This window comes from Trachypithecus francoisi, unplaced genomic scaffold, assembly GCF_009764315.1.
Source record: "Trachypithecus francoisi isolate TF-2019V2 unplaced genomic scaffold, Tfra_2.0 Lachesis_group16, whole genome shotgun sequence".
Classification (NCBI taxonomy): Eukaryota; Metazoa; Chordata; class Mammalia; order Primates; family Cercopithecidae; genus Trachypithecus; species Trachypithecus francoisi.
The window spans coordinates 14,946,310-15,018,398 of record NW_022681461.1 but is presented as its reverse complement, the minus strand read 5'-3'; the positions used below and the strand labels follow the sequence as shown (position 1 = coordinate 15,018,398).

Sequence of the window (72,089 nt, the reverse complement as noted above, 5' to 3'; positions counted from 1 at the left end):
TTTCAACTTTGGTGAATCTGGCAATTATGTGTCTTGGAGTTGCTCTTCTCATGGAGTATCTTTGTGGTGTTCTCTGTATTTCCTGAATTTGAATGTTGGCCTGCCCTACTAGGTTGGGGAAGTTCTCCTGGATGATATCTGAAGAGTGTTTTCCAACTTGGTTCCATTTTCCCCCTCACTTTCAGCCACCCCAATCAGACGTAGATTTGGTCTTTTTACATAATCCCATACTTCTTGCAGGCTTTGTTCATTTCTTTTTCTTCTTTTTTCTTTGGTTTCTCTTTTCGCTTCATTTCATTCATTTGATCCTCAATCGCTGATACTCTTTCTTCCAGTTGATCGAGTCAGTTACTGAAGCTTGTGGATTTGTCACGTATTTCTCGTGTCATGGTTTTCATCTCTGTCATTTCATTTATGACCTTCTCTGCATTAATTATTCTAGCTATCAATTCTTCCACTCTTTTTTCAAGATTTTTAGTTTCTTTGCGCTGGGTACGTAATTCCTCCTTTAGCTCTGATAAGTTTGATGTACTGAAGCCTTCTTCTCTCATTTCGTCAAAGTCATTCTCTGACCAGCTTTGATCCATTGCTGGCAATGAGCTGCGCTCCTTTGCAGGGGGAGATGTGCTCTTATTTCTTGAATTTCAGCTTTTCTGCCCTGCTTCTTCCCCATCTTCGTGGTTTTATCTGCCTCTGGTCTTTGATGATGGTGACGTACTGATGGGGTTTTGGTATAGGTATTCTTCCCGTTTGATAGTTTTCCTTCTAATGGTCAGGACCCTCAGCTGTAGGTCTGTTGGAGATTGCTTGAGGTCCACTTCAGACTCTGTTTGCCTGGGTATCAGCAGCAGAGGTTGCAGAAGATAGAATATTGCTGAACAGCGAGTGTACCTGTCTGATTCTTCCTTTGGAAGCTTCCTCTCAGGGGTGTACTCCACCCTGTGAGGTGTGGGGTGTCAGACTGCCCCTAGTGGGGGATGTCTCCCAGTTAGGCTACTCAGGGGTCAGGGACCCACTTGAGCAGGCAGGCTGTCCGTTCTCAGATCTCAACCTCCATGTTGGGAGATCCACTGCTCTCTTCAAAGCTGTCAGACAGAGTCGTTCGCGTCTGCACAGGCCTCTGCTGCTTCCCCTTTTGTTGTTTAGCTGTGCCCTGTACCCAGAGGTGGAGTCTACAGAGACCGGCAGGTTTCCTTGAGCTGCTGTGAGCTCCACCCAGTTTGAGCTTCCCAGCGGCTTTGTTTATTACCTACTTAAGCCTCAGCAATGGCGGGTGCCCCTCCCCCAGCCTTGCTGCTGCCATTTCAGTTAGATCACAGACAGCTGTGCTAGCAATGAGGGAGGCTCCGTGGCCGTGGGACCCTCCCGGCCAGGTGTGGGTATAATCTCCTGGTGTGCCCGTTTGCTTAAAGTGCAGTATTGGGGTGGGAATTACCCAATTTTCCAGGTGTTGTGTGTCTCAGTTCCCCTGGCTAGGAAAAGGGATTCCCTTACCCCTTGCGCTTCCCAAGTGAGGCAATGCCTCGCCCTGCTTCAGCTCTCGCTGGTCGGGCTGCAGCAGCTGACCAGCACCAATTGTCCGGCACTCCCCAGTGAGATGACCCCAGTACCTCAGTTGAAAATGCAGAAATCACCGGTCTTCTGTGTCGCTCGCGCTGGGAGTTGGAGACTGGAGCTGTTCCTATTCGGCCATCTTGCTCCGCCCGTGGAGGTCATTATCTTAAGTGAAATAAACTAGGCACAAAAAGGCAAGCATCACATGTTCACTTATATGTGAGATATAAAAAAAAAATTCGACCACATAGAGGGAGATGTAAAAAGATACATAACAAAGACTGGGAAGGGTGAGTTGAGGGTAGGGGAGAGATAAAGAGGCATAGGTTAAAGGGTACAAACATACAGCAAGATAGAAGGAAAAAATGTATTATTTGACAGCAGAGTAGGATGACTATGCTTAACAAAAATGTATTGTATTTGGCTGATGGACACCCTAAATACCCTGACTTGATCCCTATGCATTATATACATAAGTCTACTATCACACTGCTTTGCCTCAGGTAACTGTTCCCATTTCTTCTCTCAGAGGGAGATTTCATCGCTAGAAATCTTATCTTGTTCTAAAAACATTTTGTGAGCAGTTTTTCATTAACAGATGTATTCCACATTTATTTAGCTGCTTCTCTTCCTTCATGTATGTGTACATGTTGACTCTGTTAAACTCTGTAGTACAAGGATGAGTGTGTTAACTTGATCCCACATAATAGGACATTAAAAGGAATCTTTGGAAAAGAAGCAATGTAATAGTCATTAACAGGGACAAGTACAAGTCTTCAGTGAAGGCCACCATATTTGGCCATGCTGTTGGAATATCACGTTGTCACATGACGGTGTTAGTATTAGACCTTCAAGTATGGTCATTTGAAAGGAATCAGAAGACCTTTACACCTACACATACACACATGTACACACAGAGTGAAAAGTCAGGTCTTCCTTCCGCATGATCCTAGCAGGGAACATCTTATTGTCTATTCTTCCTCTCACTTTCTGAGAAATGTGAGTCCTACTCACTAGAAGCTTTGTTTTGGAGTGACTCATCTCCTTCAGTAACATTACCAGCCTTTCCACTTTGTTCCAGCTACAAGATGCAGTCACCAGAATAATTTAATGCCCTCTTGCTAATTGCCAGGGCTAATAGAAAAACTGCTACAACTCTTCAAATGCTTTTCATTTACGTGTTTATTTCTTGCTTCCCACTTGGGAAAGGTGTGTTTGGCTTCTAACTGCTTTTGATCTAATGGTTCTGTAGACTGACCTACTTTCATTTTCATACTGCTGACATTTATTTTATTTTCTTTATTTAAGGGCAGAAAATAACAGAAAGGTAATCAGCATGCATTTAGGTCATTGTAAGTATTTTAGTTACATTTGCATTTTTCTGTTAAAAGTCTAATGCTGCCTTTGAATGATTTAAGATGTTTGGACAAGAGGAAAAATAACCCTTCCTTCCCATAAATCCAGAGTGAAAACAAAGAGAATACATAATCCACCTGCCTTGATTCAGGACCGTGTAAATTACATCAGCTGCAGTCATAGATTTTGTCAGCCTCCGAGAAATCATCCCCATAGGACAAAAATCCAGGTAAGGCAGAGGACCTCTTTTTTTTCCCCATAGCACTAGAAGCTTTGAAGGACCCAGAGGACAGAATCCTACCTTTTTGATTACTGGGTTTCAAGGCAGAGTGTGATCTTTGTCCTAAACAGGGGAGGTGACATCCAACTGAGCTCCATCTCACTCTCTCGATGTGGAGAAAAGCACAGAATTATGCTTCAAGGATCTTTTACATATTTCAAGAACCAGAATGAGGTTTGCACAAATCTGCAAAATGATTAAGTAGCAATAAGGACACTGCATGTAAGAAGGCAAAATTGTGCCAGACTCTTGTAGTATTTGAGACAGATACAGGAGACAGACAGGAACTACCATGATGAGTTTAGCAACTAAAGGGAGAGTGGTAGGAGTTCATCTGTGCCACCAGTTGGAGAGCCTTACATCAATTTCTCAGTTGTGGTTTTCTTTTACTCTTCAAGGGTTCAGAGCACAGCATTTCCCAAATTGCATTCTATTTTGTGAAAGTTTCTCATAAGGCTAATACCTGTTTCTGTGGACAAATAAGTTTGGAAAATACTGATTTACAGAAAGTTTGTTTACATTTTATTTTTTTATTTTATAATTTCTCTGAGTTTTTAATATGACAGTATATATTGTGACTCTCCAAAATAGAGGAAAAATAATAAATACATTCCAAACTAATTGACCACAGAGCCTCTTTGTGGAATGATACCATTTTGTAGTTGTTTTTTTTTTAATCAAAATAATATGCATATGGTCCTAAAATCAGATATTGCTAATGAAATGGTAATGAAAAAACAATCTCTGACTCCCATTTCTGGCCACTTCTATTCCTGCTCCAATAAGAAACTTCCTTTAACCAAGTCTGTTTTAAGATTTTCCGGTTGTTACCCACATGATACACATATAACGTTATTTGCTGAGTTGTCAACATTGACATGGATTTTTTGTGATATCCCTTGACAGGCTGAGATTTAGGTTTACTTACGTCATGTGTCCACTTTTCCTCCCCCTCTTCTTAAAATAGCTATATAATTATTTTTACTTACCTTAATCATTACCTTTGTAGTTTTTAATGAATAGACACAAAATTATTTCTTGTGGCATTCATGTTTTTGTCCCTTTTTATTTAGATTTACAGAAGAGTTGCAAAAATAGAAATGAGAGCTTCCATATACCCTTTGCTCAGCTTCTTCTGATGTTGACATTTTAAATAATCATGTTGTGTTTGTCAAAATTGAGAAATTAACATTGGTACAATAATATTAACTAAATGAGAGACTTTATTTAGGTCTCTCCACTTTTTCTCTTGGCGATTTCTGTTTCAGGATCCAGTCCTGGGTATCACATTGTATTTAGTCAGCTTGTCTCCTCACTTTCCTCCAACTGATGAGGGTTTCTTAGTCTTCCTTATCTTTCATAAGTTCAAAACTTTTAGCAAATAGTGGTCAGTTTTTATCTGATGTTTTATTATTATTATTATACTAAAGTTATAAATTTGAGGGAAGAATATCACAGAGGTATCCTGTATAATATCATATCAGGAGCATATGATACCAACATGACTGATGAAGTCAACCTTGATCACTTAGATAAGGGAGAATCTGCCAGGTTTTCCACTGTAAATTATCATTTTCCTCTTCCCATGCTCTGTTTGTTCATTAGGAGCAAGTCACTAAGTGTAGCTGTACTCAAGTGTAGAAGCATTAAGCTCCAACTCCTGCAGCTGTAAGTAGCAAAAAATTTGCAGATGGATGCTAAAACTATCACAATAATGAACATAGTTTGGGGGAAGACATGTTAAGGTACAAATATTGCCTTAAAATTGTCCTGCTAATTTAGAATGCATCAGTGGATCTTGCCTGCATTTTTATTACTGTGGTATTCTAATGGTGATTTTCCATTTATCGTATTTCCTCTACATTTATAAGGTAGAAGTATTCTATTTTTTAAAATGACCTTTTCCTCTAATTTAGTCATGTTGTCTGTGCGTGTATGTGTGTGTGTGTGGAGAGAGAGAGAGAGAGAAACTATTTATATCAGTATGGGTTCATGAATTTTTATTTTATTATTTGGGTTATAATTCAATTCTATTGTGATTTACTTTCTGGCTTAAATTGTTCAAACGATAGCCATTGACAGCTCTTTCACGTTGAGTCTTATGCCCTTTTGACAAGCCCATCTTTTTTTAGGTCTTCTTTACTGGAATTACAAAATATTCCAGACTCTTGTATTTTTTTCTATCCAAGCCCTAGAATCAACTATCTCTCCAATGTTACTTTGGTTTATTTTACTGAAGAATGGTATTTAGAAACCAGCATCTGAGCACTAGGTATACTTTATGTGGATAGGGCATCACTGCTTCCAGCCCATTACAGGGGACAGAGCTAGAAAATAATGTATGCATACTCACCCATTTGTACACACATCACTACATTTATTTCTGTACCTATCTGTGTGTATGTGTACGTATGTAAACATGAGTTCATACTGATATCTCAGCTTCTGATCTAGCATCATAGGGTTCATCCTAGGATTTCCAGCTTGCTTATTTGTAACTTCTTTTTCTGACAGTGAAAGTGACTGGGCTGTCATGATCTACTATATATTTACTTATTTGTCCAACCTAGTATACAAATACAGTAGTTTTAGGATTGCTAACTCATATCTAGTCTTACTGTTTTTAAAAATTATTTAGTTTCTTTCTTCCTCGACCCCTTCATTGAGCTTACGGCATACATTTGTAATACAGTCAATGCAGAGCACTGTAAGTTTTGGCAAAGCTGTATATACACCACCACTGTCCTCTACAGAAGAGTTACATTGCCCTGAAAATTCCCTTGTCTGACCCATTTGTTGTCCATCCCTCCCCAATTCCCAATTCCCAGAAACTACTGATCTGTTTTCTATTCCTACAGTTTTGCCTTTTCCAGAATGCTTCATAAATTGAATTATACATTACATAGGCATATGGGTCTGGGTAGCAAAAGGCACTGATAATTCATCCATGTTGTTTAGAGAATCACTAGTTTGTTTCTTTTTATTGCTGAGAAATACTCCATGGTAGGGATGTACCACAGTCTGCTTACTCATTCACCCACTTAGGTGACATACGAGTTGTTTCTAGTTTTTGGCAATTATAAGTAAATCTACTATAAACATTCACATATAGCTTTCTGTGTAAACATAAAATTACAATTCACTCAGGTAATATTTGGGAATGGAACTGCTGGATCATATAGTGTGTGTTTATAAGAAATTACCAAACTTTCCCAAAATGGCTCTACCATTTCGCATATCCGCCAACAATGAATGAGAGTTTCTGTTGTTCCTTATTGTCTCTAGCACTTGATACTATCAGGTTTTTGTTTGTTTTAAATTTAGCTATTATAAGGATGTGTAGTTGTATTTTATTATAGTTTTAATTTGTATTTTCATAAGTATTAATGGCATGTGTATTTTTTTGTATGTTTACTTGCCATTTATACATATGTTCTGGTGGAGTGTTTAATTCTTTTGTCCATTGGTCTCTTGGGTTGTTTGTTGAGTTTTAAGTGTTCTTTACATATTCTGGGTATAATTTCCTTATCAAATATGTTATTTGCAAATATTTTATCCTATTCTGTAGTTTGTCATTTTTAACTATGTCTTTTGCAGAACAAAAATGTTAAGTTTTAGTGAAGCCCAATTTATCATTTTTTTACAAAAATGTATAATGTTTTTGGTGTTGTATCAAAAAATTCATCAGCATACCCAAGGTCACACAGATTTTTACCTATGTTTTCTTCTCAGAGTTTTATTCCTTTACATTTCACAGTTAAGTTTGTGATTAGGTTAATTTTTCTAAAAGATGTAAGATGTATGTTGATGCCACAATTTACAGTTTTATATAATATGTTTTAAAAATTATTGTAACTATTATTTTCAATAGTTTTGTCTTTTAACTGTCATATTAAAGACATAAGTAATTTACATGTCATCATAGTATTAGAATATTCTGAATTTGACTATGTACTTACATTTCTCAGCAAGTTTTATACTTACAGATGTTTTTATATGAATCGTTAGCATTTTTTTCTCTCTGTTTAAAAAACTCCCTTTAGCATATTTTGTAAGACTAGTCTGATGGTGATGAAATCTCTCAGATTTTGTTTGTAAAAGAAAGTATTCTCCTTCATTTCTGAAGAATAGCTTCATTGGGTACAATATTCTTGGTTGGCAGTTTGTTTTTTTCCTTTGGCACTTTGAATGTATCATTCCATTGTCTCCCAGCCTATAAGCTTTATCCTGAGAAGTTTTCTGCTACCTCTGTTGGAACTCCCTTATATATTTTTTGCTGCTTCTCTCTTTCTGCTTTCAGAACCTTCTCTTTGTGTATGATATTTGAAAGTTCAATTATAATATGTTGTGGGATAGTCTTATTTAGATGAAATCTGTTTGAAATCCTTTGGCCTTCTTATACCTACATATTTACAACTCACTCCAGGTTTGGAGAGTTTTCTGTTACTATTTTTTAAAATAAGGCTTCTACCCGTTTGTCTTTCTCTTCCCCTTCATGAGCCCTATGACTTATAAATTTGTTCTTTTGAATCTGCTCCATAAATTGTGTACGTTTTCTTCATTCGTTTTCATTCTTTTTTCTTTTCTTACTGTATATTTTCAAATAACTTGTCCTCAAGTTCACAGATTCTTTTTCTGCTCAATTGCTCTATTGATTCTTCTATTGCATTTTTCATTTTGTTTTTGTTCGGCCTCCAAGATTTCTATTTGTTTGTTTAAATTATTTCAATCTCTGTATTAAGTTTTTCATTCTGATCACTTAATGTTTTCCTCATTCCATTGAATTGTTTCTCTGCATTTTCATGAAGTTCACTGAGCTTCCTTAAAACAGTTATTTTGAATTATTTGTCAGGCATTTTATATATCTTCACTTCTTTATAATCAGTTACTGGTATTTTATTTTGTTCATTGGGTGAGGTTATATTCTACTAATGGTTCTTGATGCATATGGTCCTGCATCACTGTCTGCACATCTGAAGAAGTAGGTACTTTTTCCAGTATTAACAGGCTGGCTTTGTCTGGGAAAGTCCTGCAGCAGGTGCCATGCAGGTATGAGTCAGGATCCTGGGGCAGCTGCATCCAGTGTGGCACTGCCAAAAGCCTGAGGCCCCCTATGGCATCAGCAGCATTCAGGTAGGCCAGAAGCCTGGGACAGCCACAGTTGACATAACATTGGGTTGGGTCAGAAACCTGAGGCTGCTAAGGCCAGCCTGCTGTGGAGGGCTGTCTGGAGCTTGGGGCTACTGATGTCAGCCCAGCATTGATGTGGAGATCAACTTTGCTACACCTGGGGCTATGTGATTCCATATGACATTGAAGTAGGTCTAGCCTGACACCTGGGGCTATGTGATTCTATTTGACACTGAAGTAGGTCTAGAGACTCAGTTCATGGGTACCAACCTGAAATATGGGGCCACAGGAACCTACCTGATGCTGGATTTTACTGTGGTGGGCCCAGATTTGAGGTTCAAGACAAACTCCGGTGCTCACTTTCCTCTCTATATTGTCAAGCAGACAGTGTCTTTCCCCAAGCTGGGCTGTCTGAGGTTGAGGGATGGGTGATGCAAATAATGTAAAACTATCCTTCGTACCTTCTTCAATGCATCTTTTCTTATTTTTGTGCTGCAATCAGATATTCTGATCTCTTATCTGGTTTCCTAAGTTCTTGTGAAGATATTTTCATGTCTAGATAGTTATTCAAATTGATGTTTATGCTGGGGGACAATAGCTAGAGTTTTACTCTGCCATCTTACTCTGCTACTCTCAAGACAGTGTTAATTAAATACTAGGAAAGATATTTCATTTGCTAAGCTCATCTGGTGGGGCAGAAGGAGTTGTTTGTCAAGTATAATGACATAAGATGAAGCAGAGGCTTCTTTAAAAAGAAACAAAATATTCTTTGGATACAGAAGTTAGGGAACTTATCAAACTGGGTGGAATGTCTTTAAGGCTAAATGTGTAGGGCAACAACTTGAGGCTGATGTAAGGTGGAGCATAAATTTGTTTGAAATGGAAGGAGAAAAACAACAGTAACAATTTTTGCAAATACATTGGCAAATGAACACAAGGATTAATCCTGACCATTGATGTTTTATATTTTAAATTTACAAGGAAAATTTTTAGAAGAACATGAGACATTTCCAAATACAGCAAAATATGTTTAAGTGGGAGTGTATATAGTCCTAAATTGGTTTTTAAATGTAGTGACAGAGCTTTAACAGAGTTCTCAAGATGGGATGATATCACTCATAGCTTTTGATCATCTTAATATACCCCTATCTGTAACATATCCATAATTCCATTAACTTTCATTATAAAACTCAATATATTTAAAGAGATATGACTTGATTTATAGAACATTGCTCTGAAGAAAACTGTAATGAAGAAAAAAAGTAAAGCTGGAAACATAAAATAATACTTTCCAAAGCTCCATTTTTTGATTTACTTGTGTATCTAGGTTCTTATTTTTTAATACTTAAGAGAAATTTTAAGGCATATAAAAGTAAAAACATAATTTTAAAATTACCCCATCATTACTACTTACATTTCATGTATATTGACATCATGTCTTATTTTCTTAGATTTTTTAAATAAATAAATAAATTATTATGGGAAAAATAAAATTCATTTGTACTTCGCTCCAGATTCCATTCAGTTTCTTCCCTCCACAAGGGCTTTAGCCATCCTAAATTTAATGTCTACCTTTCCTCTTCATTCTTTGCTTGCTATTTTATCATTATTTTTAGCTTTTCTGTATTCATATGTGAAAGTAATAAATATAAATATGTTTTTAAGACATCCATACTGCATATATTTCTGCATATTTTTCATGCATCATTTTGAGAACTACTGATGTCTATACATATAAACTTGTTCGGTTAAACTGCTGTATAATTGTCAACATCTAATTGTCATGTTAGATTTGCTCATTCTCTTTTTCTTTTCTTTTCTTTTTTTTTCTTTTCTGATTTTCTCATTCTTCTACCATTGCTGTGTGCAACTTTGTGCATCCAGCTCTGTCCATAGGTGAATGAATGTCTCTTCCATATTCACTTAGATAGAAATTTACCAGGCCACATTATGCACATTTTCAATTTTTCTAGAAACTGCCAAATTTTTCTCTACAGTGGTTTTACTAATGAACGTGTCCTTAATCAAAATATGAGAATTTCAGATTTAACACATTCTCCCCAATCCTCGATATTGTGAAGCTCTTTAAATTTTTGTCAAGCTAACTAGTGTGAAATATAATCCCATGGTTGTTTTAACTCGTTATTCCTTGATTTTTACTGGAATTAAATACACTTTCCACTTTTATTTCCCATGTATTTCTTCTGTGATTGCAATTTCATGGTTATCCTTTCCTGATTGATTTGTAAACCTTAAGAATTATTTTCTGGATACTAATCTATTTGCCCATTATCTATACTAGACTGTAATTCTTTTGCTTTGAGTCTGGTTTTTATTTCTGCGGAAGTTTTTAATTTTCACACAATCATATCTATCGATTTTGCCTTCAAGGTTAATAGCTTATTATGTATTGCTTAATAAATTTTTCTTATCTTTTTGTCATAAGATTGTCTTCCAAATTTTACTACCAATAATTTAATTTTTCCAATTTAAATCTCTGTTTCACCAAAATTAATTTTTATGTGTTATGTGATATAGGTGTCTGGCTTTTTTTCTATATAGAAAACAACATGTCCTAATTCCAGTTATGCAACAGTGCTTCCTTTCTCATTGATTCAAAATGTCACTTTTAAAATCTAAGAATTTCCAAATATCCATGGGTCTTCATGTGCTCTTGCTTCTTTCTTATTGATCTATTTGTTCAATTCTTTGCCATCTTCACATTGTCTTAAAACTATTACTGTATTATAACTCTTGAAATTTAATAGGACAATTCCTTTTGTTCATTTTTATTTTTTAAATCTTAGCTATTCTTATGCTTAGACATTTCTATGTGAACTTTGGTATTTTTTTTTAACTTTGACAAAATAGTCCTGTTGGGATTTAAATTTGATTACAATTTATACATTATTTTGGGTTCTTCTCATATTTTAAATCTGCCTTAAGTATTTCTGCATTAAATAGCACAGACATTCAGAAAAGTAGTAGAGGTTAACCAACCCATTGGTATACTGTAATTAAATTATAAATGTGAATTTATTTTATCTGTGATGTGTTGAAAAGGAAGAGAGAAGTGGAAACTTTTTGTATATAGAGACTTGTTTTTGCATTTATTTTGAAAATCTGGCTAAATTAAACATCAGATCTCAAATGTTTCCATCATCTTAGATCTGTCACTGAACAGTAAACAAAGTCAGAATAAGTTTATAATAATTTAGAAGAAAATAATGATTAAATTATATATGCTTACTATAAAACTACTCTATTCTCAGTCCTGGGCCCAATTCTGCAATACACAGAAAGTAATTTCAGAATTGCTAACCTATACTACTGTGAAAAACCAAATCTACTGGAGTGAAATACATTTTTACGGTTCTTTTTTCCCTGTGGGCTAGAGATACAAAGTCAGAGCACTTTGTTCTGTGTCTTTCTTATTTCACCTATCGTAAAGACTTCTAGTTCCATCCATGTTGCTGCAAATTACAGAATTTTATTCCCTTTTATGGCTGAATAATATTCCATTGTGTGGTGTGTGTGTGTAAGATATATATGTTTTCTTTATCTAGTCATCTACTGATGGACACTTAGGTTGATTCCATGCCTTGGCTATTGCAAATAGTGCTGTAAGAAACATGGGAGTACATATGTATTGTACATATGATTTTTATCTTCAATATACTGAGTTCCTTTCTTTTGGATATGTATCCAGTAGTGAGTAGTTCTATTTTTAGTTTTTTGAAGAATCTCTCTACTGTTTTCTGTAATGGCTGTACTATTTTACATTCTGACGAACAGTGAACAAGCATTCCCCTTTCTCCACATCCTCACCAGCATTTGTTATTATTTTTTTTTTTTTTGGTCTTTTTTATGATAGCTATTCCAACTGAGATAATATCCCATTGTGGTTTCAATTTGCATTTCCCTGATGATTAATAATTTTGAACATTTTTTATGTACCTGTTGGCTATTGGTCTTCTTTTGAGAAATGTCTGTTCTGATCTTTTGCCCATTTTTAATTTGATGATTTGAGGTATTTTGCTATTGAGTTGTTTGAGGTTTTTATATATTTTGGTTATTAATCTCTTGTCAGATAATAGTTTGAAAATTATTGCATTCTCTCAGTTGTATGTGGGAGCTAAAAACGTAGCTCTCATGGAGGTAGAAAGTAGAATAGTGATTGTCAGAGGCTGGGAAGGGAAGAAGGAAGGGGAAGGATAAAGAGAAGCTGGTTAATGTGTACAAAAAACCTGTTAGATAGCAGAAATAAGTTCAAGTATTTGATTGTACAGTATGGAAATTACAGTTAACAAAAATGTATTGTATATTTCAAAATAACTAGAAAAGAATGTTCCCAACACAAAGAAAAGACAAATGTTAGAGGTGATGGATATCCCAGTTACCCCGATCTGATCACTATACATTGTGTATATGTATCAAAGTATCATATGTCCCTTCAAAATATAAACAACTATGATACATCAATTAAAAATACAAAAAGTCATCTTTCCAGGCAATAGGCATTTTGGATTTTTCTATTTCTTGAACTATATTTTATTTTCTATAATTTTAGCTGATGATTTTACTCAGATGCCTATTTCTGGTGAGGAAGCTTCATCATAAATTATTATTGTCAACCTCACTCCCCAAAAAGTAATAACCAATTCTGATTATCCCCAGAAATCATTTAGTATCATGTAATAAAATTATGTATCTGTAAACAAGCCACCGTGATGCACTTAAAAATTCTTTGAGTTCAGTGTTAACAACTGCATGTTGCAAGGAGGTGGTGACAGATTATCTGGAGAAGGAAATGGAGCAGGTCACCATTGCCCCCAGGCTTTGCTAAGAAGTTTGTATCCTGCTATTCTTGTTTATGACACAATTGTAATTATACATATCTATGGAGTATAATGTGATGTTTCAGTGCATCTATATATTGTATAATGATCAAATAAGGGCATTTATTGAACCCATTACCTCTTGCATTTATCATTTCTCTTCTTGCAGAAAGCCTCTCTTCTGGCTATTTTGTAACATACTATACCTTACTGTTAACTGCTGTTACCTTATCATGCAATAGAACGCCAGCACTTATTCTGTCTAATTCTGACTTTGTACCCATTGACCAACCTCTCTTTATCCTTCTCTCTCACTCCCCTCCCCAGTCTCGTACCCACTGTCCTACTCTCTGCTTTTATATCAATATTTTTTTTAATCCATGTATGAATGAGATCACATGGTATTTATCCTTCTATGCCTGACTTAGGAGGTTCATCTCTGTTGTTGCAAATGATGGCATTTCATTATCTTTATGGCTGAATAGTATTTCATCATGTGTATGCCACGTTTTCTTTATAATTCTATCTAAGGACAATGAGGGTCCATTAAAGAGTTGTAAGCATGAGAGAGACTGACGATTTAGAAACATGACAGTGTAGGCCGGGCGCGGTGGCTCAAGCCTGTAATCCCAGAACTTTGGGAGGCCGAGACGGGCGGATCACGAGGTCAGGAGATCGAGACCATCCTGGCTAGCATGGTGAAACCCCGTCTCTACTAAAAATACAAAAACTAGCTGGGCGAGGTGGCGGGCGCCTGTAGTCCCAGCTACTTGGGAGGCTGAGGCAGGAGAATGGTGTAAACCCAGGAGGTGGAGCTTGCAGTGAGCTGAGATCCGGCCACTGCACTCCAGTCCGGGCGACAAAGCGAGACTCCGCCTCAAAAAAAAAAAAAAAAAAAAAAAAAAAAAAAGAAACATGACAGTGTATAGAGGATACATTGCAGAGGGGCAAGACTGGGACCAGGAATACCAGAAAGACAGAGAAGGGGAGAGCAGTCAGTTTACAAAATCGTACTTTCTAACACTCTTACCAATGGCTACCAAAAATTCTTAGGTTAATTATGAGTAAATTGGTTGAAATCACAAGTCCTTCTAAACTAGGATAAGGGACACCATGTGGAGGAGGAGGGATCAGACTGGTTTACTGGTGCTTCCTTCACAGACATGCAAAATTCTATGATAAGGTCCTATTTCTATGAAGGGTATTCTAACAAAACGGAAGAAGAGAATGTGCTTTGAGTCAAATATAGGGTTATCTAAAAATATTATTTTTATCACCAAAGAATTGGGAATTATAGAATCTAATGGAAAAAGAAAAATCTCAGAATCAAATGTAAGTTCATTTAAAAAATCTTCCAAAAGACAACCATTTTGTAGCATTGTGTATTTAAACCTGTCATATGGTATGAATTTTTTTAATTGAGGTGGAGTCTCGCTCTGTTGCCCAGGCTGGAGTGCAGTGGCATGATCTCGGCTCACTGCAACTCCCACCACCTGCTTTCAAGCAATTCTCTTGCCTCAGCCTCCCGAGTACCTGGGACTACAGGTGTGCACCACTACGCCCAGCTAATTTTTTTGTATTTTAGTAGAGAAGGGATTTCACCATGTTGGCCAAGCTGGTCTTGAACTCCTGACCTCAGGTGATCTGCCGCCTCAGTCTCCCAAAGTGCTGGGATTACAGGTGTAAGCCACTGCACCCAGCCTGAATTTTTAATTAAGGCCAAATCTGTATTCTCAAGACAAGTGGAGAACATTAGCAATCTGTTTATTTGAGGCAAACTATCTTCTTTTCTTGAAAACATCAAGTTAATCATGGCCAAAAAAAATTGGGTTTATTACTTGCATTACCTGAAAATTGCCTCACTTTCCTCTTTCACTTAGTGTCTGAAGATATGGCTTTAAAGCCCTTCATAAAGCTCAGAAGTTAATAACATCAAATAATTTTCTTGGAATCCTGTGACTGCTGCTTTATAAGCATAGCCAACTCACCAGGTCTGAGAGAAAAGAAGGAAGGGGGTGGAAAGCCTACAGTCCTCAGAAGCTTACTGATACTTTTAGTGTCTCCAGGGGCAGTTTGATGGAAAAACAAAAACAAAACAAAACAAAAACACCTTTCAAATCCTCTTCATTCTAAGCAATGTAGATAATTAACAGTTTCTATTTTCCAAATAATCAACCATTGATAGCCCTTTTACATTTTAATTTGCTGCTGTGTAACATAAATGGCTGGTATATGCCAAGCCCATAACATTTAGCAGAATTGCTTCTCAAACACATTTGTATCAATTGATTGGGACAAGGTCTGGCTCTGTCGCCCAGGCTAGAGGGTAGTGGCACCATCTTGGATCTTGGTTCATTGCAACGTCCACCTCCCAGACCCAAGAGATTCTCCCACCTCCCATGGTGTGCACCGCCATGCCCGGCTAATACTTGTGTTTTTTGTAAAGACAGGGTTTCACCATTTTGCCCAGGATAGTCTCAAACTCCTGGAATCACGATTATTCATGTTTTGGGGAAACTGGCTATCCCCTTTCTTATATAAAGTCTAATCTTTCTAAAATCCAATAAAGAATTTTTTTAAAAAAATATGAATAAGTCTGCACTTATTACAGTAATGAGGTAACAAAGACTAAATCTGTAATATGCTAAGAAAGTTGGAGGCCAGGAATTCTTGTCCAATATTTTCTAAAGTAAAAGCAATACATTAATATGCTTAACATCTAGTCATATGGATTACATGTTATTTGGACAGAAATGTTAAAATTGCATTTCTAACTCTAAAAGCTATCAGTGCACAGAGCATTTTGACTGTTTCAGGTATCTTTCTTCTCCAGGAGTTTCTGGGAATTTAGAGGTGTGTTGGAGTAGGGTACAGGGAAGTTGGAACAAGTTCCTTGTATGTTAAAGCCCTGTATAGGTGATACCTCTGAATTTATCGTATTGGAAGAGTCAGTGGTTTGAATGCCGCCTATGAACAATGATTTTTCAGTCATTCGTGCAATTGACAAGCATGTGCTCATTTTTTCCCAATTTTTTTAAATTGGTCAATTGACTGATACTAAGGTGGTTGAATCAGTGGTAACTGATTGTCTGGCTGTCATTAGTATTTGGGGCAACAAGAAAAGAATATATATGTTCATCAGTAAATTCCCAGTTAAATGTTTTATGACTTCACATGTAACTGAATCCTGTTCAAAGGTTGCAATTAAATTGGTCAATATCCAATAAACCTTTAACAACAAATGTAATATCAAATATCCATGTGATTCTCTATATTTCCCAGCTTCCGTTGCAGTTAGATTGGGTCAGGGTGATTGAGTTGAAGCCAGTGGGTATGAGTAGAAGTGATGAAAGCTACTTCCAGGCCTGGAATTTTAAAAACATTCCACTTAATCTTCCAATTTCTTCTTTTCGTTTGCCTTGGTTTATTAGTTATCATTGTTGTGCAAAAAAAAAACAATTACTACAGAATTCAGTGGCTTAAACAATCTCACAATTTCCATGGATCAGGAATTTGGGTATAATTTAGCTGAGTGCCCCTGACTCAAGGCCTCCCAGAAGATTATCTTCAAGGTCTAAGCAGGGGTCTCAGGGCTCTAATGGGGGAGGGCCCACATCCAAGTTCATGCATATGGCTATTGGTAGGACTAAGGGCATCACTGAACCTTAGCTGAAGACATCAATTATTTGTTACATAGTTCTCTCCATGGTGCTGCTCACATCATGTCAGTTTTCTTCTCCCACAGCAAAGACAGGTGAGGGAGGGAGGGATGGGGAGGGGAGAAGAGGGAAGGAAGGGGGAGAGGGAGAGGGAGAGGGAGAGAGAAGGAGGGGAGAAGACAGGATGAGTAAAACAGAAGTCAGTCTTTTTGTAACCTGATCTCAAAAATTGGCATCCTATCACTTTTGCCACCTTCCATTCATTAGAAATAAATAGATCCATCCCACACTCAAAGACAGAGGATATCACAAAGGCATGAATATCACAAGATAGGGATTGTTAGGATCAATTCTAGGAGCTGTCAACCACACATGGTAATCTTTAAGGTCATATTTTCCAGATGGTGTAACCACAAGATGGAAGCAGCCTGGATTCTTATACTCTGCTAATTGGAAAACTGTGAAGGACATTTCCCCAGTACACATGAGATTGTGATATGAGCAAGAAATAAACCCCTATTGCATTAAGCCCCTGAAATTTTATAATTATTTATCACAGCAGCATTATATAAGGTTAGCCTGAAAATAATGCATTGGTTTTTATTCCCTGGCTCCCTAAATACGTACGTTTTTTCATGATTTTACACAACTTTTTTTCAAGTGCCAGTGTCCATTTTGATCATTGTCATAATGATTAACAAACTTGTGTTATAATCTTGGTCTATGTACATGGTAAGGGTTAAAAGGAGTAACATGTTATATTTCTCTTCTAGATTGGAAAACTTCATGGCATGGGCTGGGATGTATTTATGTACTTATTCATTCAAAAATATTAACTTCAATTGCATTTTCATATACTCTCCATTTATCTTCATAAGCCTTACAGTAGTAGTTATAACTACTATAAACACTGTGAGTATTTACTCATAGTAGGTGGGAAAATTAACTTCATAGAATGAATGAACTTAGAATCCAAGGACATATTTGTTATCTTTTTCTGTATTTTCTCTCCTTTATCTGTTTTATATAATTAATTATCTTCTTCTCACCCTTAAGGCATTAGCTTAGATAGCATTTTTTCAAGAAAGCCTTCTGAAAACCTCAAAAACTAAGCTGGGTGCCCTTTAAATGCTTTCAAAGCACACTGAGCTGTGTCCCATTGTAGGCCATATCACACTCTATGGGCATGGCCAGTCTGCTGGTATGACTTCTTCTCTAAAGCATAAATTGGTGACTTGAAAGCATTCTTGTTTTCCCCGCACTTAGTACATACTACATAGTAGAGATGCAATCCTTTTTAGAAGAAGGATAAATGAATGAATATCATGAATAGTAGAGGCACTATAGCTTTCTAAGAATGTCTTTGTAAGTATTTTAAAGATGAAGACATTGAGCTACCTTTAATCTGACCAATTGATAACTTATTTGACTAGGCTACTGAGAAATAATTTTTCTGATCACTGAAGGTGACTAAAGGTAGTTCATGTTTCTATAATTGAAGCAATGGAAGAGGCAGGTAGAATGAGAGAAGAGACGCAGATATTAGCTATTAGGTGGTATTGATTCAAAGGATGAAAGCCAAACCAATACAACGTGGACCACTGTGCTCTGAAAGAACAGATATGCATACAGAAATCTCAATTTATAATGAAAAAAAGCTGGTATGTATAGGTCAAGGTGTGGGCATTTACATGAAATGTCCACAATAGGCAAATACATAGAGACAGAAAGTTTTAGTGGTTGTAAGGGGATGAGGAAAAGGAATGGGAAGTGACTGCTAACAAGTATAAGGGTTTTCTTGTTTTTTGTTTTTGTTTTTGTTTTTGTTTTGTGTGTGTGTGTTGTTTTTGTTTTTGTTTTTTGCAGAGGAAGTGTGATGAAAATATTCTGGAATAAGATAGTCATGATGGTTGCACAACTTGTGAATATAAGTATAAATACCACTGAATTGTATGTTTACAAGTTGAATTTTGCATGAATTATATCTCAGTTAAAAAAAAGAATTGAAGTAGAGAGTGATAGGTGGTAAATAAACAATCCAAAGTTTTAATAGCACTCCAAAGTATTTTATAGTTTTTACACTGAAAGAAGAAAAATATCTACGTTAATAGCAGAAACTAAAATATTATCTGGCAACCACTCCAACAGTTAAACAAGGTTTAGCAGGCTCTGGTTTATTTGCTCTAATATCATAATCTATTTTCAGGCCTGGACTTTTGAATTATATCTGGTCTACAGAAATGGATACCTGAAGGAAATGTGCACATAATAGCTTATTATAATTGGTTCTTTTTCACAGATAGAAGTTAGTTGGTCCTCCTTCTTTCTAAGCTTTTTCTCTCATCCTGCCTTTCAAGCATTGAGAATTGCGTTTTTGAAAAGAAAAGTATTTTGTGGCATCTTCCTTCATTTTCTCTTCTCTTTGGAATATTAAGCTTTAAAAGATGGGTTTTTGCTGCACAATATTGAACAAAATCATTTCTGCTATGTTTCAAGGCTGTATGAAATCTCCAATCACTCACCAAGATGAGAGGCCTCTGTCTGTGACCCTCTAAGCATCCTTTCTATCACTTGGGAAAACTTAGTTCTTCTCGTCCTTTAAAGTAACGCCTTTGGAACTTGGAGTCACAAATAGGAATTCTATTAAAAATACATTGTAGAGGCTGGGCACGGTGGCTCACACCTGTAATCCCAGCACTCTGGGAGGCCGAGACAGGTAGATCACGAGGTCAGGAGATTGAGACCATCCTGGCTAACATGGTGAAACCCCGTCTCTACTAAACATACAAAAAATTAGCCGGGCGTGGTGGCGGCGCCTGTAGTCCCAGCTACTGGGGAGGCTGAGGTAGGAGAATGGCGTGCACTTGGGAGGCAGAGCTTGCAGTAAGCCAAGATGGCGCCACTGCACTCCAGGCTGGGGGACAGAGCGAGACTCCGTCTCAAAAAAAAAAAAAAAAAAAAAAAATTGTAGAAATAATTTATCTATCATAAAATAGCATCAAATTTAAAATATACTTTAAAAGGAAGATGATAGTATATTTTGTGAAATTCACCAAACGTTCCCATTAAGAGAGACAGAGGAACAAGGATGGTAAAACAAAAACTCACTGACTCTAAACAAAACTAGGTGATAAAGTATCCCCATGAGCCCCTAAATATGAGCATGTAGGGGAAAAAAGCATCGAAAGACCTTTATAGTGTCAGCATTTGCGTGGCAGGAAGCCCAAAAAATCATATGAAATGCTAACAAACCCAAGGGTAGAAGAGCCCCAATATCTCTGGCTGGTACACCTAGCCAATTTAAGACCAGCAGTTGAAAATTAGAGGGCTTTTATGGTACATTTCACAGTATATGTAAGATCAAAAGAACAACAACAACAACAAAAAACCCTGTAAGTATTGAACTGGAATTGGAAAAATCAGCATACATTAATGATGCATTTTATCTTAAAATGATCTGTTGCCAAGATCTGCTTCCTGTAAAGGCCTAGAAATACTGAACAACTCAGTAGCAATAAAATTTTTTACTTCAAAAAGCATTTTTCACTAAAAGGAAGTAATTTATATAGGACAAATGTCTCGTTCCAGGTTCTGGAGCAGAAAATGTACAAAGTAAATCCAGAACATGCTGTCTTAATGATAACAAGGAAGTGATCAAAGACTACTGTGTCAAAGGGACTTGGCAACCAATCAGAGGAAGTATCCACTGAACAAAAATGGGGCAATTTGAGCATAAATAAAGACAGTAACTACAATTAAATGAAACATAACAAATATGTTTCAACCAGTGAATTCATAGTGATATACTACCAGAAAGAAAGAAGGTGGGAAGGATGGTAGGAAGGAAAGGAGGAAGGAGGGAGAGAAAGAAAAAAGAAATGAAAAAGAAAATAAGAAAAGAAGGCCGGGCGCGGTGGCTCAAGCCTGTAATCCCAGCACTTTGGGAGGCCGAGACGGGCGGATCACGAGATCAGGAGATCAAGACCATCCTGGCTAACACGGTGAAACCCCATCTCTACTAAAAAAATACAAAAAACTAGCCGGGCGAGGTGGCGGGCGCCTGTAGTCCCAGCCACTCGGGAGGCTGAGGCAGAAGAATGGAGTAAACCCGGGAGGCGGAGCTTGTAGTGAGCTGAGATCCGGCCACTGCACTCCAGCCTGGGCGACAGAGCGAGACTCCGTCTCAAAAAAAAAAGTAAGAAAAGAAAGAAGAATGAAAAGGAAGGAAGGGAGGGAGGGAGGGACAAAGAGAAAAGAAGGGAGGGAAATATAACTAACTGCTAGTGAACCTACTTATTATGTGACAACTGGTAAATAAAGGGGAAAAAACTCAAGCATATTTTCTGTCTTTCCTAAATGAACTGTTCCACTGGGTGAACAAATACTAGATGAGAGCAAACTTCTTTTTATAGAAGTATTCCAGCTAACAGATGAAGAAGATATATAAAAATTAGAGTATCTTCATTTCAAAAATCCAGATTAATTAATGGATGTAGGTGTTAATCATCTACAGCTGCTAACATCATGCAATAATATCCAACAACTTTCTTGTGGAAGTACTCAACACTACCTGTGAAGTAGTCTTGCCAGAAAAATCAAACCTCACCCTGATTAAGCTTCTAGATCTAGTGACCAGTTTACAGGAAACAGAGAAAACAGAAGAACACACTAAATGATGCCATGAACATGCAATCAGCAAAATCTAGAATGTAAGAAACTATAGAACAGGAAAACCAATTTACTTAATAGATTCATTACAAGAGGACAGAAAAGAGATGGAGGGGTTATCAATTTATGGAAAGAGACTTAGGAAGAAATATAACTCCACAGAAATAAGTGGATCTTAATTCATATTAACTTAAAATTATATTTTTGGAGGAAGTAGAAATTGGAACACTGTATATTTAATGGAATTACAATTTTAAAAAATTTTTACTGTGATCATAATGGTATTGTGATCATGTGTATATGTATACATTTAACAGAGTCATTATGTTTTGAAGATACATATGGAACTATGAGATATGAAATAGAAGCTGAGATTTGCTTTAAATAATATGGAAGAGAAAAGTGAAGGGAGGTAGAAAGATGAAAAAAGATTGGTCATAATTTGAAAGAATTGTTAAATCACGGTAGTGATACATGGGAATTTATTATTGTATTTGTCTATTTCTGTTTATGTTTGAAGTTTTCCATAATAAAAGAGTTGGCCAGGCACGGTGGCTCACGCCTGTAATCCCAGCACTTTGGGAGGCCTAGATGGGCGGATCACGAGGTCAGGAGATCGAGACCATCCTGGCTAACACGGTGAAACCCCATCTCTACTAAAAAATACAAAAAACTAGCTGGGTGAGGTGGCGGGCGCCTGTAGTCCCAGATACTCAGGAGGCTGAGGCAAGAGAATGGCGTAAACCCCGGAGGCGGAGCTTGCAGTGAGCTGAGATCCGGCCACTGCACTCCAGCCTGGGCGACAGAGCGAGACTCCGCCTCAAAAAAAAAAAAAAGAGTTAAAATACAGTATAATAGAAAATATACTAAAGATGGAATGTGAATGATAAGTTCATAAATATCAGGGTATTTATCAATGCTGTGATGAAACTGTTTATGCACATTGCTATTGAAAATACTCACTAGCTAAAGTCATTAAAGGGAGCAGTTGAAACATGCAACCCTGAATCAAATACCCATTTTCTTCTTCAAACACTGCTGGAAATGGTTTGGTGTCTGGAAAACGGAGTCTATTATCTCCACCTGAATATTTGTATAAACACAAACAAACTACCTACTGCTCTTTGCTGTGCAAACAATTGGAGGGCTTACTAATGCAATGAACCAATCTCTAGTTAAATAGTCATATTTTCACTCCATCCCACTAGAAACCTGGAGGAAAAATAAAAGTAGAATTAACAATCAGTGATATGGTTTGGCTGTGTCCCCACCCAAATCTCATCTTGAATTGTAGCTCCCCAAATTCCCTCATGTTGTGGGAGGGACCCCCTGGGAGATAATTGAATCATGGGGGCAGTTTTTCCCATACTGTTCTCTTGGTAGTGGATAAGTCTCGTTAGATTAGATGGTTTGATAAGGGGAAACCCCTTTCACTTGACTCTCATTCTCTTCTCTTGGCTGCCGCCGTGTGAGACATGCCTTTCACCTTCCACCATGAAATGTTGAGGCCTCCCCAGCCATATGAAACTGTAAGTCCATTAAACCTTTTTTGTTTTGTTAGTTTGCTGAGTCTCAGATATGTGTTTATCTGCTGTGTGAAAACACACTAATAAAATCAATAAACTGCACATTTCAAAAAGTAAGGATTGTAACAATTTTATTCATTGCTATATTCATAATTCTTATAACAATGCCTGGTACATAATAGATATCCTAAAAGCTGTGAATGAGTGAAAGGATGGACAGGTGGATACATAGACAGATGGATGGATAGATGAATGAATTTTAAGTGCATTTCATATAAATGTAAGTAAGCCCCAATACAGTCAGACTATGAATATTTCTATCTAAGTTTCAATTATTTTTAGGCTACAGTTGCATTTCTCTACTGGATAAAATAGTGCTTCTCAAAGTTTAGCATACATAAGAATCACCTGGAAGCCTGTTAATAGATTTCTGAACCCCACTGCAAATTCTTGAATTTGCCTTTCAAACAAACTCCCAGGTGATGCTAATGCTGCTGATCTGAGGAACATACTTTGAGTAGCATTAATTAAGCCAGATTTTCTCACCAACCATCTTCATCAGAATTATTGGGAATCTTTTAAAATATTCAAATTCTTAGGACTCCGCTGACACCTACTGAATCATAATCTCTGAGAGTGAGTCTCAGAGAAGTGAATTTTAAGAAGTCATTCCTATGTACACTCAAGTTTTATAATGGCCTAGATGATGCTGCCCTCTAGAACTCTCTGCAATGATGAATGTGTTCTGCATGTGCAGTGTCTAGCACAGTAGCAATTAGCCACATGTGGCTATGGAGAATTGAAATGTGGCCACTGTGACTGAGGAACTGAATTTTTAATTTTAGTTTATTTTAATTAATTTAAACCTGCACTTAAATTGACATTTGGAACTAGTGGCTACTGTATTAGATAGACAAGGTCTGGATTTTCAAACTCACCTTCTTGAATCTAGAGTTATCTTTAATGGTGGCAGAAGAGGGACCTACAGTATAGGGTTCCTGGGATCCTACTGTTTCAACCACAGCAACTCTTCCTTAGTTACCTTGGGATGTCATTGACATTCTGGCTTCTTTACCAATTGGAGTCCATGCCCATACTGGGACATCCCTAAAGTGCCTATGAAAGAGGAATCAAAGTGTTCTGACACATTTTCAAATGAATTACACATAGTTAAATTGATGAAGTCATTATTTATCTGCCAAACAATTAGGTTTTGAGTCAAGTTTAATGCTGGCTTCTCAAGAGATTTCCAATGCAGTCACCAACTTATTATTTCATTAATCCTCATAATGACTTTGTGAGTAGAAAAAAGCTATTATCCCCATTTCACATGCAGAAAAACTGACTCTTAAAGAAAGTGATGGGCTTGCTGAAGCCTCCCTCAGCAACTCTCTGACGAGTTGTTATTTTTCCAAGTACTTCTCATTCTCTTTGAATAAGTAATTAAGATCTCTACACTCAAGGACACTTCAGCAGTACTTTAGAAAGCAATTTTCTTTCTGGGGCAACTACCTATCTGTGAGGATGGAACTTAGGCCCTTGATGAAATGGAACAAACTCAAACTGGACTCAGACATCTTAGAATTAAAGAGCAGGTTATATTATACTATATTATAAGTATAGTATAATTATAGTATAAGTATATTATAAGTATATAGTATAAGTACATTATAGTATAAGTATATTATACTATATGTATAGTATAAGTATATTATATATAAGTATATTATAAATATACTATATGTATAAGTATACTATAAGTATAGTGTAAGTATATTATACTATAAGTATAGCATAAGTATATTATACTATATTTTAAGTATAGGGTAAGTATACTATAAGTATAGTGTAAGTATATTATACTATATTATAAGTATAAGTATATTGTACTATATTATATTATACTACATATTATACTACAGGCTGCATAATAAATTAATAAGGAAAGATGTCCACATAGGTATAGCAACACACATTAATTACATTTTTCTTTCTAAAATTACAATGGGGATAGGAGGAATATTTCGGGTGGAGTAAGAGATGGGAGATTGCTGATAGAATAATAAGAATCCTTCTCCAAATGACAAATTTCAGGTCGTCCCCAGGTGATTTAGTTTTATAGCAGGATTCACTCCTGGGGCACATCCTCAACCAGATAGATTGAGACAAGACCATAGGCCATCATGAAGTCAAAGGCATAAAATTGTAATTAGCTACAAGTAGCCTAAGGAGACTTGAGAACGCTGTCAAAGTCCAAAATTTGCAAAGCCAGCTCTAGCTTCACTTTGCTTTACACAATGTAATTTGAGTTACCTACAAAGCCTGAAGGAAAGGAAAGCAAACATCTCAGAGATGAGTTCGCCCCACTTGGAGGAAAGGAAACCCACTCTGGCTCCTCACTTTCTTTAAACCAGAGTTTCCTCTCAATAAGAAGTAGGTGGGGAGATTCTGGTGGATATTAGGGGTTGGAGAAGGGAGAAGTTAGAGGGAAACTGGGGTAGCATCCCCTGTGTTTAACATAGAGAACACCTCCAAGAAGAGGGGACCTGGGCAGACTTTATTCACTTAATAGACTTTAAGTGCCTGAGGACACAGTACAAACTTGTTTCACGTTATCAGACAGGCCCCCTCACGGCATCAGTGTTGGCAGAGACTCATGAATATGTAAATACTATATGTATCTTGGAAACATGCTTGACAAGAGAATAGCTAAAATGAACTGATTCTAGTTATAAGCCCATCAGCCTGCCATTCTTTATGTTTGAACAGGCAGGCTATTGCTAGGTGACAGATCATTAAGGCTATCTACTCAGTCAGCGGAAATGAAGAAATAATTTGTTCCTAATAACCTTCAGATGACCTCCCAGGCAAAAGGGAGTCTTTAAAGTGCTGTCTCTGCTGATACATGTCAGGCGGGAGGGTGGGGTTCTTCTGGCCCTGCAGTCAGAGCAGGGTGGCTGGTGAAACAGATTAATAAACACCTACTGACAGGGACATAGCGGGAAAAGATCTCATCACCTGCCATTATCGGGCTGATGAATAATTCAGAACTCTCCATCAGAGCCGAGAATTTCAGGCTACGCTGTGCTCTACACTTGCAGGGCGGGGGAAGCATGGAGGCTCTCATTGCTGGGATTCAATGGGGGCCCAGGAAATGTGCTTCTGCTCCAGACTGCGTGGGCATCACAAGGGGTGGGGGAAGCAGGCATGAAAGAAGATTTGCCTCTTTGGAAGGTGGCCAGGCAGGTTTAGGGGCCAAGAGCTAGCAGGAACCTCCTCAAAGCCTCCTGACGGTCATGAAATTTTGGTGGCCAGTGCAGACCCCCTGCACCACCATGTGTCCACCACTATAGTCAGAAAAAGAGGCCGCAGCTCTTGTTTCCTTGCCTGCTGGTGGGTTCCAGAGGACCAGGTAGGTCAGTCTCCCAGATGTGCCCCTCACTCCTTGAGCACTTCATCATACCGCCATTTCTGCTCTCTCCCCGTGTATGAGAAAATATTTGCACTGTGATCCTTGTGTAAAAGATTTGGGGTCAGCTGGCTTCTATGGGAACTCTCAGGACAGCATCTAATTACCAGCTGTGTGATTCTGACCACATTCTATTCTTTCTGGGACTCGGTTGCCTGGTCTGTAAAACAGGCTGAATCATATCTGACTCAGACGATTATTGTAAGGATTAAAAAGAAGTACACATAGAAAGGCCCAGCAGAGTACCTGGAACCAAGCACATCCCATTTCATGCCAGAGACAAATGTCTCCCCCTACTCATTTGTTTTCTTACTTGGAACAAGGCAGGAACCCGACTGGACATGCAAATTTGATAATTCAAGTACTTAAATAAAAGGGCAGTTTCTACAGGTGATAGCATGATTTAGCAAACCAACAAGGAGTAGAAACATGCCCCAGGACTAATAACCACAGGGATCACTTAGCACTGTTAGGCCTCAAGGGGCAGAAGGACAAGGAAAATTTGCTACTTGACAGAAGCCTTTCATAAAAGGTCACAGCCAACCATGGTGACCTGGCAGGGAGGGAGCACAGGACAAATACCCCACTGTACTTTCCTCCTGCCCCAATCTTCTGCCTGGGCTTCCTTTTGGCTGAACTCAACCAGACCCCAGGCAAGAGGCCTGTTGATGGGTTGATAAGCCTCCTGGGCACACAGCAAGGTGAAGAAGGGTGGGAATAGAACCTGGAGGGACAAGTGGAAGAGCTGCAATTTACTGTCTGAGCGATGTGGCTATTGGCACTTTTCCAGCTGTGGTAATTTTCAGTGTGTGTTGGATGAATTAAAACATAGCAAGAGAAAGGAAAGGGTCTATGCACTTTAGAAGCCTTTAAACTAATTGAGGGTAGAGGGGGAAGGAGGAGAATAGGAGAGAGAAAGAGACAGAGGAAGGGAAAAAAGAAAGGAAGACTTTGAATCGTTATTATAAAAAAGTACTGATTTTAGAGTCAAAAATTTTTAGATCATCACTTACATCATTGCTTATCTTTTATTTACTAAGACACTTCTCCATCTTTCTGCTTCCATCACGTATAAAATGGAAACTTTGGATGGCCTGATATCACAGATCTTTCCTAGCTTGGAATTCATGACTTCAAATGTGGTCATAGGGTAGCTCCGCCAATACTTTCCCTTCCTCAGCACCTGAGGCAAGCATGGCCTGAAATACAAAGATTGTCATTCCTCAGAACTCAGAGTTACACATCTCTTCCTAAATCTGAAATTGATTGAGAGCTCAGCGTGCCTTTGGTGAAACCTGTATGTCATCCAAAGACTAAACAACCCCATGTATTCAACCAAGGATGAGCTTTGCTGGGCTGGAGCTTATTAGTATTGGTCAAGTGGTGGGAGAAAAATGTGATACCCCATTCTTAAGAGATAAGCTGGGAAAAGCCTCTGGCCAACAGCTAGAAAAACTGTGGATCTTGTTGAGAGTCAATCATCTCTTATGAAGCACATTTTAAAGAGTATTGTTAAGTGGCTTAGAGATAAAGTGCCTTTTCAAAAACATTTGGTTTCAAGAGAGAAAGTGAAAATTGGGAGGCGTTAGGTAATTGGAGGGCTGAAAGGAGGCAGAAAATGAAAGCAGAGCAGGTAGACAAATGAGCAGAACTAGAAAGGAGGAGGCAGAGCTATGTTAGAGATAGACCAAGCACAGCAGGAGAGGACCCTAAATAGGATGGAACAGAAAGTCTGAATCATCCAAATTTTCATCCATCGGGATCATTCTCATTACTAATTCTGAGTAAAATCGGTCCTACTTTTGTATTGCACCCTAAACTGTGAGGAATATAGCATGCTAGAGAAAGACTAGCAACAGCTTTCAGATAGCCTTAAAGAATGGGCTATTTAGTTACTTGATTCAGGAATAGCATGCAATTCATTCACTCATTACTTTATATTTTCAAGATATATTTATAGAGTATCTATTAGGTTCCTTACAATCTTCTGGAAATATATTCATGATCTACATAGATACCATGGTCAAGGGAAGTCTCTGAGTCTTAAATGATAAAGAAGAGCCAGCCACGAGAGAGGATCAGCAGAAGGAGCATCCCAGGCAAAAGGAGAAACACATGCAAAGGCCCTGGAAGCCTGGCCAAGCTTTGCCTGTCATGGTCACTAATTATACTGATGAGAGTGTATTTGAAAGAAGTTACTGCCACAGGGTAGAGCCCAGAGTCAATATTTACTAAACACAAACAAACAAATAAACCACAACAACAAAACAGGTACCTTCAGATAATAAGCAACATGGAGAAGGTTGCATAGCCCAAGGAGAAATAGCAACTCACCTGCTCACATGGCCCTTCTTTTCTTTCCTACGTGGTTTATCTCTGTATGTGGATTGGAACTTGGAGAGAACACCAGAATGTTTTCTGGGCCTTTGACATTTTTTCTCAAGAGTTTCTTTCCAATACTTTCAAAAACATTGTCTCTCTTCTGAATACAGAAAAGAGGAGGGCATGCTTATTTAGGGACTTATCTGAGTATGGATGAGTGTGTGTATTTCTGGAGAAGTTCCACTGATCATTTCCATTTCTGTTTGGGCTATCCAACCTTCTCCGTGTTGCTTATTATCTGAAGGTACCTGTTTGTTTGTTTGTTTGTTTGTTTATAGTAAATCTTGACTCTGGACTCTACCAGGTAGCAGTAACTTTTTACAAATACAGTGTCATCAGTATAATCAGGGGCCATGACTCCTTTAAACAAGACAGTTATTTGAGGTAAGTAGTTAAACTTGAAACTGATGAAGAAGTTTAGCCAAAGAAAGCAAGGAGGGAAAAGAATAAAGGTGAAGATGAATTTATAAAGAACGTCACAAGGGAAAGCAGTGCTTTTTTTTTCCTTCTTTCCTTCCCTAGTGACAAAGCTATGTCATTCAAGAGAAAGATGAAGAGTCTGTTACACCAATGGAGTTCAGACGTCTGTTATGAAGGAAAGTGATCCCAGGCAGAGTCAGGGAAAGTAGATCCCAAATAGAGTGACCATTTATTCTGGTTTGCTGGGAAAGTCCAAGTTTCCACCTATTGTCCTGTTGTACTTGCTAACAATGTTCTCCCTTTGCTTTCAAAAGTGTGCTTTTTGGATGATAAATAATATGGTCACTCTTGCCTTAAACCTGCCTCTTCCACTAAGCAGGTATGTGTCTCTGGGTAAACCTGTAAGTCTCTGAAGTCTCTGGACCTCAGTTTCTCAAGAGTTTCTATGACATTGCGACTCACATGTTTTTTAGCCTAATATTCTATGGTTGCACTAAGGCCAAGAGAAGAAAAGTTAGAGTTTGTGGAAGGGGATGTGGAATGTATTTGATTTGAATTAAAGAATATCAGTGATTTCTGAGGGATATATTTGCCTCCTTATTAAGTACAGTTGCCTCTGCCTTACCCCGTGATCTTGACCCTGTGTCAGCCTAAACTCATGTGTGTGTTTTTGTCTAAGTTTTTAACAAAATTGTTTAAAAAGTTAAAAAAAAATGGTAGTAACAAATTTTAAAAATAGAAGCTTATACGGTAAGGACATAAAGAATATATTTTGGTAAAGCTATGCATTGTATTTTTATGTTTTAAGCTAAGTGTTATTATAAGAGTCAAAAAGCTAACATTGAAAAGATTATAAATTTTAAAATTACAGTAAGCTAAGGTAAATGTATTATCAAAGAAGGAAAATATTTTTAATATATTCGTTGTAATCGAAATTTAGAGTGTATATAAAGTCTACAGTAGTGTACAGTAATGTCCTAAGCCTTTACATTCACTCACCACTCACTCACTGACTCACCCAGAGCAATTTCTGGCTTGCAAGCTCCATTCATGGTAAGTTTTCTGTACAGGTATACCATTTTTTATCTATTACACCATATTTTTACTGTACCTTTTCTATGTTTAGATATGTTTGAATACACAAATGCCATTGTGTTACAAGTGTCTGCAGTGTTCAGTGCAGTCACATGCTATACAGGTTTATGATCTAGGAGCAACCTAGTTAGATTGTAGACCTAGGCCTATAATCTGGGCCATACCATCGAGCCTCGGTGTGTAGTAGGCTATACCACCTAGGCTTCTGTAAATACACTCTGTGACAGAATCACCTATGGATGCATTTCCCAGAACATAATGAACATATCGTTAAACAACACGACTGTACTTCTAAGTGAAATTTCATAGAATTAAATGTACATTTTGATTACATTTCTTCAATGCTTCATTGGGCTCTTTGTTAGCCATAGACTTACTAGCTTATCCCTGCTGAAAATGGTTTCTTTCTTTCCAAATAAGCAGGTAGAATGATATGGGTGTAAAATAGTCCTAATCCAGTCTTGTCCCTCCTCTTTCTCAGAAGGTTTTTGCTGTATGTACTGTACAACCAGAAGATGACAGTTCAGTGAAGGAAAAGGTGTGTTTACCTCAGGAGAGAGTGTCTTTATGACACTGATCTGCTCTGATGAATCCACTAATGTGAAATTTCTGACCCAATAGTCAGTGATTGCACAGCTCTGAGACTCTTCTCATTATTCATGAAATATGTGCTGCATGGCGTCAGTGCTCTCCCTGCAGACTCGCTGCCAAGCAATTACTCATTTCCATCACTTAGCTTTTTTATTATTATTATTTTTCAGTGGGTGTCTATATATTCAGCACACTTCGAGAAGCAAAGCACAGTCCCAGAATGAAAATGATGCTTGTCTTGTTTGATTTTAAATAGAAAAGCACTTTCAAGTCCTTAAAAATTGATGTTGTTTTAAACTTACAACAAGCAGTAAGGGAAACTGGTAGCTGCAGAAATAAATGGAAAGCAATCCAGAGTATTTCCACTGTTACACGTATTTGCTACCAAGAGATGCTGGAGGGACTGTCTTATAGGTCCTAATGTATTTCTCTGACTTCCCCTAGAAACCCTGAAGAGAAACAGTGAACCAGGAATGGCAACAGAGCTCTTATTGTGCTCCTTTGCCAAAGGCAGAGTACCCCTGTTCAGTGCGATGGTCCATGCTTGAAAAAGGGACAGGCTCCAGGAACTGTGTCCCTTTCTCATCAAAATGTTCGCATGTTAAGTCATTGCAGAGATAAAGTCTAATGTGAAAGAATGGCCGTCTTTTGCTGCTATGTGATATAATCTGTGCAGAGCACTTGCCTCCCTGTTGTCATCACCATGGAGGAATATTCCAACCCTAGAAGTTGTCCCAGAAGATGTTTTTTTGGGAACTGACAAAACTTTATTAAACAAGAGATCCTCAGTTGTAGACTCCAGACCAGTCCTCCTGGGTATGGTAAAATCTTCTCATATTCAGTGGTTAATTACAGTGATGATCCCAGCTTTTCACAGTCCTTGTATTCAGCCTTTCCCACGTGAATGTGTAGTTCCTCACTGAAAAGTCAGAGTCTCTCTCTCCATCTCTCCAGTGTGAACTGGTCTTATGACTTACTTGGCCAATAGAATGTGCAAAGGAGATGATGGGCAATTTTTAAGCCTACATCTCCAAAGTTCTTGCTTGTTGCCACTTGACCTGTCTTGGACCCTCACTGTTGCCGTGGGAGTATGCCCAAGCCAACTTGCTAGAAGACAAGAAACATGGAACAGCTCATCTGCCCTAGTTGCCCCAACCAAGGCCAGAGAGAACAGCTGACCACCACCTGACCCCCTAAATACATGACTTAGTCCCGTCTAGGTCAGCAGCGCCACATAGCCTGCTAGTCACCCCAGCTGCCCCCAGGCATGTAAAGCTTGTCTATTATTTATTATTATAAGGTTTTGTGACAAGAAGGTGTCACATGAATAACAGGCTTATATCCCACCAAGAAATTATTACTTTCGTTTTTTCACCTCTCCCAACACACCTCACCATAGTAGATTTTGTTTGCTTTGGTTTTTCATTTTTCTTCGATTTATTTTATTTACTCCACTTACCATTAAGTACATATCACTGTACTAGACAACATGGTTAATACAGAGACTGGTGAATCAGAGAACTTTCTCTCAAAGAGTTCTCATTCTAACACAGTAATTCTCAATATTTTTTATCTTGACACTTAATGGATGGCATTAATATGTGCAACACATTCTCAAGAGCAAACTCAGAGTTATGAACAATTTCTGATGCATTTGCTTTTTCTGTATCCATGTCTCCAGTGCCTAAGAAATTGCATTTGAATGCTAGTGAATGAAAGCAGCATTAAGGAGTTTGAAACATATCACAGCTGTCACTCTGAATCATTTGTATGTTGTTATTTTACCTACTATTAGTTATAAATTACTTACAACCCACTTCACTGCTGATTACTACATCCTGGGTTTTGATGTCCCAGATGAGAACAACTGGCCTAGTGAAAGGAGAATGCTGACATCCAAGGCATTACCTGCAATCCAGAGCAGAGTGAAAGAAGGGTTTAGCAGAAATACTGAGAGGGGGCACAAAAAGGCATAACACGTTCCGACTTGGGCAAATAGGACGGCTTTCCGGAAGACTTGATATCCATCCGACCTAAACCCAGGGTTTCAATAGAGATTAACTCACTTCATTAGTAAAAGAGCACTCTTTCTCCCATCTTCTCCAAACCCAGAGGTTCCCCAGTTCTTTGACTGAACTCAGTGGAGGCTGACAATTCAATTAGAGCAAGGAAATTCCATGTGATTGCCACACCTTCCTGAAACAGGTGATAGAAATGTAACCCTTCAGAATTCAGCTTCCGTGACGCTGTCACTGTGTCTCCCCCAAAAGGATATTCAAAGAGTCAGCCTCCCTCTCTTGCATTTCTAGACAAAAGAATAAGTCAGGCCAGATTCACCAGTTCTCTATCATCTGTCAAATGGCAGACCTGGGACAAACATGGTTTCCTTCTCCCTGGCCTAATGTTCCTTCAACTTTATTGAGTGTGCAATGACCTTTAGAGGTTCCTTTTAACCCTAGCTTCTGAACCATGTTTTCTTTTGAGGTCTTGCCTGCCAGTCTAAAGGAAGGATTTATAGACACCATCCCTCCCATCTCTGCTTCTGAGTCAAAGCTGTTCTTTACAGAGGACTTACAGATTCCAGAAGACTCTATTTTAAGAAAAGCTCCTTCCCTGTTTCCTCCTCTCCTGTGTATTCTAGCAAAGTGTGATCACTGGGTTTCATTCTACTGCACGGTTTTCCCAAGTGGCTTTTCCATTCTGTGATAGCAGAGGAGTAGGAAACAGCTCCCCACTGGAAGTAGGTGCCACAGTGAGAGCAATAAAGTTCTACAGAACAGTATTGCATAAAGAAGATGGCTTGCAAAGGTGTGTTCTTTCATGTATGCTGAAAAAAAGGGAGCTTCACTGGCAGATAGGGAAGTTGTGTGGAGCCTTTGCTCCTGCCTAGGAAAATCACAGTGAAGACTTTCAAGATTTAGAAATAAAGTTAGGCCATCCTCTGCAGTTAACTATTCTTTTAGAAACAGCTGCTGGCTGGCTACTCAGCCCTAATAGGGACTAAATGCTTGATTACAGGCTGTAATCTGCAGATTTACAGAATACTTTGTTACCATTATGGCATTGCACACAGCAGTGCTTCTGACCAGGGAACTCATGAGCAGAGTGCAGTCTGACACTCCGGTATATCGTTGGAGAGGCATCTTATCATCGAGAGGAAATGATGTACGTGAAACTCTTCATCAGCACATGACTCAGATGATCACGGTTCCTACTCTTGCTGCATTCCCTCTTTTCTGTTAACCCACCCCATGGCTTTATTACAAGTTCGCTATGACCATCTGATAGCAAAAGAAGAAAAAAAAACCCAGGCAGTTCTGCAGGATAAGCTGGCAGAATCTAAAAGTAGATGGCTGTCACACTACAGTCTCACTTGGGGGGGTCCTGAAGGCAGTGGGAAGGGGTTGTTCTGCCAACAGGCAGAACTTCCAAACAATGCACCTGATTATTCATTTTTGCCTGGAATAAGATAGAACAAGGTATAGAACCAAGCTGATGAATGGTAAGTGACTAATGGTCTGGTTGGAATGCCAAGGACTTGAAGGAATACCACTTAAAAATTGGTAACAAAAGGTCTGAGGATATGTATGTGAATAGATCTCTCATATTAGACACGATGTGAAAAGATGTTTGTATCTCACAAAAGAGGAACCTCAGCAGAAAAGGAATTTAATAATCAGATGGGCAAGATGACCTATTCTTGCAGGTCTTAGATGATCCATGTGTTGGTAGATGTCTGTCAACCTCTTTTCTGAGCCACCCTGTTCTTGTCCAGTGGGCTGAAAAACATAGTGGTCATATCAGCAGACATAGAGGTTATGCATGGACTCGACAATGGACTTCCACCAACCAAGGCTACAGCCCTCGCTCCAGGCCCTCTCCCCATTGGTGGCTGTGCACCACAGAGGCAGTAGCCATGCAGGGACAACAGTTCTCCATACAAGTTTCTGGAGCTCCCTTCAGTGTCCCACTGGGGTGGTAGGATGTGTGGGCTTCTTGTATTTCCCTCTAAGCTCTGACTTCAGGGGCTTGCCAGTGTACATCACATATATTAACAATCTGATCCTTCAACTTTCATTTCCAGATCTTCGCTTCCCCAGCAGGGGGCCACGTTTGTATAATGTCTAATTCCTAAAATGAATCTCCTATTCCCCTAATACTAGTGGGGGCTTTGTTTCCCTGACTGAATCATGGCTGATAAAAGGGAACTAGGAAACAAAAGTAACATGCATTTCATCCAACTGAGGTCAGTTACGATTTATGGCTTTTCCATTGGCAACCTGTTTGTGTAGTTGGTCCACAGTCTTGAAAGGGAGGAGTAGGATGGAATGAGATTCCTATGCATAGAATGAAAAATAAACACTGTAAGGAAATGCCTCAAATCCAAAATAATAATAATAATAATAACAATAATAATGACTTTCTTTTGGTGGTGAGATTGTGCATAATTTATGTTTTCCTTTTTTCTTGTGCTATAGAATTTCCAAACTTTTACAATAAGTATACTTTATTAGTGGAAAAAATGACAAACTTCATTTTGAAAAAAATTTTAAATGTATAGATTACTTGATGACATATACATACACTAGATCATAACACAACATCTATTTGTTTTCTAGGGTTGAATTAATAACTTTGCATCCAGTGTATACTTACAACAAGGTTACCAGTTCAAAAAATTTTTTAGTTTTCAGTATCTTAAGCAATAAATAAAACTAAATGGTTAGTGAGGCTCCTTCAGCTACAAGAAGAGGCTTTCTAAGTCTCAAAGTATGGTGACTTATTGTAAGGACACATATTACATTAAGATTGCTGGAATTTTTAATTGCCCCAAGTTTAAAGGAGGTGCAGAGTACAGAGGGGCATCTTAGAGCCTGGGTCTGACTTAGGGGTCACTCTGACTCTGAAATATCTCTTGGGAACTTAAGAGAAAGTTGGGGGTCTTTACTCAAATACTGTACTAATTATGTACTAATTAATAGATGATTTGGCTTTCCCCATGTATTTCTGTGTGTGTGTGTGTGTGTGTGTGGTTGCTAATAAGGAAAATTAAATCATTTCTTAGAATACCTTCATCCTTCGCATATTGCCAGTACTTTATGATAGACAATGGGGAGCTATGGTGGAGTTTGAAGCAGGAAAGTTATTCAAGTCTGAGGTCGGGATTAATTGTTAAAAACTCGGGTAGCAGTGTAAAAGAGAAAAACTCCATAGGCAGAAAGGCCAACTAAGACGTTATTATGACAATCTAGGCAAAGGAATAATAGCTAACTGACTCAAGGAACCTGCAAGAAAAACTAAGAATTATGTTGGAGAAACTAATGAAAGTATCATATTAGCATACTTAAAATCTATCGGTCTGACTTTAATAAAAGGCTACATTGTTCTAGAGAAGAGCAAAGAAAGATTTGCCTTGCTTTTAGCCGGGCTAAGAACAGATTTCTTCTTACCTATCTGACAAAGCAACTTGGTGATACATGATAATATGATTACTACCCCTGGATGAGGGGAAAACATTAATTGGCTGAATACATTAATCACCCTAGACTGGGTTGTGCTGCAGCAGCAAATAACCACCAAATCAAGGCTGAAAACCACAAGGCTAATTTCTCTCTCATATTATAGTCCATCATGGGTCAGCTGGGGGCACTGCTCTTCGGCAGCCCTGTGCTCCAGGTTCAGAGCAGCTACCATCTGCCATCATTTGCCTTTCACTATGGTAGTTGGAAAGAGAGAGTGACCAGTAACACACCAGTTTTTAAAGCATCCGTCTGGAGTGGAATAAACCACTTCCACTCACATTCCATTGGCCAAAGTAAATTATATGGCCATACCCCACTTCAAGGAGCAGAGCAGTGCAGCACCCTAAGCCCAGTTAGAGCCAGAAATCTTTCTATGAACTGATACTAATGTCTATTCCCATTGGATATGGCTTCATCATTAGTAGTGTTATATTGGCTGCCTTATCTCTTCAACTTCTCAGAGATAAGGAAAAATATTTTAAAGTAAGACCCCACCCACAGCATCAGGCAGTGATGCTATTAATTCCCGCAAACTTACTGAGGAAGCCCCAAGGTCTTAACTATTTATAGTTGCAAACCCCCAAGACATTTCTTGATAGATTATGGATATACCGTACACTAATAGCCTTAGTAGAATTTCCGTTCTGGCTTCTGTCTTGTCAGAAATCTTCCCTGCGGTCTACCCAGGGCCTCCCAAGCCATACCCAGGGCTTGTTCTTTACCTTCTGCCCTGCTGTGCACAACGAGTATTAAGCAGCTGTCCTCTCCCACCTCAGGGAGTGCTGTGCATCCACAAGGCGTTGTTAGTGCAGCAGCATATGCTAGTGGAGCACTTGGGACGCAGGCTGGATGGAAAACAGGGGCTTAATTGAATTAGATGCACACACTCTGGATATTTTTGTCTGCAATCTTTATAGGCCCCTCTCTATTTGCCGGGGAAAATCTGTCTACTTTCACATGATCTGCTAGCATTTGGGATTTGTTCCGCGCACCTTCTACTAAATCCAATAGCCATGTCTTATTCCCTTGCATTCTCACATTCTATAAACCCAAGCAAAGAAAGCCTTTAACAATAGTCCTGCACTTCTCATTAGAAATAGACATAAGTAGTAGTGCTGAGTATGAAGAAGGGCCTGAGGGCATCCTGCATGCTGCGTTCCACCTTGCTTTGCACCTGCCAGCCTGGTAAGCAAGCAGTCTCACGCTTTCCTGGTGATAGGAGCAGTCACAGTGTCATTTAAAATACAGATCACCTAGCCTATCCTGGGGAAAATATAAATCAGAAAGTCTCGATAGGGTTCAGAAATTTATAAACACTTGAAATGAGTCTTATTGTTAAGTGAATTTAAGAAACAATGGCCAGTGTTTGTTCCTTCCTCTTAGAACACTTGAAAGTCTTTCAACTTCAAAACTTCAAAACTGGAGAATGGTACCACAAAACTCTACTTGAATAACCTCAACTCAATGTACTTTCTCCTGTTATAAAACTTTTTCAGCCTCTGTGCTTCTCTGGTGTACTTTCATATACTTTTATATTGTGAAATATGGAGGTGTTGTCTGCAGCTGTTTCACTGTGTATGTTTAGTTTCTCCCTAAAAGGGTAAATTCCTTAAGGTTACACCTGGCACCTCTTCTTGATTTGTCTTCCTTTTCCCTCCTCCCACATCTACTTCCGTATCTGTCTTATCCATCTATCTATAGCTACATGCGTATTTGTATCTACGTCTAGAACTATAGCTATATCCATCTTCTTCTTAGAATGTAAATTCCATGAAAGCACAAGTCTTGACTTGTGGGTCCAATTAGAAATAAAGTTTTGAACATGTCTGAGACATCTCAATGTCTGCTGAGTTACTTTAAAAGATGCAATTGTTGCTGCCTTCTTTCATTGTGCTTTACCAACGAGATTATTCCGTTTCCTTCTTTTCATCCTCTTTCCAGTCCCTGCTCTCTGGCCCTTGTCTAGACTCCCCTAAAGAGCATTTATCTAGTCCAGTGGATAGAAAACAGATGCTGAGAGCTTATGACAAATAGTGTGCAGTTTTTATTTTTGGCTGTCCACATCATGCCTCCGAATTTTGTGAACAGCAGCAAAGAACCATCTCAGCATCTGTGTGGAGGTGAGACTGACCCAGAATTGACCGATGAGCATATTCCTTTGCCTCAAGGATTTTTTTCAGGGCTGAGGATACAACCCTGATTCTAATCAGGGTTTGGGATTTTTGCCAGAACTTCAGGGAAAACTGGCTTTTGTATTGCTGTGGTTGCTAGCTGGAGAATATGAGAGTAGGCTAGAGTTTCTGGGAGCTCTCATGTGGAGACAGCCTGCCTGATAATAACAGAAACACAGAACAGGGCAACATGCTGGCCAGAGATGCAGGCAGGTATGGAGAGTCAGGGCAACATTGCTGAACTATGGGACAGGGCCATGGGATGCATGTTCTTTTTTATCCAAACATTGACTGTGGACAAGCCTCAACTCCGGCAGTCATCGCAGACTGAGTTTAAAAATGAAAGTGGTGGGGGTGGTTTTCTCTGCAGGATATATGCTGCCCTGGTTTTCCCCACACACATGGCCAGGTAACCTCTTGTTTCCCTATACTGATATCACTCAGAGGCTTTCCTAAATGCCATCCCATTCTCTTTTTATACACTGCACTCATGTTACTATGCTGTCTGCAATAGACTTGCATTCACCTATAGTCTGTGAGCTCCTTGAGAGCCAAGGTCAGATTTTCCATGTCTTGTACCCCCTATAACTAACACCATACCTGGAGGTGCTCATTGCTCAATACACAAGGGCTGCATGAGGAAGTGAATGCATATAGTAGATTAGAAAGTTCAACTCAAGATTTCTTGACCTGCAAATCCAAGGCACGTATCTCCAATAAAAATTAAAGCTACTAAGGCAAAAATGCTTCTTGCTTTCTTGACATTGCTCATTCAGGGAAGAGCCTAATATGAACTGAAGTTGTTGGCCCTACTCCCTCTCCACTCAGATGGCAGCCTCTGGCCAATTTGTGAGGAGACTTGCCGCTGAGAGGCAGACAGCAGCTCTCAAGCTCCTGCCAGCTGGGCCATTTCTCCCCAGGTCTCTAAGAGGCTGGGAGAGATGGGGCATGACATTGAGCCAGGCCCGCTGCTCTGTTCATTGGAGGATACTGAAGGCAGCTCCAATGCCCCACTGCACCCTGTGGGAGGCAGAAGGAGAGCATTTTTGTCCCCAAAGGGAGAGGACCAGGGGATGAGCGAAACAGAAAGCAGAGAAGGCTTTTGTTTTTATTTTTAGCATCGACCCCCAAGGAAACTGGCAGCAGCCTTCTGTCTGTAAGGATATGGAATCACTGGATGGAAATGCAGGCTGAGGCACCAGTACCTGGCTTCTTTCTTTTTCTTTTCTTCTTTTTTTCCTCATGTAATCATACTTCCCTCCAATTCCTAGAAAAAGTTGGTAAAATAACTGTTTTCATTTGAGAAATATTTTGATGAGAACAATCAAAAGGCCAGTTTCCTCCAGTAACCAATTTCTATTACAAAGTAAGATTTCCACAAGGTTTTTCTTCCCAAGGGGTGAGACTGACCTTACATTACTTCACAGAAACCCAATTGGCTCCTGTGAAATCACCACATTACCTCGTATCTTCTTTTTACCTAGGCTACCTTTCATCTTTCAACTTATGTTGAAATTGCATCCAAAGTATATATAACCTGTTGCAAACAGGATTGTGGTCATGAAACAAATGTTATACCTAAAAATAAATGCCAGTGAACACAATTCAGACAAGTGGATGCAAGTTTCTTTCCTTTCAGCAAGGATTTTGATGAATAAGACCTCTTCTTGGGTAAATATCACTCACTTTCCCCGTGTCATCTTCTCAGCTCTACTAGGCTTACTTCCTTTTACTGCCTGCCTTGAGGGCAAAGTCTAATAAAAGTTTATATGTAGCAAATCAAAATGGAAAAAGTTCATAGGATATGGAGAAAGCCCAACTCCACGGCACTAAAGAAAGTGGTAACACTTGTGCAAATAGAGTGCAAGATCAACTCCTCTGATCCAGCTCTTGAGGAAGAGAAGATAAATAGGATTCCTATCAGGTGTGCTCAATTGTTAAAGATCTAGCATCTCATTCTATTCTCTGGAAAGTATGCTTACAAAATACAAGCTAATCTCCAAGGGGCACTTGCATGCACTTCACGAATGTTAAGAATTTTCTAATCACTGCTATGATGTTCATATAATGGCTTCCATTAACAAAACAACAAATTTTGCAACAGTGCCCTACAATTGTTTGATGCTTCTTGGTATTTCCATCTCATGACAGTAATGAAAAAGGATTGCATATATTACTTGATATTTTGAGGTAATTATAGTCAGTCGCTATAATACAAACTGAGTTTACTTTAATGGAAATTCCATTAATAGTGAAAACAATTTGTATCATTTGATCTCAGAAACAAGAATGCTGTTTTATATGTCTATGTTAATGTAAAATTTGCAAAGTGGCATTGACATTTGCTAAGATGTGCATTTCAGAGACATAGGGAATTAAGCTAGGTGAGACCCTGAAACAAATGGCCAGTTTAGATAATATACTCAAGACTCACAACTTGAGTGGAAAACAAATGGAAGGTGTTGCTATTGCTGATCATGTGTATCTTCCTTTCCTTCCCCTACATAAAATGTTCCTCAAATGGGTAAATTGTGTCATTGGCTAAAATTTATACTTCACAATCCAACCAATACAAATATCAATGGTAAACTGTACCTTTATCTCATTTTTGCCATTTTTTAATTTTTAACTTTCCTTGTTATTAATGATGATAATAACTAGTTTTAGGCAATTATGTAGCAAAATATTAATACTCATGACGTGATTAGGTAGGTATCATTATATCAATATAATGAATGAGGACATAGAAACAAAAATGATTAGAAAGAAGGCACAGATAGAGATATATTGTCTGACTCACACCAGCCTGCAAGAGTGAATTCTGTATATCCCTCTCGACTTGGCATTCAGTGAAATCACATTGGTAGTTTGAAACAGGCCACCGTGAAAGTATTTACAGCACAAAAATTGGCAAGTGCTTTAAATCAGCATGTCCCCTGTATTAGTCCACTCTCATGCTGCTACGAATAACTGCCTAAGACTGGGTAATTTATAGAGCAAAGAAGTTTAATTGACTCACAGTTCTGCATGGCTGGGGAGGCCTCAAGAAACTTACAATCATGGCCAAAGGGAAAGCAAACATGTCCTTCTTCCCATCGTGGCAGGAGAGAGAAGTTCAGAGTGAAGTGGGGAAAAGCCACTCATTCACTATCTCAAAAACAGCACGGGGGAGCCATCGCCCATAATCTATTCACCTCCCACAAGGTCCCTCCCATGACACGTGGGGATTATGGGAACTAGAATACAAGATGAGATTTGGGTGGGGGCAGAGCAAAACCATATCATTCTGTCCCTGGCTCCTCCCAAATCTCATGGCCTCACATTTCAAAACACAATCTTGCCTTCCCACCAGTCCCCCAGAGTCTTAACTCATTCCAACATTAGCTTAAAAGTCCATGTCCAAAGTCGTATCTGAGACAAGGCAGGTCCCTTCTGCCTATGAACCTGTAAAATCAAAAGCTTATTAGTTACTTCCTAGATAAAATGGGGGTACAGGCATTGGGTAAATACACCTGTTCCAAATGGGAGAAACTGGCCAAAACAAAGGGGCTACAGGCTCCATGCATGTTGAAATCCAGTTGGCCAGTCATTAAACCTTAAAGTTCCAAAATGATCTTGGACTCCATGTCTCATATCCAGGTCATGCTGATGCAAGAGGTGCATTCCCATGGCCTTGAGCAACTCCGCCCCTCTTGTTTTGCAGGGTATAGCACCCTTCCCAGCTGCTTTCACAGGCTGGCATTGTCTGTGGCTTTTCCAGGCATATGGTGCAAGCTGTCAGTGGATCTACCATTCTGGGGTCTGGAGGAGGAGGGCAGTGGCCCTCTTCTCACAGGTCCACTAGTCAGTGCCCCAGTGGAGACTTTATGGGGGCTTTAGTCCCACATTTCCATTCTACATTGCCCTAGCAGATGCACTCCCTGAGGGCTCCACCCCTGAAGCAAACTTCTGCTTGGATATCCAGGTGTTTACATACATCCTCTGAAATCTAGGCAGAGGTTTACCGACCTCAGTTCTTGACTTCTGTGCACCCACAAGTCCAACATCATGTGGAAGCTACCACAGCTTGGGGCTTGCATCCTTTGAAGCAATGGCTCAAGCTATACCTTGGCCCCTTTTAGCCATAGCTGGACTTGAAGCAGCTGAGACACAGGGCACCATGTCTCAAGGCTGCATAGAATAGGGGGACCCTGGGCCTGGCCCATGAACTCATGTTTCCCACCTAGGCTTCTGGGCCTGTCATGGGAGGGGCTGCTGTGAAGTTCTCTGACATGCCCTGAAGACATTTTCCTCATTATCTTGGTAATTAACATTTGACTCTTTGTTACTTATGCAAATTTCTGTAGCCAGCTTACATTTCTCCCCAGAAAGTGGATTTCCCTTTTCTACCACATCATCAAGCTGTAAATTTTCCAAACTTTTATGCTCTGCTTCCTCTTGAAAGCTTTGCTGCTTAGAAATTTCTCCTGCCAAGTACCCTCAATCATCTATCTCAAGTTCAAAGTTCCACAGATCCCTAGAGCAGGGGCACAATGCCACCAGTCTCTTTGCTAAGGCAAAGTGAGAGTGACATTTGCTCCAGTTCCCAAGAAGTTCCTCATCTCCATCTGAGACCCCCTCAGCCTGGACTTCACTGCCCATATCACTATCAGCATTTGGTCAAAGCCATTCAACAAGTCTCTAGGAAGTTCCAAACTTTCCCATTTTCCGGTCTTCTTCTGAACCCTCCAAACTGTTCCAACATCTGCCTGTTACCCAGTTCCAAAGTTGCTTCCACATTTCCAGATATCTTTACAACAGCACCCACTACTCCCAGTACCAATTTACTGTATTTGTCCATTCTCGTGCTGCTATGAAGAAATATCCAAGACTGTGAAATTTATGGAGAAAAGAGGTTTAATTGACTCACAGTTCTGCATGGCTGGGGAGGCCTCAGGAAACTTACAATTATGGTGGAAAAGGAAGCAAACATGTCCTTTTGCACATCGTGGCAGGAGAGAGAAGTGCCAAGTGAAGTGGGGAAAAGCCCCTTATAAACCCATCAGGTCTCATGATAACTCACTCACTATCCCAAGAACAGCATGGGGGAACCACCTCCACAATCTATTCACCTCCCAAGAGGTCCCTCCCATAAGACACTTGGATATTATGAAAACTAGAATTAAAGATTAGATTTGGGTGGGGGCACAGCAAAACCATATCATACTCCCTACCCCAAAAAGCTGATTGCTAAACATTTATCAGTGTACCACTGCTGACAAAACTAGTGAGTGGCTGAATTGAGATTTAAACTACATTCTGTCTGACCCCAAGATGGGTGAAAACCCTTGGCCACAAAGCCAGTTGGTTTTTGTTCTACTTCTGGCTTTATTATGGAGTTTTATGTCCTTAGGCATATCCCTCCATGTATCTGCCATGCATTTCACCATCTACATCATGAAGCTCTTAAATCTCTAAATAATGAATAAAAGCTCAAAAATGTAAAGATGCATTATCAATGTGTTATTATTTGATAAGAGCAAGATTTTTGAGCTTTGATGATTACCCCTTTCCCCATGTTCATTTAGAATTGAAAAGAGAGCATCCCTCTTTCCCATCTTTTCTTCTCTAATCCTCCTTCTCATAGTCCCTTTGGTAAGATTCTCCCAGAAAGAGACTGAGACAAGGATTGACAAGCAATGGAGTTATTAGGAAATTACCCCCCAGAAGTCATGAGAAGCAGGATAAAAATGAGGAAGAAGCCAAGAAATAATGCTATTTCAGGGGAATCCCAAAGGAGCTCAGAAGCATATATTATATCACAGAGTTTGTCTTGTCTAGCCTCAAATTGAGGAAGCTGGACTTTTGTGCTCCCCACTACACAGCTATCATCTATAGGGGAAGAGAGTTAACAAACTCCCAGGCACTACTTTGCTTTCTTTGCTTATCAGCTTATCAGGTGGGCTCCAGTGCCCACCTCTGAAAGTCACAGGTGTCAGCCATTGGCAGCAAAGCCTTGCAAAGAGGAGATATGGGTGCACAGAGCTGGAAAAAAGAATGGGCCAACAGAGCCCACTATACTTCCACAAATTATGTTTTACTGAAGACCCTGCTTCATCCAGGCTGGCCAACGGTATATGTCTTTTCTCAGAAAACCTAACATGATTTGCCTATTCTCCTCTGGTCTAATGAGAATATATTAGGAAACTCGACTTCTCTGTAAATCTAGAAAGGAAGAAAACAGTCTTTCAGGATAGAGGCACCCACTTCTATTTCATGGAGAGAGAGAGAGAGAGAAGAGGCAAGTAGGGGATATCATAGCCTGTGCTCTGTATAGTCTGTGTTCTGTGCTGAACTGACCCCAAAGAAGGAGGAAGATTATCTTACTGGGGAGACACCAGATGTTACCCCTTCTCAATGAGCCTATAAATATGGACCTTTTTCTGTTACGGCATGTCACATTAGGTGGTAGTTTCCTTTACCACTCTTTCCACAGCCTAAGTGTGAATGAAAAGTACATGGCCAGTACACTTGAATATAAGATGTATATACCACTCTTGGTATGTTCAGCAGATTGTGCCAAGTTTCTGGATGAACATTGAGGCCAAGTATAATGCAACACTATCTGTTTCATCGCATAAATCACTGGTGCCATGGGAAACCATGACACATTGAGAAATTTCTTTATAACTCAGCATTATTTCCATGAAATCTTAATGTGCTACAGAACTCTAAATGTTTCCCCTTCTGCAAAATGTCCACATATAATGTAGGAGTTATTACCTCATTATATCTACTGGGAAATAGAGGCATCAATTAAGTGACAGGTCCATTAATAGTCACTATATCACCTCATGCTTTAAAATAATACCTCGTTGCGAGGAGACAAGAGTTGATTATAAATATTTTCAAATATTACTTTGTGTTGCATCCAAAGAACCACACTCCATACACTGCCCACCGGGTTTTGGATTTTGGGGTTTTTATCTCCTATATCATGCAGGCCTATATTTTTTAAAAATAATTTTTCTATTTGCTTCTTATATTTTAAAATGTAATCCTAATTATCTTAAGGAACAGGTAGCCAGGAGTGGTGGCTCATGCCTGTAATCCCAGCACTTTGGGAGGCCGAGGCAGGTGGATCACCTGAGGTTGGGAGTTCAAGACCAGCCTGACCAACATGGAGAAACCCCATCTATACTAAAAAGACAAAATTAGCCAGGCATGGTGGTGCATGCCGGTAGTCATAGCTACTTGGGAGGCTGAGGCAGGATAATCACTTGAACCCGGGAGGCAGAGGTTGCAGTGAGCCGAGATCATGCCATTGCACTCCAGCCTGGGCAACAAGATTGAAACTCTGTCTCAAAAAAATAAAAAATAAAAATAAAAAAAGGAACAAGTAATCCTAGCATGAAATAGTTAATAGCAGTTTTAATAATCATTACTCATAAAATCCCAGCTGGCTTTGGTTGCAACTGGTCATCATTAGAGAGTTGAATTTATCAGACAAAAATTTTGCTTAATTAGGTGACTAACTGGCAGAGCCTTTCTTACTGGGAGACCATTAAAATCATCAAGAAAATTCTCAAGAAGATCTTGATTGAACTATTTTGTCATTGTTTTACCAGGTATCATTAAATTCCCACTTGCAAACCCTAGAAGTTAATTCAAGTTCCAAGACCTTATACAAAAGTATAACCAGCTAGCCAATGTAAACTGAGGGAAATTTGACTAAAAGTAATAGAGCAAGTCTATATCCCAGGCATTATTTTACATAGGGGAATTCCATATTTTTAGTATAATGCTTCTTTAAATATGGTCAACTCCTCATTTCTGTAAGTCTCAATCTTACAAGTGTGGTCTAATAACGTAAGAATTCCCATCTAATAAATGTACTCCGAGTCATCCCTAGATAGAGAAGAGGCCTCAGAGATTATAACTGAATTTTTAATTGAACGAATACCCACTGTTCTTTCATGCAGAAACTAATAAGCTACAATTCAGTGGCATGTTCATGTTTTCATGTTATATTAAAAGCAAAAAGAATGTAGCATCCTTAGTCTCAAAGTTTTAAAAAATGAACGAGTCATCCAAAATATTTACAAAGGGATTAGCCCTAGAGTAAATGAGCAAGGTAAATGATTGATTTAGTGGAAAATGCTAGGGGAGAAATCTGGAATGCAATATCTTACTCCACAAATACTAGGGGTCCTGATATTTTCATAGGCAGTTCAAAACTTTCTCTTCTGGTAATGTCCTTCTACCTTATGCCTGGATAGGAAGCTGAATTCTGGTCTCTGAATTCAAATATTCCCCAAGAATCCTGTGGAGGCTGCCCATGGTCCATAGGTCTAACAACTCTATCAGGGAGGGAGAAACAATAATAATTGGCTCCCGTGAGCCTCTACTTGCAAGAGTCAAGGAATGGGAGATAAACTGATTAAGCTGCAGGCCAGGCAACCAGATTTGGGAACACAGTTTGGCAGAAAACAACCAGAGAAAAAAGAAAGAGAGTCAGCCCCAGAGACTTCCTAACGCATGGCTATGAGTATGTGTGCACACACACGATACAGCATGGAAAATTTTCAGGTAGAGAACTTTCAACACACTAATGCTTGCTTACAATGAAGAAAGATGTTATAACTCATGCTTCAGAGAGACTTTTTCTTAAGCCCTGCAGCCTGCTGTAGTCAAAAACCCTCCTGGCCTGTCCTCATATCACACTATTTAACACAAGCAACCTTGTCTTCTACATAGATGAATTTTTTTAATGTTGTTATTTCCCTCACCAGCCCCTACTCCAATAAATAAATGACGTTGACTAGAATCTTGCAGTATCAAATTCTAAAGCCTATCTTTATGTGCAAAAGCAACATTATGGAAGAATGGGAGATTTTCATGGATTTTACCAAATCATAATAACCTGATTTATCTTTCAATGGCAGGTAGATTAACAAGATACCCTTTGGCACATCATGATCTTATTTAAAAAAAGAAATCATGAAACTTATGGATCTTGATCCAAAGTACCCTCTGTGTCTTATTAGTTTTATGTCAGCAGATCCAAAGAGATTGGGCGAAGAGCCCTAGTCTCTCATCCAAACTTCCACCAACTTATTGTGTATTTGGGCACCTTGGAAGTATTCTGATCTTCAGGTTTCTTGATTTATAAAATGTGGGGATTGGAATACAAAGGAGTTCACTCTGCTGCAACATCTATTTTTTATTGGTCATAGTTTGTAATACGTTGAAAAGTCCCCCATAGCTGGAGGTGATTTTGTTTAAGTATAAACTTAGAAAGATAAATTTGGTAGCCTTGTTAAATATCAACCACAGAAGAATGGTTACGAAGTGTGATTCAGATAAATAATCATCGTAAGTGCCAACTACTGAGCACTTCCCATCATGGACTTCCATGAGCTTTATTGTATAATAGAGCAAAGGACTATCATTTTAAAACCATACTGACATCACCACTGTGCTTTCTCAGATGGGTGGTTTCATTCGTATCATGAGGTGGTGAATCTATCTATTGTGGCTTTCGTCTTTCAGACACTGGTAGAGGAAAGGACACGAGAAGGTTGACATTTCAAAGTCTCTTCCAGGGCTAAAAAAGTGAGACTAGTTTAGAAGTATTAGTGGATTGTTAGGTAAGTATTTTTTAGATTTGCCTTTTTCTTAACTGATACGCAATATGTGTATGTATTTATGGAGTACATGTGAAATTTTGTTACATGCATAGAATATATAATGATAACATCAGAGTATTTGAGGTATACGTCACTGTGTATTTATTTATTTAAATTTGTTTGTTTTTTTAGAGGCACAGTCTCACTCTGTCACCCAGGCTGCAGTGCAGTGGTGTGATCAGAGCTCACTGTGACCTCAAACTCCTAGGCTCAAATGATACTCCTTCCTCTGCCTTCCGAGTAGCTAGGACTACAGGTACACAACACACCTTGCTTATTTAAAAAAAAAAAAAAAAATTGTAGGGACAGGGCTCACTCTGTTGCCCAGACTGGTCTTGAACTCCTGGCCTCAAACAATCCTCGCACTTTGGCTACACAAAGCACTGGGATTATAGGCATGAGCCACAGTGCCTGGCCAAGTACCATTTCTATGTGTTGGAAACACTTCAAGTCCTCTTCTAGCTATTTTGAAAATATAATACATTGTTACCCTACATTGCTAGGAAACGTTAGATAATATTCCTTCTATTTAGCTATATGTTTATATCCATTAACCAACCTCCTTTCATCCTCCCCACTCCCACACCCTTCCCAGCCTCTGGTATCTACCACTCTACTCTCTTACCTCTATGAGATCAACTTTCTTAGCTCCCAGATATGAGTGAAAATGTGATATTTGTCTTTGTGTGCCTGGCTTATTTCATTTAATATAATGACCTCTAGTTCCATCCACATTGCTGAAAATGACATGATTCTATTCTATTTTTAGTGGCTGAATAGTACTCTGTTGTGTATATATACCACATTCTCTTTATCCATTTGTTCATCAGTGAACACTTAGATTGATTCTGTATCTTGGCTATTGTGAACAGTGCTGTAATGAACATGGGGATTTGGGTATCTTTTTAAATGCTAATTTATTTTCCTGTGGATAGATACCCCATAGTGGGATTGCTGGGTCATATGATAATTCTACGTTTAGGTTTTTGAGAAATCTCCATACTGTTTTCCATAGTGGCTAGTTAACATTCCCATCAACAGCATATAAGAGTTCCCTTTTCTCCGCATACTCTCCAGCATCTGTTTTTTTGTTTTTTTGGTTTTTTTTGTCTTTTTAGTAATAGCCCTCTAGTCTGTTATTTTTGATGACAGACTGATTTTGTCTGTCATCAAAAATGTAACTTTTTGTTTCTTTTATCCTTTGTAATTTTTTTTAGTTTTTATTTAGTTCTGTTGTACCCGTCATTATTTTTTTCTACGAATTTGGGGTTTTGTTTGTTCTTGCTTTTCTAGTTCTCTGAGGTCCATTATTGTATTATTTATTTGAAATCTTTCTACTTTTTTCATAATCTGTGATTTTGTTTTTAATTATCTTAAGTCTTGTGATCAAACATAATTTTTAAATTTGTGTATATCTCTTCTATGTTAATCCTTTCAAGTTGGCTAAAGCACCATTCCCAATCACAAATACACAGCAGTTCTACAGTTTTATGTTTCTGAATGGCTGTTTAAAGACAATCCTAAATTATACCTTAGTCTGACTTAGAGAGTAAATAACTCAAGAGTGAAGTTTAATTTGCTACTCTTTAAAAGCATCTGACCTCATCTATAAAATATGAGAAGTGTTAAATAATCTTATGAAATCTTTCTACTTTTTTGATGTAGGTGTTAATTACTACACAATTCCCTCTTAGCACTGTTTTTGAATCATCTCATAGGTTTTGGTATGTTTCGTTTTGATTTTTTGGGTCATTTCAACAATGTTAATTCTTTTAATCCATGAGTGTGACATGTCTTTCCACTTGTTTGTACCCTCTTCAGTTTCTTTTATCAGAGTTTTATAGCTCTACTTTCAAAGATCTTTCACCTCCTTGATTGAATTTTTCCTAGGTTTTTTATTTTGATAGCTATTATAATTGAGATTTTTAAAAATTAATTTCTCAATTAGTTTATTATTGGGGTATAAAAACACCATTAATTTTTATATTTTGCATTCTGCAACTTTGCTAAGTTTATTTATTAGATCGAAGGGGTTTTTTTTGTCAGAGTATAGGTTTATCTAGATGTAAGATCATGTGATCTGCAAAGAGGAACGATTTTACTTCTTCTTTTCCAAATTGGATGCCTTTTATGTCTTTCTGTTGCCTGACTACTCTAGCTAGGATTTCCACTACTATATTGAATAGGAATGGTGAAAGTGCACATCCTTGTCTTGTTCCATCTCTTAGAGGAAATTCTTTTAGATCTACTCCATTCAGTCTGAAATTAGCTGTAGGTTTGTCGTATATGGCTTATATTATGTTGAGGCATGTTCCTTCATGACTAGTTTGATGTGTTTGCATCAGGAAGAGGTGTTGAATTTTATCAAATACTTTTTCTGCATATATTGAGATGATGATATGGCCTTTTCCCTTTATTCTGTTGACCTGATATATCACATTCATTTATTTGGATATGTTGAACTATACTTGCATCCCTGAAATAAACTCCACTTGATTATGGTGTAGGAACCTTTTAGTGTTTCTTGTATGGTTGGTCTAGTATTGATTAATACCCTCAGCTTTTACTTGTCTGGGAAAAACTTTATTTCTCCTTTATTTATAAGGGATAATTCTGCTAGGTATAGTATCCTTAGCTAGCAAGTTTTTTCTTGTAGCACTTTGAATGTATCATTTCATGCTCCCCAGCCTGTAAGGTTTCTGCTGAGAAATCCTGTTGGTTTAATGGGAGTTCCTTCATAAGTAACTAGGCACTTTTCTCTTGCTTTTTGAAGAATGTGTTATTTGTCTTTGACTTTTGACAGTTGAGAGAAGACCTTTTTGAACTGTGTCATTTGGGGATCCCTGAGCCTTCTGTATCTAGAAGTCTACATTTTTTATTAGAGTTCTAATATTTTCATTTATTATTTTGTTAAATAGGTTTTCTATTCCTTTGTTTATTTTTCTCTTTGCCTTCTGGGTCATCAAAAATTTGAATATTTGATTCTGAAATTCTGTCTTCTGCTAGATCTAGTTTATTACTGAAGCTTTTGAATGAATTTTGTATTTCATTCAATTAAGTCTTCAGTTCTGAAATTTCTGTTTGGTTCCTTTTTTAAAATAATATCTAGCTCTTTGGTAAATTTCTCATTCTTATTCGGAATTGTTTTTATAATTTCTTTGTATTATTTATCTGAATTCTCTTGTATCTCATTAAGCTTCAGTATTATTAGTTTGAATTCTTTTTCCAAGATTTCATACATTTCCTTTTCATTGGAGTCTGCTGCTGGAGAATTACTGTGTTCCTTTGGATGTGGCATATTTTCTTGTATTTTTTTTTTCATGTTTTCCGTGTCTTTACATTGATATCTGCCCATGTGGTGTAACAGCCCCTTCTTCTTTTCAGAATTCACTTTCATAGGAGAGAACTTCTTCTTGAAGACTTGTCTATGGAGCTGATTGGGTAGCACACTTTGGCTTTGCTTCTGGGTATGTTTCTGTATTATTTATTTGACAATAAACAGCACCAATAGTTTTTGTGACATCCTCAGTGGCTCAGAGTGTGGTGGTTATTAGAGGTTATGGTGAAGTTTTGTGGGGACAAAGACATCAGGTGGACCAGTCCTCAATACCCAGTGGTGGCAGTGGTGAGCCAAGCATTCCTGTCCTTGGGCCTTAGGGTGGTATACACTGGTCTTAGTGTTAACGAGTCCAGGCAGGTCAATTCTTGGGCTTCCAGGCAGCTTGTTTCAGTGCTGACTGTTGCAGCAATGGGCCAGTTATGTGGGCAGATTCTCAGGCCCCAGGGCAGTGAATGCCATGTGGGTGATGGCAGTAGCACTGGAGGGACAATTTTCTGGCTCCCAAGTGGTTTGTACTGACAGTGACTGACTATGACAGTTTAAGCAGGCCAGACCCCAGGCCTGCAGGCATTACATGTAGGTAAGTGCCAGCTGTGGTGGTAGTGACAGCTTGTGTGGGCCTGACTTCATGCTTCCCAAGAGAAGTGCTCAGGTGCCAGTGGTGGTGGACGGCACAGGGCAACCACTAGGTCCCTGGATGGTGTGCTTGGGCACCTGGGGGTAGGTGAAACCAGGCCAGATGGGCCTGTCCTCAGGCCCCCCAGTGGTGCGTGTGGGCATTGGCTGTGGTAGGTAGAGGCAAGGTGAGCCTCAAGCCCTTAGCAGAATGCTCAGGTAGAGGTGTCACCAGCTATACTAACTACATAGCCCTGCGCTAGGTAGGGTGGAGTTGCTTTCAGTAACAGCAGCTATAAACAGGAAGCTGGGGAGTCCACACTTTAGCCTCAAGCGACAGCTGCAATCACAGTTGTCTTTTTTCAGTGTACTTGAAATGCATGGTGGCCTTGCCACTAAGGGTAGTGGGGTCACTGCCAATGGTTCACACTTTGGCCCTGGTGGCAGCAACCAGCGGTGGCATCTGACTGCAGGTAGGGATGTACCCCGCATTCAGTGGGGTGCCAGGAATGCAGAAATGAATAACCTGTTGGGCCACATGGCAGGATGCAGTCTGGTGGGGACTGGGCTCTCAAAATGGCAACTTGCTGCAGCTGCTTAGGATTCAGGGAGGGCATAGAGCCTAGGGCAAATTCTCTCTCAGAAGCAGTGCTGTCATGCAGTCTCCAGGAAGCTCTAACAAGTCTCAGGGTGCACATAGGTTGAGGAGCTCTTCTGTGGTAGGATTACAGGAGTCCCCATTGGGAATATGGATGCCTGGGAGTCACTCACTTACCCTTTCCCCACATTGAGGAGATTCTCCAGGATCCCAGTTGATCCCAGCTGAATAGGCTGTCTTGTTTCTTTCTCCTTCATTGCTCTAGGTATTTCCTGTCGCTTTTCTTTTTTTTTTTTTTTTTTTTTTTGAGACGGAGTCTCGCTCAGTCGCCCAGGCTGGAGTGCAGTGGCCGGATCTCAGCTCACTGCAAGCTCCGCCTCCCGGGTTTACGCCATTCTCCTGCCTCAGCCTCCCGAGTAGCTGGGACCACAGGCGCCCGCCATCTCGCCCGGCTAGTTTTTTGTATTTTTTAGTAGAGACGGGGTTTCACCGTGTTAGCCAGGATGGTCTCGATCTCCTGACCTCGTGATCCACCCGTCTCCGCCTCCCAAAGTGCTGGGATTACAGGCTTGAGCCACCGCGCCCGGCCGTTGCTTTTCTATTGAATTCCAGCATTCTCTTTTAGGGGATCTATTAAAAGTATGATTATCTACTCATTATTTTGGTTCATCGTTGTGGAGGAGGTGAGTACCAGATGCCTCTAGTCAGTCATCCTGAAGCCTCTCAAACCTGTTAGGTAAATTTTTGATAAGACTTTAGTCCAATGGAGGGAAACAGAGTAAGCTAAGCTAAGGTGTTTTCCCAGAGAAATCAAGCTTGAGGGCTCAGATAACTTAAGTGAGAGGGTGATGTAAGGGATCATAAAAAGCTAGAGAGTTTACAAAGCCACACAGATATGTAAAACTCCCTCATCTTCTCAACTGTTTAATGGAGTTTGCTGCATATAAATGTCTTGTGTGAGCAGAACGGCTCACATTCTACAAGTCGGAATGGAGTCACGATAGAGGGCAGACACCAGACATGAGAAATAACTAGAATTCAACAGACAGTGTGAATTCCAGACACAGAATTGACATATATCATAGCACCCCATGGAATTCACAAGATTCTTGAGGAAGTCTTTGACTTTCACATACAACAAGGAATTGAAAAATAGCCCTTGTGTGTAAATCTAAAAATGCAAGAAGACTTCAAACAACCTCAAGATATTTTATTCCCAAATCCTACAGCAATCCTGTAAAGTCCATATCATAATTCCCATTTTACATCTTTCTTTTCCACAATTGTTCAAATAAGAGACTAACACTGTGGTTTAGGAAGAAAAGCAAATAGCAGTTGGAACTTTTAATTCTTTTTCATGATGTCAACCAAAAAGCCACAATCTTGGCATCTAGGATTATCATTTTGGGAGACAGTTGACATGATGGTGGTGGCCACCTTTGACTTCTCAAGTTGAAGGATATTAATAGAAGTAGATAAGATGCTCTGTCTTTACCTAAGTGGGAGGCAGGGAGTTGGATTTCCAATTACCATTTTTATGCTGTTTTTCACCCCTATGACTTTGTGACCTGAGAAGCACAATTCTACTTGTGGTTGCAGTGTGCAGAGTATTGGTGGTGTACCTTTTAATCATACCAGGGCTCCCACAAACATCTGGAGAGGGGAGCTTTGTGGTTGATTATAAAACAAAAACAACATTCAAAAAAAATGACTTTCAGGCCAGGTGCAGTGGCTCACATCTGTAATCCCATCACTTTAGGAAGCTGAGGTGGGAGCACTCCTTGAGGCCAGGAGTTTGAGACCAGCCTGGGCAACATAGCAAGACCCCTGTCTCCACAAAAAAAAAAAAATGTTAAAACTTAGTCAGGCATGGTGGCTGACACCTGTAGTCCCATCTACTCAGGAGGTTGAGGTGAGAGTATTGCTTGAGCCTAGGAAGTTGAGGCTGCAATGAACTACAGTCGCACCACTGTACTCCAGCCTGGACAACAGAGTGAGACCCTGTCTCTTGAAAAAAAAAAATGCAAAAAGTTCTTCTCCAAATTTTTTAGGATTCTTTTTTACTTACTCTGCTTTTACACCAAATAAAAAATAAGCGATTTGGCCCTTCCATAGGATTCATGATCCCTTCAGGTAAATTTTCCCTCCAACAGTGTCAGTACTAAATGTCACCCTGGTAACTTTAAATTTATTATATTTCATATGGAGAATGAAAGCAAACCTTCAAATTAGATCCTTACAGTGCTTCTGCGTAGTGTCAATTCTAACATTGAAGTGTGTGTTTATTAAACTCTTTACCATGTACAAGGATAAAACTGCTCAGAAAAGGAAAACGTTTCTGTCGATCCACCCACATTTTTGCTTTTTCCCCTTCTGACTATTTGGTCAGCATTCAGGATGAATTCTGTGTCCTTGGGATGAAATAAAACTAAGCAACACATTATGAACTCAAAGTTGCCATTTAGCATTAATGATTTTTATCCACTCGGTTATCTGCTTTCTAAGACCTAAGAACATCTGATGAAGCAGAGTTGATGAATAAAAACCACATACCCTTGTGAAAAGATATATGCAAAATGAAGCCAGTTTCATTTATCTTAGACTCCTAGGGTGATAGATGAAATTAAGAGTTTTCTCTAACCATAAAAATATTAGAAGCTCACCACAGAAAGTTTGAGAAGTTTTTAATAATTGAAAACCACCTATTATACAATACCATTTGATATGTTTTTCTATGTGTTTTTAATATATCTGAGGTCATGATTTATGAGTTGAATATACTGTTTTTTAACATATAATTTAAGAGTTGCATTATGGTGATTGCCAGAGGCTGCAGGGTTGGGGAAATGGGGAGAGGTTGATCAGATGCTACAAAGTTTTAGATACGGAGGATGAATAAGTTCTGGAGATCTAATTACAGCAAGCAAACTATAGTTAATAATACTGTATTGTATACTTGAGATTTACGAAGAGAGTAGATCTTAAAAGTTCTCACCACAAAAAACTGAAAATGATAACTATGTGAGGTGAAGGATATGTTAATTTAGCTTGATTGTGGTAATCATTTCACCTTGTACACATATGTCAAAACATCATGCTGTACATCATAAGCACATAAAATTTTTATTTGTCAATTACTCAGTAAATCCAGAAAGAATAATTTTTAAAAATGGAGTCATGTTAGAAGCTCCCATAAAGATAATTTTAAGTGACAAAATCAATTCTTTATTGTGAAGGTAAACCATGATTTATGAATGGCCCACATAGAATATTTAAGCAATTTTAATTATTTTTTTTAAGTAATACTGTGATAATGTGGGTGATAGTTAATAGTGTCAAGTGTAAAATCTGGTGTTTCTTTTAATGTGGTGATAAAAATTACTTACTGTAGTTATATTACACTTTCCACAGAAATACTGGGAGGAAAGCCGACAGAAATGGCACTGCTTTCGAGGCATGACAATCAAATCTTTTGAATATATATGTCTGTGCTTTGCATTTGACCCTGGTTGGAACAAGTAAAACAAAAACCATGTTTCTTATGCTATAAACAATAAAGGTGACCCAGAGGTGAGAAGAAGATCCAGTTCTGAAAACACACTGCTATTACTGGCCTCTGAGCTCATAAATAGTCCCCTATTTTGCTGTGTTCTTCTAACTTTGACTGTTTCCAACTGTATTCTAGTATAGTTATTACAGCTATTGCCCAGATATTTGTATTTCTTTTGGCCTGCCCAGTTCTTGTTGAAAGATCATCCATCGCACTTTGATGTTTTTGAGAAGAGACCTCAACCAACTTCCTACTTCGGCAGCTATGGAAGTTGGTAGTTGATTTTATTTTTCTTATACACTACAAAATCTTTTCTTGTGTTTCATTTTTCCTTTCTCTTTTTGTTTTTTTCCATGCAACTCTCCAGTTGAGGGTTCATTTCCCATCCAAACCCCCAATGTTGTTTCAGTGCTCCATTTTCTTCTTTTCAGATCCTTTTATCAACATTTTAATGGATTCACTATGAAAGAAGGCCTTTGCATTGCTGCTGACTCCATCAGAATCTCAGAGGTGTTCCTGGATCACAGAGGGGGACCCAGGCAATTAGAACCTGGAAGGCCTGCTACTCATAGGCATGAGGCCAGAAGACTTGCCCTAGTGCCGAAATGTGGTTCTGTTAATGTGTATCTCATGCCCAGTATTTCTTATTAATAAGGCCCTAAATAAGGGACAATCCAGTGTTTCCATTGCCAAAAGAAAACATCTCCCTTTTAATTAATCAATGTAAATGGCCTCTTACTGGAAAATAGAAGTAAAGTATTTCTAGGACATAGGATATAATGTTACATTGGGGAATATCATGCCCTCTTTTTATTTTAAAGTAGAGATTTTTTTTTTTAATGCAGAGACACTAGGTCTGGACAAGCTGAGAGAGAGTTCATTCACAAATTATTGCAGAACATGTGCTATTTCGGTAAACTCAGGACTTTTGTTTCCCAGTTCATTTTTGCTACACTCGTTTACTTTCAATCCAGTGGGAGCTCAGATCAGGAAATTATCTGGATGGAGCAATTTATAAAATAAAAAATAACTTATATTCAAAATTCACTTCTTTGCAGTTCTATGTATCTTTCCATCAAGGACCAATGCGATTAATGTTCAGCCAGGGACTGACATAAATATTGATCAGAACAGAAGCACCACAAGATTACTGCTTGACCTGGCTTCACTTCAACTTACTTCTCCTTAGTGTCTTTGCTAACGCAAAGGTTAACTCTTCTTTCATTTCTCAGTTCCTTTTTGCTTCAGTTTTTCTCTGAAGACAACCTAGCTTAAAATTGATCCAATTGGATTGATCCAAAGCTACCTAATTTTCCCTCCAATGTCACATAATCTATTATTTAATGTAGACATTTATATACTATTATACACTACGTAAACCAAAGGACATGACTTAATTACGGAAAATCAGGAGAAGTTGGTATTTCAAAATGTCAGCATTTGTCTCCTTTTCCCCCCTAAACTCATAGTAGCAACTCCTAAGAGTGAAAGGAGCCAGAATAAAGAAGTTGGCAGATATGACAGCAAAGGAATTCTTGAAGAATGGGATCTCTAGAAATATAAATCAGATTGCCATCAGATTTTTTAAAAATCAGAATCAGTATATACTAAAAGGTGATTCCATGCCTCAAACTTTGGAGGTAAAAATGATTTAGAACCTAAAATTCTAAACCTGGCCAATTTTTACATTGATTGTGAGGGCAAAATAAAGTTCTTTTCAGAAAAACAACATCTTAAAATGTCGCTTCTCTAGAACCCTTTTTGAAGAAGATACTTGGAGTTGTTGAACTCCAGGAAAATAAATATGAGCACCAAAAATAAGAAATGAGACCAAGAAGCAAATGAGATAACCCACAGGCCCCATGAAGAGAAATCCCAAGAAAGTGGGCTGAAAGTAGAAACAGACAAAATCACCAGAGGGATAATTTGCTGAACAACTGAGAATTTCTTTGAAGCTTTTAATGTGCTCCAACCACTGATTCTTTACTTGATTGGGTGTAATCGCCCTTAAATACAATTCACTGGGGGTGTTTTTGCTGACTTACGTTCTTCCCCTCTGATGCCTTGGTCTGAAATGGGCAGGACGTAAGTTCACACAAATAGAAAGGCCAGTAAATAGTGTTAATGGGAAAGTCCATTTTTTATTCCTTTATAAAATGTTAAGAGTGAAAGCAAGGGCAAGATGGGCAAGACAAGAACAAATATTAAGCTTTCAGAGAAGGAACAAAATTCCCTGAATATCGGCTATTCAATAATTTGAATATTTGGCGAGTTGACCAGGGCATGAGATCAGTAAATCAGTAGGCTGCAACTAAAATATCTTCAGGAAGAGAAAAGGATTTTACAAAAATACAAAATAAACCAGAAATTGCATTATTAGGAAGAGGATGGGAAAAGTCTATGTTTTATCTCATGAGTGGAAAGGCAAAGCAATCAGAAACTCCAGGGGAGGAAAATGCTATAGAAGAAAACTATGAATCTGATGAATATGAATCTAAAATTCAGCATGGTTTTAACCATCCGAACAGTTTTCTTTAAAAAAGAAAATCCATTTGATCTTCACATAAGGAATGGTCTTGATTGACTGGCATGAAGTGAGGAATGGGGCAGCACTGGGACCATCAGGGAAGAAACTTATATCACAGCACACGGTTGAAAATGCAGAAAGCAGAGGGAGTGAGCTTAAAATATGATCAGGACATGACTCCACGTTTCTGTAATTCCTGCTGCTTTTCCTTCTATCTGCCAGCTGAGCTTTAAGGCCGGCTTCCTTCTCAATTCAGAGATGGCTGCCTGTAGCAGTGTAGCCTCATGCTCCTTGTTCCTAATTGGGAGAGTCGGGTAGTTGTGTCCCACAAGCAATGAGCTTATTGCTTATTGGGTCATTCCTGAATCAGTCCTCATGACCAGGGTGCTATGTCCTGATTGGCTTAGGGATGGATGATCTTAGAAAAAATGTTACTTGGATGAGGGCAACTCTACCCAAGCCACAGGCTGCTAGGCAATAAGGGAGGTTTTTGGAGAGACAAACACACCATGCAACATAATTAATTCCCTGGCTTTTTAAAACTTTCTAAAGAAATTTGCCCTCCTTTCAATTTACCTTCAGGGTTTAGAACTGCACCATGCAATACAATAGAACTAACCACACATGTCTATTCATATGTAAATTTTAATTAATTACAATAAAACTTTGGTTTCCCATTGCATTGGCCACATTTCAAGTGCTCAATAGCAATGCATGGTTAGTGGCTACCATATAGGACAACACAGATTATATCAATGTTCATCATCACAGAAAGTTCTATTGGACCGAGCGCTAGGCTAGAGGATAAAATGCTTTGATTTGAGGATACATGTGATACATGTGTTCGATGAAGCATCCTTCTTTTCGGATGTACTTTAACCATGGCAACAATGCCTGTCTTCTCCTGAAAGCTTGCAGTATAAATAACAGACACAGAGGATTTTTATCTTATGTTAGTATTTCTTCTTGTCATACTTACTTCAAGGGAAAGCTTCCACAGATGACTAAACAAAGATTATGAAGCACACTAAGTTTTTAGCCCCTCAGCATCCTTTTATGCTTTTCCCTTTATCCAGATCTTTCCTTGCATGCTCCTCATCCTAGGTTGTGCTTTATTTCATATTTCCCCTACTCAAGCAGTAGCTGAAGCTTCGTGTGGCAGTTGTCATATCACTTGGTTTTTAGGGTGCCTCTCTCATGATATTGACATTGGTCTTAATGTGCTGGGGTGTGTAGTAAGGGAGGGCTAGCATAAGCAGGGATGCAAAACTCAGCTGTTAGCAAAGAAATAATTCAACAGTAATCGAGTTAGCTAAATTTAGTAACTGATTGCTAATATAATTTTTTTCCTGATTAGGCACAAATTATCTTGGGATTTTAGAAAAATCTCATCCTTACAGAATACACAAGAGGGAGCTAAAGATGGTGTGGAGTAAACTGAGTTCTTCATTGTTTCTGTTTCTACAGGCATAAAGAAAAAGCTTTAAAATAGTGAGTAATGGGGGTGGAATATTAAAGGTTTACCAGCATTAACAAATCAGCTAAGACTTAATAAGATAACATGACTAGCATTTACTGAGCACTTAATATACACCAGACACTGTTTTAACTGTAATATTCCATTTATTATTCCCAACAGCTCTATGAGATAACTACTACTGTTATCCCCCATTTCACTGATAAGGAAATTGAAGGGCTGAGAGGTTAATAACTTACTCTAGGTTCACAAGGCCATTAAGTGATCCTATATCAGAGAGCCAGAGTTGTGATTCAAACCAAGGCAGACAATCTCTGTGGTTTAATCATGATGCACTGGCCTGAGGAAGCCACCAACAGTTTGCAGCACCAGCAGTGGGATTGCATCCTACTATAGGCTTTGAATCTTTGCCATACCTGTTCATCAGGAAGCAAACACAGACAGGAGATCTAAGGTTTGTTGGTTTTATGACCTTCCCCAAAGCTGAAAAGGTTCTAAATAGTAGGGAGTAGGAAATCAAAGTCAAGTTAAGCAGCAATAAAGTGAAATTTAGTGGTAAAATGTATTCAGCATTTATTTAGATGCCTTCATTCATTTAAATCTTGCCCAATGTTGACTTAAATTTATTTTATGTCAATAATTAGAGATTGTTAATTTTTTTCAAATAGTCCTAACTTTCTAAGAAAAAAAAAATTGACTGGATCATATGCTTGTCTTGGTGTCTACTAACACAGTGGTTCTCAATGGTGGCTGCCTGGCAGAATCACCTGAAAGAGCTTTAAAACATCCACTTCTCTCTCTGAAGGACTTGGAAATCAGTATTTTTAAAGTTCCTCAGGTGATTCCAATATATAGCTACATAGCTAAGTTAACTACGGTTCTAACCAAAAGCTACTCTTCACTTAGAACAATTAAGAGAATGGCAGGTACAGTTTCCAGAAACAAGTAACAAGAATTCATAGTTGGAGTTTTAAATCTTTTAAAATTGTGGTACACATTTGGATACTAAATATTTAGGCAGCACACTTGAAGTAAAGTGGAATAGTTACAGTGCTGTTCATTTGCTTTTTCCTTCAATGTTGTCTCACAGTTTGAGTCAGTTTGCTTCTATAATCTCATATACGTAGAAAAAATATGTATTTCATTAGGCATGTCATTTTGAACATACCACTTAAACAAGTTGTATTCTTCACTGTAACATTTCTCATAACTAACTCAGCTCTAAAGCAGCTTAACATCTATCTAAGAGGGAACTCCATTCATGTCTTTCTTTGAGTGTGATGTGAACTGACTTCAGCCCATTTAGTCATTCACAATTACCAGGTGCTTTTGGTAAACTCTGGTTATATTTACTCATTAGAGGTAGATGGAGACTATTTGCAGACTATCCATTTCTTTCCCAAATCTTGTTACCAGGAATTCTTACTCCAAATTCTGACAAACATACTGATTTTGTTAGCAAATGTATGAATATAGTTATACAGTCTATGTTTTAAGCTCAGAAAAGCCTCCCTCTCAGTTTCTGCAAGATTCTTTACAGAGAATTTCACTCCCACACAGACTCAGGATCAGAGCCAACACTCTACAGTTTATAGAAAGTGATGGAATTTACACAAGTGAACCTATAATCATAAATGGCTCTAAACCTAGAAGGCTGAAGACTGGACTGGCAAGCTTCTTGGACTGTGCATCACAACCAGTATGTGGATTTCTTGTATGCTGATATGCATGCCTCAGGGTGCAGATTTGGATAAAAATGTTTGAAATGTTTAATTAGATGGTTTGGGGTGGCTTCCTGAATGGAGAACTTCAACCTCTGTCACTAAGACATAGATTAAAATTAATTCACATGTACAGACTGAAGACAAACGATAATATGTGCATTTCTGTCATCATGAGTAGCAATATTAAATTGTGCAAATTGACACAATTTTGGAAATGCAGGTTAGAAGAGATTCTTTGTATCCTGGTTTGGCATGGCACAATCAACAAGAACTATACTGCTGAAAATGAAAATTAATCTTGAATCTCTTCACTTACAGCAAATTGTGTGTGTGTGTGTGTGTGTGTGTGGTGTGTGTGTGTGTGTGTGTATTCCCCCCAAACCCAACTTGGTAAACATTATGGATTTTATTCTCTCTGAACCAATAGACATTAACTGATTATATTAACTACTCAAATTCAGCCATAGTTCCACTGAATATTCCTCATCTAAAGACTGAACTTTAAATTTAACCTCCAGCAGCTTGTATATAAAACTGTAAGAAACAAAAATGGTTACTATATACAATGAAGACATACCTCCAACCAGCAAAAATAAAATATGCAAGTCTATTATAGTTGTCATTTCTATAATTGACCACAAGATCATAAACGATATCAATTGCTTCCTACTTCTACTAATTATTCTCCAATTCTTTACCCTCAGCCAGAGCCTCAGCTTGTCAGATTTCTTTAGTGATGTGGAATTTCATTTACAGAGAGTTTGAGTCCTCAACTACCCTTTTTTTGGCATTGTATTTTTTGCATTAACATTCACTATTGAGCATCAAATACAGAGACACATCAGAAAATTCACTGGGTTAGAGATATAGTTCAGTGGCAAGCCAGTTTCTTTTTATCAATCAAGATTAAATCAAGATCAATCTCTCTAGCTAATAGAGTAATTGTCTTATTTTGTGGGCGGACAGGGGCTGTTGGTTAGGCAGCATCAAGAGCCCAAGGTAACTAGGTGACTGTCTTGTCTCCCCATGCAGTAGAAACATTTTTGTATCTTTGGGTGGAGGCATTTCCCCCGTGGGAACTCAGATTTCTAAACCAGCAGAGTTCCAAGTTTCCAGGACAAAAAGCAAAATTTTGTGAGTAGGGTGTGCGGTGTAACAGTGGGATTTGCCCCTCTGCTTCCACATCTCAATTCCTGGAGCCATACATAATGGCCTCTGATTTAAACCATGCACTTTATCCTGTAAATCCCATTCTTTCAGGGCATTTTCTCTCAAGTGGCACCATAACTGAGTCTTCAGTAAGTCTTATATTTTGGCAAGCCCTTCAACTTTTAATTAGATGAGCTGCTTCCAGGCGATGGGATAAGTTAATTTCATAGACATAAGTACATGGCTTCTCTTACTTTGCAAATAAATTATCTTATCATATGCTATGCTGTACAGAATGTCATGATGGTAGAGAAGTCATTTTTTGAATCAATAGGTAGTAGTTCTGAAAAAGGCATTATGGCAAGGGAAGACACTCCACTGAGGACCAATCTCTGTTCCCCTCACAATGAAAGAGATCTACTATACTCATCATTGTGCCACAGGGGCTGACTGGGGCCTCTGGGGTTTGTGCTATGTCTGTGGATGAATGTTGGTCACTGCTCTTGGCTGAGTTCCAATTAACCAGGTCAGCCTTGGTGAAGGTAAGTCCATGCATAGCTTCCATACCTGTCATCATGGCCACTTTGTTCATGGACCCTTGTGGAAGCACTGGGTGGCTGTTACAAGAGGCTGACTGGTATTTACTCAGCATGTCATTTTATCCACCTGTTTATTAAAAGCCTCCTCTGCATTGACTGTCATTTGGTAGACATTCTTATGGAGTACAAATATGGACCACGGTCTGTAAAAACTGTATTTTGTAATCCATTTTGTAAAATCGTAACTGTTTATTGGAGCAACTCAAGTCAGATTTTTGACTACCAGAGTTAGAATTCGTCCCGTTATGTGGATTCAGCAATACTCTAGTAGCTTACCCATGTAGTTTCTCAATTATCCACTACCAAATATGGCTAAGAAAGCCTGATTGCTGATGTCTTCCTGCTGTGCCTGTGATAGATGTGTCACCTTGTCTTTGGTGATTAAGTACTGCTGCTTGGCCCCTGCTACTGTGGGTTCCCCTCAGCCTCACTGAAATCAAGGAGCCCATAGCCACAGTCATACTTACCCTGCAAAAGATAGCAGCGAGATACAATTGCCCCACTCCCCCCCCCCCCCCACTAACACATTTTTAAATTCTGAAGGGATAGGCATACTTTCTGGGCTGTCTCATGAAACATAATTGGGGAGTAAATACGTAGGTCACACATAACAAATCCAGTCCATCAATTCAATTATCTCCCAAGTCTTCGAGTTCTCTTCTCCACGACATTTCAGGGAAGCTCTGGAATCTCAATCGTATTAAATGTAGACTACCATTGCATTCGAGTTTCGGTAAATCTGTTAGAGCTACCCACAACTGCAGAAGCTAAAACATAAATCTAAAGTCTCTAGTAAGCACATCATATCAAAGAAATTCAGCCAAATCTAGTGTTATATTTTGTCATCTTTGTTCTAAGACCCTTGAAATGTTCCCACACATTTTCTACAGATTTTTGCTGATATGTATTAGAAAAGTCCTGCAATTCCTTCATAATGTAAGCTATCCTTTCCTGGGCTGTGGTGTATTCACTGTCTCCTGCAGCTTGGTGATATCTCATGTAGCCATAGGTCTAGTAGCAACAGGAAGTGGCTGTGGTATGTCTTGAGGAGCTTAGGGTGTCTTCCCCTGGTGAGGTTATCACAGGCTTTTCTTGGAGAGGAAGGCTAGTTTCCTTAAATCTTGGAGAGCAAGTTACTTCCACTGATAAGAGAAGCACAAAATGACTTATGTGGCCCAAATTACCAGTTGTTGTTGTTTTTCTGAGCTCAGCCATATGTCCAAATTCCAAGATTCAGGATCTCATTATTTTCCAATCAATGTTCTAACGTTCACATGAGACAACTGACGAGACTGTGAATTCAACTGTTATTGTAATTCAGCAACCTGTAAACTAAGTTTCATGTTTGGTTTTTAGCATTATTAGCTCTGAGGCTACAGAAAATTAGACAAATTTTAGGGCCATTATGGAAGCTCTATAGTTCTCAATCTGTGAGTTAAGCTGAGTGCTAAGGTACCTAAAATTATCTTTTTCCTTCCTTAGGGACTCAGGTACAATCAAAATTAGCCATATCACACCACAGTCTTTGAAGTTGTCATTATTATCATCATTGTCAACTGGACTCTAGCCACTTGAGCTCCCAAGGCACTCACTACAGTTCACATTTCATGGCAATCTACCACTGATTATAATTTGATTGATTCTGATATCTCTGCATGCCATAAATTACCAGCATCCCATTTTCTGTTGGCAAAGAGCTCAGCTTTGTGCTCAAGTTCAAGGGCAAAACCAAACCAATTTCAAAACCCCATCTGTGCAGGTCTATAACCTGGGACCACTCTCCCTCTCGATACCAATTCTATATCAGTCAGGGTGGCCAAACAAAAAGTTGAAATTGCAATTGTAATTTAACAGGAAAAGTTTAATATAAACCATTATTATCTATAGCAGGTAAGTAACTATACAGGAGTAAAGAAAAGTAAGGAACATCCTAGGCTGAGGGAGAGTACCCAAGAGAAGAACAAATTTGGAAGGAGGGCCCCACTCCAAGTCTGGAGTTCAGATCTTCTTGGAGAAGATACAGTTGCAGCTGACTGGATGGTGAAGAATTTCATTGGTGTTCCTGGGCCAGGACTGGTTCACAATCACAGGGCAAGCAGGAAATGCTCTTCCAGGATACAGGTTGGCGAAGACTGGTGGGTAGTATGTGCATGGAGTTAGAGCATGGGGAGCTCACTTACCTGCACGATGGTGTGAGACCTGTGGTACAGTACACATTGTCTCATGAGGGCCATGAGAAAGAATCTCCTGGGGTGTAAGTGGGCTGAGGAAGGGGAGCATCGGGGGTATCAGTAAGCTCACTTATTGGCTGGGTGGCATGAAGCCTGGAGAACATGTGTTCACCTTGGAAAGGTCTCAGAAAGCAGACTACCAGGATAGGGCTGATATTTCAAACTCGCCTCACAATTGGGCAGAGTACTCCTGGCTGTCTCCATCAAACATGCCACTGTCTGCCATGCAGTGAGAAAAAAACACAAATGGAGCCAAGAAGAGGAGTCGTCCCATCCTCGTTCACTGTCCCTCCACTCCCCTCTCCTGACAAAGCTTAACACTATGCTCACAGAAAAGTAAAATGCTTGAAGGGTCAAGCTCCATTATTACAAAGCAAGGATGAAGTTGGAACTGAGAAGTAATAAATTAATGAGTGGCACAGTTAGTCATATACTGTTGTACTGAAAAGAAAAATAATTGTAATTGTTTAGTTCAAGAGAATACCTAAAACCTAGGCCAAAAACGTCAAACCCAGAATCCTCTCAAATTTTCAAACTAAGCTATTTGCAAAACGCTGCCTGTAAAAAAACAGCTGATGAAATAGACAGTCAGACAAATTTCCTTTCTTCTTTGTTAGGGGAAAATTGTCTACATTTCAAAATACTTGTAAAAGCCTTCTAATTTTGTGCTGTGACATTACCTTCAGTCAAACCTGAAGCGTTTTTTGTTTGTGTTTTGGAGTGTGACTGTATAAATCTGTGCATTTCATATAGAGAAGAGAGAAGGCTTGATCACGGACAAGGAAACCTTTGATTCCATGCTAATTTCCTGATTACCAATGTGGTCCTGCTCACTTGCTGACCTCTGTAACCCCAGGACACATGTATAAATATATCAATTGCCTCTCAAATTTGTGTTTATAATGATATACATTTCACAAACTGGTGGGAAATGGTGGTTCTATGACTAGCTGGTGAGGAAGATAGTTTGGGGAAAGGAGAAAGCTTTCTCCCCTTCAGTCTACTCCTGTATTTTACTAGTGGATAAGATGAAGTTGAGAGTCCTAGAATTGGGGTCTGACGCAGGCTGGGGAGGGTGACTAGGCTGACAGACCAATGTAATTATTCCAGTTTTGTTCAAGACATTTCCCTTAGGAAATACATCATGATGCACATTTGGTCTTTATCAAATACTTCTTAAACACTTTAAATGACTACATTCTTAAGAAATTTTTAGAAATAAGAAAAATGTTCTTGTGAGAAATGTTTATCACAGATGCAAAAATGAATACCAACATATCAGTTGTAAGAACTGTCACCTGTATTGTATCCTTTAGTCCTGAACAACCCCGAGTAACAGGAGTGTTATTATTCCTATTTTAGAGATGAGAAAACTGAGGTCCAGGCAGGTTAAATGACTTACCCAAGTTAGTAGGTGCAGAACTCAGACAAAAAGCCAGGTTTACTTCCTTTGAGGCTAATATGATTTTTTTCTCTTTTTTTTTTTTTTTTTTTTTTGCCTCTTTTTGTTGTATTTTTGTTGTTGGTGGTGGTGGTAGTGGGTTTTTTATTTTTTATTTCCAACTTAATTTAAGTTCCATGTGCAGGATGTGCAGATTTGTTACATATATAAACATGCGCCATGGTGGTTTGCTGTACAGATCATCCCATCACCTAGGTTTTTTTCCTCTTAATAACAATAAATCTTATTTAAATTTCATCACCTTAATAAAATCTTCTCAGAATCTACACAGGGAAACTAAATCAATAATGGAGGATACTGGAACAAGTAAGACCTATGGTAGGAGAGGGGTTTATAGTTATTTAGGTAATTAATTGATAGCCTATTTTACCCAACATATTGTAACAACTCTATGTTTCTTTGGTTTTTCTTCCCTTTGGTTGGAAAAATCTAAGTACATAATGCCCCAAAATACAATTTCTCTCACAATATTTATGGCCTCTTTCCTTCTGTGTAGTTTTATAATTGTAACAGGGTCAGCTTCAATTTGCCATATGGAAACTTAATTGAAAATGAGTGGATAATTCAGTCCACTAAAAGGTCAATCCTGTAAGGAGAGAAAAATAGGTCAACTTAATAATTTAGCATCATATAAGATTTATTGCCTTTCTTATTTTCTACACATTTATACTAGGCTTTCATGAGTACTGGCTGTGACTTTGAGAACTGCAAAAATCTTGCTTTTCAACTCTTCTATAGAGTAAACTGCTGAAGAACTCTGAGGTTATCTGCTTTTCTTCTAGGAAAATGTTAATTAAATTCGACGGTATCATTAAGAATAATATTAGTTGAAAACGGCATTATTATGCATGACCCTAATATATTTAAAAAGTTTTAATGAAGACTGGTGTTTTTGTGAGTTTCCTCCCTGTTTTAGTTGTATAATATTGATTTAGAAAAAATCGTACACATTATCAACTCCTGTGATTTACAACTATTAAAGAAATGTTTTTCCAGCAATAGATACCTTAAAAGCAAAAATTGGAGACCCAGTGCCTTGAATGCCCCCTCCATATTCTCTTCATCCCCTCAAACAATCGCTAAGGAGTTTTTACACACACACACACACGCGCACGCACGCACACACACACCTCCAGTCCCCAGGCTTCAAGAAACAGCATTAAAATCATGAAGTGATTCAGACAAGGAAAAGTACAGGGATGTGAAAGCCTGAAAATAAGTTTTGTGACTGGCAGAAAGGAGCACGGGGCATAGACTGAATGCTTAAACTGCCATTCCTTGGACTACACTGCAGTGACTCCATCAAAATGTACTATTTAGGGGCACAAAGTTAATATTGTCAAAACTATCTCACCTTAAGAAAACATTGCAGAATCACCTTGCCTGAAGAACGAAACCTGTTAATTGGATGGCCATCTGCTCAGGGCCAGAAAATAGCTATCAACTCTTCAGAACTTGCTTCCTCCCGTGTCAACAACATTCTCCATCTCACCTGCTTTTATGTAGATGCCATTTAGATGAGGTTTCCAAGTAATTCTTCACTGAAGAATCTTATTTTGATTGGGAGATGGGTCCACCAGACTTATAACTCATTTTAAACAGCCAACTTATTACAGATAATGTGCTGGCAATAAGTCGCATTCATTTAAGGTGGAAGATTTGATGAGTTGTGACGGTTTGAACCACCACCATTGTCATGAGGCAGAACACTTCCATCACCCCCAAAAGACTCCTTGGGCTCCTTTGTACTTCCTTCTTCCATTTGTTCAGTCCTAGATAATCCTTGGTCTGCTCTTTGCCACTACAGATCAGTTTGCATGTTCTAGAATTTCATACACTATGAAGTCTTTTGTGTCTAGTTTTTTTTTTTTTTAAATCCATGTTGACAGTTGTTAGTTCTGCTTTTCCCACAGAGAAGTATTTCATTGTTGTATGGATATACCACATCTGGTTTATCAATTCAATTGTTAATGGGCATTTGGCTTGCTTATAGTTTGGGATCATTACTAACAAAGCTGCCTAAACAGTCATGTACAAGTGTTTGTCTGAACAAGTGTTTCATTACTCTCATGTAAATATCTAAGAGTAGAATGACTGGGTTATATGGTAGATGTATGCTTATCACATTAAAAAAAAAAAAACCTCTCAAATGTTTTCCATGTTTGTATTCTCATCAGTGGTATATGAGCATTCTAAATTTTTGCCAGCAGCTTAGTATTGTCAGTCTTTTTAATTTTAACACATCTAACGGGTATCAGTTTTTTATGATGGTTTTAGTCATAATTTCCTCAATTACTAATGATGTTAAGCATCTTCATGCATTTGCTGGTTATTTATACCTCTCATTTTTTGGTGTGTCTGTTCAACTCTTTAATTGAGTTGGATGTCTTCTTGTTATTAAGTTGTAAGAGTTCTTTATAAACTTACGATACAACTTCCTATTTTAGGTATATATTTTGTGAATCTTTTCTCTCTCAGAGTCCTTGCCATTTACTCCATGGAACCACTGACGGTTCTTATAACACATTTTGGAGAGAGACTATGTTGATGGCAAAGTAAAAAGAGTTAACACTACATTATTCCAAAATAAAATTTCAAAAGATGCATTATTCACTTATTAGTAGTGATTGTCTTCTCCTCAGCCCAGGCTGTAAACCATGTACTTCACAGCCTTATTCTTTTTATCTGAAGAGCAGTGTATTAAAGTTAATGTACTGGGCTTTTCTTGACACAAATATCCCTGCTGTTTTAGTATCTAGTTTAACACACACACTCATGTACATACACACACACACACACACGCACACACAAGGCAATTAAATGACCCCAAAGTCATAATTGCCTGTTAAGTATTTGTCTTATTCTATGAATCGATCTTTTTTCAGATGTGGAAATATCTGCTTAATAATAGTCATGTCATTAGCCCACAAAACAGCCCTGAACATTTATTAGAAAAACAAAGCAGAGTCAGCTCATCCCCAGCTTGAGATGCTGAGCATCCAGTTGAACCCAGAAGAGATTTTACAACCAACTGATACAGCCCTGAAAATGGAGTTTTCCACTGGTAACGCTGAGAGACCCTTGAGTATAGAACCAGGCACTGCGGTGATAAACATCTGACATTTTCATTTGCAAGTATTCATGTTTCATTTTAGATAATGTTCCCCCTATTTACTTCTTCAGCAGCAATGCATCAAATATCCTACAGTGTAATCCTTCTCTCAGCACTTATCAATGAACTATGAAATAGTATTAAATAGAATTAATTAGAAGTTTTAATGAATCATGTCTGTCCTCATTTATTATACAATGTAATTTTCAAGGAGTGATTAATTACAAGTTACAGATGAGTGAATGGTTAATGTAGTTTGTTAACCTTACTAAGAAGCGACTGTACACAGCAAGCTGCTTCTCCTCTGTTTATTAGCACGTGGTTATGTACCACCATCAGTTTAAGTGAATGAAAAGGTTTTAGTAACTTTCCAATTAATGTGCACCATAAGCTAATAATTTACTCCCTGGTTTTCTTTCCTGTGCATCACGTGAACACTGTTGGGATTCAAAGGTAGAATTTCGCCATCTTCATTTTGGTGTGTTTCTATATAGCTATTATTTTGCAGCTATGATGTCCACTTGTGCTGCAGAATTATTTTAAGTAGATCCCATTTAATACAAGGTGGCTTGTTTGAAATGAATCTCCCTGCATATTTCCTTGAAGAATATACCAATTTGTCATATCATGACTGTCATTATCTAAAAAGTGGCAGCTGGCTGCTCTTCATTTTCATTTTCTTACATATACCTTTCAGAAGTCAAATAGTGTCCATGCTGACAAAATCTAGTGGCCAAATGCAAAATAATTCTGTGGACAGAAAGTTGAGATGAGAGTATGGGAATTCCAAAAGCATCTTTGCCTCACCGACAGACACACAAAAGACCATGGAGTCCTTGGGGATGAGTCACCATCTTACAACATCTTAGTCTCTGCTCCCTCCATATACAACCAATTACTATGGTTCTTGCAGGTGCACATTTTTGCTGATCAAAGCAGAAACTGAGTTTTCTGAAGCTAGGGGAGTTAGACAGCTCTTTGGAGGTCCAGACAACCTTATTAAAAATAACCATACTTATATTGTATGATACATAGCAATTTTTAATTTTTTACAGATATTATCTCACTAAATCTATTTAAAACTCCCATGAGTGAAGGAACTATTATTATAAGACGGTATCTGTCTTATTCAGGCTCCGCTGGCAGTGAATGGATAGACAAGCAAAACATCCATGAATTCAACAAATATTTATTGAGTACAACTGTGGTCTGACTGTTTTTGTTCCCCTACCCCAAATTCATGTTAAAACTTAATCAAGGTGATGATATTTTTTAAAAAGTGGGACCTTTGGGAGGTGATTAGGCCATAAAGGTAGAGGCAGATATTTGTGCTTTTATTTAAAAAACCCTAGAGAACAAGCCAGTTCTTTCAAGTA

The 72,089-nt window shown here is 38.6% G+C and overlaps 1 long non-coding RNA gene across 1 annotated transcript; it reads left to right on the top strand.

Annotated features, from left to right (window-relative positions):
• Positions 1 to 48,084: 48,084 nt before the first annotated feature.
• LOC117099306 lies at positions 48,085 to 57,435 on the top strand. The gene is made up of 3 exons (XR_004443755.1): positions 48,085 to 48,290; positions 56,294 to 56,452; positions 56,864 to 57,435. It is a non-coding gene; the product is annotated as an uncharacterized LOC117099306 (long non-coding RNA).
• The last annotated feature ends 14,654 nt before the right edge of the window (positions 57,436 to 72,089 follow it).